Below are 72,089 nucleotides of genomic sequence, written 5' to 3'. Positions count from 1 at the left end.
CTCAAAAATAAAAAATAAAAAAATCTTTTGAAATTTGTCAATTTCTCCTAGTTAAGCCCTCTAATGCATGCCAAAAGAGAAAGAAAAATCCTCTACTTACAAAATCGATTGGGATGTTTATGCTTTAGTAAGTAAGTTCTTCAATGTCAAAGGACCTTGAAGATTTTTATTTACGTCTTTGAATCATAAGCATTTGCTTTTCTTCTCTCTGGTTCCGAATTGGCATCCTTAGCCTTTGAGGGGATCAAGGATTTATTCTCCTGAAGCTCTCCCATTTTTGTATGCATTGGCATGTTTTCATGGCTCAAAATTTAAAGGAAACTATTTTTTTCTCAAAGTTTGTTTCAACTGCTATGTTGGAGTGGTAGTATGATATTTATTGGTTTAATTATGGGAGATATGTTGTGCTCCAGGGATTCAAAGTATTGCTTCGTCCTTCTCGTTGCCCTATTTAAACGTGCATCAGATAATTCCTTTCAATTCTGTAGTCTCAAGATTTGTCCCAATGTTTACCTAATCATTTGATTAATATGTGTTAACATCAGATGGATGAGGTGCTGGCATCAGTTGCTGAGACGATTAAAAATTTTGCAGTAATTTACCTGGTGGACATCACGGAGGTTCCTGATTTCAACACAATGTATGAGCTTTATGACCCATGCACTGTTATGTTCTTCTTCAGGAACAAGCATATCATGATAGACCTTGGAACTGGAAACAACAATAAGATTAATTGGGCTCTTAAGGACAAGCAAGAGTTCATTGATATTGTTGAGACAGTCTATAGAGGTGCCAGGAAGGGACGTGGTCTGGTAATATCTCCTAAAGATTACTCCACCAAGTATCGCTACTGAATTAGCATTCAAGTTATTGATTTGGGTTTTAGGGAACTACTTAAGACACTTGAGTGATAATAACCACTGTAAATAGTGAGCCTTCTATCTGATTACCTTTGAGTAGTTGCTGAGTTGGTGGTTGTGATTTGAATTGCATGGAACATCTTTAACTACAATATTATGTTAGCTGTGGCTAGTGTCCTTTATAATTGATGTCAGTTTGGATTCTACTTGTAAGATGTTTACTAGTTACTAGTGATATCCAGAAAATTATGCAGAATATTCTAAATTATCACGTAGGTTGAAAAATTGTAAAATTTTGAAACGCCAATTCTAAATCAGAGGTAGAGTTTCTTCTACATGTGAAAAATGTAAGTGGTTGTCTCAAGAAAGCAGTCAATATATAATAATTATAAATAGTTTGTGTAGCTGAGCGAGATCCTATTGTCGTTGGGCTGGAGAGGAGATTCCTCAACTTGCGTTTGATTTGAATCAGACGAAGAATTTATTCGCTCAATGAATATCTTATCTTGCACAATAATAATCGGTTGTAAGAGATTGTCATATAATACTCAACAAGTACAAATATCAAAGTTTGAGAAGGGACAACATACGTAAGCAATGTTTTTATCACGGCGGTTATTTTGAATTTTTTAAGAAAAATATATTTTAATAATTTTCAGATAGTGATAAAATTCAATGGCTGAAATTGATGCACTCATCAAGATTTTTTAAGGAAAATGTATTTTAATAATCTTCAAGTAGTGATAAAATTTAATTATTGTAATTGTGATACTCATTAAATTAGTGAATTTAAGTCACTCCATGAATTCAAATCCCATGGTTGCTTAACTTTTTATAAACAGAGACTAATAGTCATAGAGCTATCAAAGAAAAAGTTTCAGAAAATAGCAATAAAAAACTACTAGAAGAAATTTATATTAGTCAAGAATTAGTTATTGTTAAAACTTGAATAGAAAATAAGTCTAAATAAATTATTATTAATTAAAATAATTTATTATTAAAACCTGAATAGATATTTGTTGATAAAATATTAACTTGAATTAACAAGTATTTATTTAATTTTTGATAACCAATAATCATTGTTAATTTGAGTTTTAATTTCTATTTTAAAATACAAATGACTAACATGATAATTTAAAAAAAATGTGAGAAACCAAATGGATAAAAAATTAAACTTAAAGAGTCAAATTTATAGTTAAGACAATGTAAAGATTAAAAATTTTATCATTCCATAGCATCAAAGGTAAAATAGTCTAGCCTCCTTTCTTTTTTTTTTTTTTTTATAACTATCTTTGTGCTTGGGGCAATGACACAGTTATTGAGGCTCTAACTTCCGTTATATTTTACTTTAATTACATATATTTTATTTCTATTTTTAAATCCTATTCAAGCTTCTCTTAATATGAATAGCTACAAAACACAAACATTCTTTCTATTTTTAAAATTGTATCTTTATCCATCCAACCGTTAATTGACAATTAAGTTATTTATGTTAGATCAAAATATCTTTTTAAATATAAATGTTGTTTAAAAATTATTTAAATTACTAAAAACAATCATGTATATATTTTCTTAACTTTTTATTTGTATTTTGGATTTTTAGTTATGTAAATGTATTTATTTAGTAATTTAAAAAAATAAATATATAAATTGGCCAAAATAATATTGAAAATGTTTATTAAAAATTTAATTAAATAAAATTTTTAAATTATTTATTTAAATATTTATATGCTTAATTATTTAATTTATTTTAAATTGTGAGAGAGAGTACATAATTAAATCATACGGATAAAATAATAATTTAATTTTGTAACATAATTACAAATTAAAATTATCTATTTTGGAATCGTTAATATAATATTCTTAATTGTGTTAAAAATTAAACTAAAGTATAGTTTTTGAAAAATAGAATGGAGGTCTTTGTAATTTAGCAAAATGATAGGGAGGTCACCTTATTTTACTTTATTATTAATATATAAAATTCTCTCTCATTATTTTTCACATTATTGTCAGATTTTGAATAGGAACCAATGACTAGTTACTTAAAAATGAAAATATGATTAATTATTCTCATTAGTTATTCTAAGTCATACAATTGTTAAATTTATAAAATTTAAACCAACAATTTCCCAATTGTTTTGTTTTGTTGTGAGTAGTTTTAAATTGTATAATTTAATTAATTAAAAAAATATATTTTCATCATTCAAAACATTAAAAACATAGGTAAATATAGAATGAAAAATGACAGTAAAATCTCTCTGAAAGTATAAATAATAATTTAGTCCTTCAAAATACAATAATTTCCCTAAAGTCTCTAGGGGCTTTTTTGTCATTAATGAAATTTTTAAATTACCAAATTGCCCATATTGAAAATAAATAATTTACAAGTTTTATTTAAATATTCACAATTTTATTTGTTATATTCGCAACAATGCAAAAGTAAATCACAACTTTACATGTTAATTCCTTATTTGCTGTTATATTGTTGTGAATATAAAAAAAGTTGTAAATATTTAAACAAAACTTGTGAATCATTTATTTTCAATAAGGGTAATTTAGTAATTTATAAAAATTCATTAATTATAAGGAAATTATAGCATTTTGAGGGACTAAATTGTCATTTATATATTTTAAAGGAATTTTATTATCATTTTCCCAACATAAAACATCTTATCATAGAAAAAATTAAATTGCACCCTGAGTTTTTAAACTTTTCATACAAAGTCAATAGTGGTCCTCAAATTAAGAGTTGATAAATATTTTTAACCAGGTGGTTTAGACAAAACCCCAATTTTTTAAATCCATTTTTAGCAATTTTTTTAATACAAAGCTGCAGATAAAACCGTGCAAAGACACAGGCAAAGTCATATCCAAAACCATAAGTTTTCTATAATCAAGAGCTGGGTTGTCGAAAGTCATAATATCAAAATTTCCATGTGAAATTTGGTGAATCACAAGATCAATATGTCTATTTATTTTTTTATAAACATAATCAAAAGTGACTATTTAATTTTTAATAATAAAATCTCTCATTTTTCTTGATGATAATTGATGATGGATGGCTTTCAGAATGGTTGCATTCAATGAGTGACGTTTAGTTTAGTTCTTTTTGAGTAGGAGTATCTCTCACTTATTTCATGCAATGTATTTGGAAATTAAATTCCCAACCATTTTATTTATTTAAAAATGATAACCCTCACTTCTTACATTAACTTGGGTTTTTAGTCCATATTTATTTAGCAAAAAAAAAAAGTTCGTATTTACATATGTCAGAGTTTTAGGTTATACAATGTCATAATTTTATTCACCCTCATTTTGGGGGTTCCCATAATGTTGTATGAACGCGCGCGCGCGCACACATATATATATATATATATTTTGAGCAATTGTATGAACATATATTATTATTATTTTAATATATTTCATGTTATCATTGTTATGACAAGCCACAACCCTGTGCGTTGCACGGATTGGCCAATTCAAAAGACACAAATTTAAATAATGATAGTATAATCTAAACACTTATAACCATAATATGTGACATGTTGTTATAAAAAAAAAATGAAGTATTATTTAACAAAAGCTGCTGAATTTGACAACAAATGTTTAGTAAAGACATTATTTTTTATTATATAGTGAACTCAAAAGTAACGTTCACAAAAAAATCATGCATTAGTAACTTGGAGTTTTGAAAGATTAAAAGGTTGGAGGTTTTGAAAGATTTCTTTGTACATTATATTAATAGTACTTGACAACTAAATCAGCAAAATTTTAAATTTTTTTAAACAAAAAATTGCACCTGCCGCCTTTTAATTTGCACTTAACTCCATAAAAAATCAATGTCTATACGGGCATTAAAGATAAGCTTAGACCTTTATATAGTTACTCTATTAATTCGTAAGGTTCTTATTTTTCTCCACTAGTCAATTTGCAACCCATAAATTTAGGAATAAAACCAAAACTTTAGGATAGCAATCATTTAAAAGTATAGGGGTATATTTTTCCATAGTCAAGAAGTTTGAAGTGAATTTTTATAAACAAGGGCATCGTAATTTACTAAAAAGGTTTTTAAAATAATCTTTATCCTATAGAATGCTTTCAAATTAAATACATAATTATTTTATATTTCAAATAGTTTGATTCCCACCTAAACTTCTAGTACTAATAATCTTTGTAAAAATTTAAATCAAGTGATATGGCAAGTTTAAATATTTATCTCTAAATATGCAAAAATAAATTATCTATTTATCATGAATTGTTCTAGTGACTCCCGTTTAATGTATGTTCATGAGTGAATATATAATGAAACATAAATAAAGTAAATTAATTAATATTTTTTAAATTTTTTCAATATTAAAATATGAGGATGGATAATAAATTTGAAAATCAAAATTATGATAAAGTCTTAATTTGACATTAATTTTGCTATGAGATTTTAGTCATCCTCCCAAAACAAAAAAGGAATATTTTTTGCTTACAAAAGATATCTTACTCTCACCCAATTTTTTTTTTCTTTGATTGGTTACTCTTAGGGAGAATGACAGAGTTAATTTAACTTAGATCCTAAGTGTTAATTTCAGGAATTTATAAGTTTAATTTTTAATTTTACAACTTTATTATAATAAATTTGTAACTTGTATTTTAAATTTTAATAGGAAAAAATTTATTTATTCTTCAACCATATTAAGATTTAAAAAATAAATTGTAAATTTATCTTAATGAAATTATAAAATTAAAAACTAAACTTATAAATTTTTAAAATTTGATACTTGAAATTTAAGTTGAATTAATTTGTTGTTTCAGGACCTTTCTGTTCTTTTTCCTTGATCTTATTCCCAATGACCTAATTCATATGTTGCGTGTACTTTGGAAAAGCAAAATTAGTAAATGTGGACTAAATACCTTTATTGCTAGCCATGCTCCTGGGTTGATGGACTCAAAGCAATATCCGACCTTCTGCAAACTGCTTGGACTTTTGGTTTGACTTGCTAGAAAAGCATCTTTACCATTGAGCTGAAAGTCAAACTAAAGTACATTTACTCAAAGGAATATTTCGTAAATAAGCTTTAGGACTATTAAAGCTTATATATACATAATCTGATTTACCAGTTATAATACAAAATAAGTAAGAGTACTTATCAATTATAATACAATATAATAATACAGTAATAATATTATGCAATACATACATTTTTAAACTTTCTTCAATGCCTTATTCATATTTATATGCTTTTATATATTTTTGTCTACATTTAACATAAGAAATAAAAAATTTTCCATGCAATGCATGAGATTACAATCTACTTTGATTAAAAGCATAACCAACAAAATAGAAATAAAAAATAATATATTAATTAAAAATCAAATATTGAAATTGGTATATCATCAATTCATCATGCAAAAACTAATAAAAAAGAACATAAGTAAGGAAGAATATGTCTAGTACTTTCAACTTTTGATTTGAAAAAAAAAATGAGAAGAAAGAGGTCAAAGAAAGGCATGAAGTTGATTATTTTCTAATTTCTAAATTAAATATTATATATATTATAAAATAATAATATGGACTGGTCTATTAGACTCATAGGTCAAGTTTTGTGAAAATAAGCCAAACCTTTTTATTTAAATTGATCTAATCAAATGCTTGAACTTGACTAGGAGCCCATTTGTTTTATCCTTTTTTCCCCCTTGAAAAGTCACTTTTTTAAGAAAAAATTACTATAAGTAATATTTAAGGTGCTTATTTAAGATTTTAAAAATAATTAGAATCTGAAGAAAATCAAATATCTGATTACTTTAAAAAACTAACATGAATAACTTCTTAGAATAAGTCATGCAATGCATGAGAGAGAAAATTAGAAAAGGAACGGTGGTTTTCATGCTAAAATTGTAGAGGACAAAAGCAACCCTTCTCCTTGTGTCTTCTTCTGCAACATCTTCTCCAACTCAAGTGACCGTCCTTCACCTCCTCCCTCACTCTAGTTTGCTTGGATCAAATCAGCCTTATCTCCTAACTCTGCTAAAGGTTCAATTTATTATTTTGCTGCCTACTCTGTTAAAATTATTCTATGTGAAATACACTTATGACATCCCCGTGTTGTTTTCTATGATCATCAGCATCTCCCTGAAAATTATTTCAATTTGGGTAGTGTCGCTAAATAGAAGAGAGAGAAAAGATGCTTGTATAATAACTTGAATTTGACTAGTTTTAGCTTGAATTGTGTATATGTCAAAATTCTCTGGATTGTCTTCTTGATGGCATGGATCAAGGGTCTAATGCTATTATTGGAGGATCAAAACCAAATTATCCTTTTAGTTATGGCAAGTGTTTATCAATGTTAAATGAGGTTCCAAACTTGATAAAAGGAACAAATCAACATTTTTTGGCTATGAGAATTCTAGCCAACAAATAAAATAGAATAACATTTTGTCACTTGATCAAGAGATGACCTTCGATTGGCTAAACACTTGCACGCATGAGGACACCCTATGTACTCATTAGTTGGATATATTTTATATGTCATTTTGCTTAGGTGTTGAATTTATAATATTGCACATGTTTTAGATTTTATTTGATTCATTTGACTTATGGAATATTTGGTAATATTTATTCAAAATTTTATATCTATTTGTTCAATTTGTATTAATTACATTTATATTTTCAAGATGATTGATAATTCATATATAAGTGATGATGATTCTGCAATGGAAATTAAAGTCAAAAATAGTTATAAATATAGATTTCAAAGTGCAATGAATTTGGCTGTTTTTTAGTAATAGATCATATGTTAAAGTATGTTGTGAAAGAAAAGAAAACTATTTCAATTCTCTCTAGTCACAAGTGGCTAGTATAGTTGAAAGGGGGAAATGATAATAGGTTTTTTGAGCAATTTCAAAAAAAAATACATGTGTTTCAACAATTGTTTTGAGAGTTGACCAATAACTATGAATTGACACCTACCAAATACATTAGAGTAGATGAAAGTATTGCTTTTTTTTTTTTTGTATATCATGGGTTAAGGAGGCACATATAGATAAGTTCAATAATGATTTTAGCACTCTAGCCAAATCATTCACAACCATTTCAAAAAAGTTTTAATGATTATATATAAGTTAGACAATAGTGTAATTAGGCCCACTGATCCAATGCAAATTGCTACTTCTCAACATAAAAAAGATGATAATCAATATTAGCCTTATTTTAAAGAATGCATATGAGCAATAGATGACACTCATATTGGCATACATGTCCCAACAAATAAGCAGATGCCTAAAGGATATACGAGCACAAATGTAATGGCTATATGCAATTTTAATATGTGCTTTACATTTGCATTGTGTGATTAGGAAGGATTTATTCATGATGCACAGATTTTTATGGATACACCTCATAAACCATGTTTACAATTCCCTTATCCTCTTCAATGTTAGTATTATATAACTTGAGATATTTAAGCAATTTATAAGTATTTATGTAATATTGTTTAATATATTTTCTATTTTATGTATAGGTAAATATTATCTCACTAACTCAGGATATCTATTATTCAAAGGTTTGTTAAGACCATATAGGAATACAAGATATCATCTTGCACATTTTAGGGTAGCTCTTGGCTTTAGATCAAGAGATAAAATATTTAATTTTTATTACTCTAATTGGAGAAGTGTTATTAAAAGAATTTTTTGTGTTTGCAAGATAGGATGGAGAGTATTCCAAAATATGACCAATATCAAGCTTATTGTTCAAATTTCTATCATATGAACATGCTTTGCTCTTCATAACTATGTTAGAAGGATGGACTCAAATGAATTGATATTCTTTAAAATTTTGAAAACCTAAGAGTTACAGTATAGAAAATGATATTTTAATAATGAAGATAGTAATAATGTATCTTATCATGATAAATGGCAAGATCCCAGGTAAGCATATGTCAAATATATAGAAAAAATAAAAAATAATATTAGAGATCACATACTAAGATGAATGTGTTATTGGATTTTTTTTATTTTCTTAATGTCAATAAAAATTTTAAGTTGATGAATCAAAGTTTGAAATAATTTATTTTAAATAATATTATTTAAATATCTACAATTTTATTAAAAGAATTTTTTTTAATATAAATTAAAAGAACCTTTTTTTTATCTAAACATGTTTTTAAAAAAAGTATTTTCATCCAAAAAAGTGAAAAATCATTTTTTAAATAGAAAGTAATTTTTTATAATTATAACCGCATGCAAAAAATTTTGTATTTTTTAAAATCTTTATAAAATAAATTACATTTTATAAAATATTTAAAAATTTCTTTTTTTTGGCTTTTTTTCTCCTCAAAGTATAATGATTATATTAATAAAAATTAAACTAATTTAACATACCAACTCATCAACATATTTACCCATCACACAATTAAAATCTAAAAAATTAACATTATAGTGTAAGAATGAAAAAATTACTTATGATTACATCTTAGATGATTAATTATCTACAAATCTCATCTACTTATAAATACTGATTTTGACACGTGTGTAATTTTTCCTTAAGAAACTGTCACAAACTAGATGTATGAATATTAAACTTTGGCACCAAATTAATTAATAATGGAGACTTGAGTGACTATTTTTAATCGTCAGCGTGTTAATTGAGTGACTAATCCAAGCGTTTGGTTTTTCCTCCAATTTTACAAAACAAAACAATCTCTTGTCTCGTAGAAGGAGCCGATTATTTTTTGTCCGGAATTCCACACTTGTCGACCTGTGTAGCAGTTCTCCGGCGAGAAGAACGCACGAACGAACCCTAGGGCTTTGTCTGCTCCCAAAATCCGGTGAGATTGATTTGTTCAATCTGGCTTTGAATTTGTTCCCCGCCTCATCTGTTCATTGTCAACCCTGCATCGGACGCCGTCGCATTTTTTTTTTCAAATTCTTTTATTTTGTCTAGTTGGAAGATCATAAATTGCGAGTGTTATCATTGTCATTCTTTAGTAGCTTGGATGAGTTGCCTGGATAAATTGGCTTACTAAGGTATCTTCGTTAAGGTGTCTGGAACAAAAATTAAAAGAGTATGATATCAACTATGCTTATTTCAACGATTTCAGTGGGAGCGTGAGAGTAATATAGGTCTGCCTATGCTGTTCATGAAGGGTTCTTCTTAAAAATATTTGTTGCATCAACTGTATGGCCTGCTGTCTGATTGCTACCTTTAACACAACTTTCCTTATGGCTGTTGATTGTGCAATACAGACCAACGAGTTTGATCGAGGAAATTTATAGCTATAATCCTTTGAAAGAACAACGTTATCAAATGGAAAGAGGAACCAAGACTATAGTTTATAACTTTGAATATGCATGTATCTTGGAATTTGTCTTGTTCATTTTTTTTTAAAGAAAAAGAAAAAGAAAAAAAAATTGCCTATCCTGCTATAGATCCCCCTGCTTTGATAGTGTCTACCTTCTTTGCATTACTTATACGTGCTATATAGGTTACAATTCAATGCTGAATAATGTGCTCACTTGCATCAGTAAAAAACAGAATAGAAACATTTAGTAGATTTTTTTTTTTGATTATTTAATATTTGAATTTACACAACATTATTATGATGCAAATTATGTGTTTGCGGGTAGTGACTTTCCATGGTCTTGAGTTTAATTTTGAGTGTAAAATGTTCTGATAAAGCTTACTGCTGCATCAGTTGTTTAGTAAGCATGATCCATGGTTTTTAGCTTAATTTTGAGTGTATAATCTGTGGTAAAGCTTGCCACTGTCTCTGATGATTTTAGCATGATCTAACCTTTTTTAGCTAAACTTTGTGCATAGATTCTGATGATAAAGTTTAATTGAGTTAACAATCTGGTGATAAGGCTTCCTGCTGTTTCTGATGCTTTTATTGGCACGGTCTGGCCTTGTTTTTTTTTAATCTTAACTGAATATAAATTTGGGTGAAAAAGCTTGGTCACACTGTTATTACTGGAATTTCATGATCTGGCCTTTTTTTTTTTTTTACCTTAATTGAGTATAAATTCTGCTTGTTGATTTTGGTTTCAATCCAGTTTGTACATCAAGTTGGGTCAAGTAAATGTCATCTTATGGTGATTTCAGTTCAAAGATTGTTTATGATGGGTCATAAATTTTGTATTTAAACAGGTCTGAATGAACCTAGGCAAGGCTGAGATTACCTTGGTAATTAATTTCAAGTGGGGTTTAAATTAACAGAAATTTAAATGGTGATTTGTGCAGTTCCAAGGATGAAGCAATTGTGATACAGTCTTGAATTTATAATTTGATTGCAATTCAGGTAGATCCTGCTTTGATATATAGGGATTTCAGATAATTTTTGCCTCATCTTTGTTGGAAGGCATTGAAATTTAAGAAATGCTTGTGGTAGGTGTCAGATCTAAGTATGCTTCTTTTTATGAAATTCTTATTATTTTTTCCTTTAATAGTTTGGCTCAGTTGTAGGATTGGACTGGTCACTCATCCTGCAATATGTATTGATTCAGGTTTGCTCTGTTGCAGGAAAAATCAAATTGCTCGTTGAGGTTATGGCAGATAAAGATGAGGACTTGCCAAGGGATGCAAAAATTGTGAAGTCTCTTTTGAAATCAATGGGAGTGGAGGACTATGAACCTCGTGTCATACACAAATTTCTGGAGTTGTGGTATCGCTATGTTGTTGAAGTATTGACAGATGCCCAAGTATATTCCGAGCACGCTAGCAAATCTGCAATTGATTGTGATGATGTCAAGCTTGCTATTCAGTCAAAGGTTAACTTTAGCTTCTCTCAACCACCACCTAGAGAGGTAACTGCATTTATTTAGATAAGTGTCATGCCTACTATTGTGTTTCTTGATATTAAGCTTCATTTTTTAAATAGTAAATTAATCGTGTCTGCTCTTTTGTAATGTAATTGATGGTTCGTTTGGATAAGGGACAGCAGAAGAGAAGAGAATTTTTATGAAAATATTCCTCTTGATTTAAGTTTTGGAAATTGGGATTTCATGGCGTCCTTCCTTACCCAAGAAAGTGTTAGATGAGATAAATTCCTTTATCTTCCTTCAATCCCGGATTTTTTAAGTTTGCAGGTGTTAAGCATGTGTTAGCTAATAAAGAACGTAGTTGGCTGGGGGAGGGGGGGGGGGAATAGTATAAGCATCTAATATAGAAGCCATGTCTTCCTCTTATTGAAATAGCCACGTTGGTAATTGATATCACAATTAATTTGCTGATACACATTCTAGTAAATAAAATAAAACAAAATATTATTGCACAATCTGCTGACATTGGACTCAGAATCATACCAGTGCACAAGCAAGCTGTTGCTCAGCTGCATTTTTTGCTTCTTCATTAAGGTTGAAAAGGAATTATTTGTTTAATAGAAGTATCACATTTAAATTATACTACTGGATTCCAGAAAATCTTGCCTATGATATATCGTCTTTTCCCTCTTCACCTATTTCCTTGTTCCACAACCTTTGAGATTTTATTGTACCTAGCTAACTGAAACATCTACTATCTACTAACTGAACTTTCTGTTAATTGCTTGGGCATGGATTACTTTCTGTTGGCCGGCACTCTTTCCAAGTGGCAAAATAATAGGAAACTAGAGTTGTGCTGATGTTAGAATGCTTGATAGTAATCAACTAGGTTGACATGAGTAGTAGAGCTTTTCTTTTTTCTTTTTTCTTTTGTTTTTTTTTTTTAAAAAAACAGGTAGTTGGGGGCTTGATTCACAGCCTGTGTAGAGAGCAAACCTCGTTGGGATGGAACCACTCTTTGCCTTCGATACTCGAAGGGAAATTAGTCTCTGTTGTAGACAACAGAGAATGCTCATAGTCTGACCTAAAAATCTGACCTAAAAATACTTGATATATAGGAAAGATGTCATGAACTTTTGTTTTATCATGCAACTTATTTAAGCAGTAATTTTTCTCCCAAAATATAAAATGTTTGATGATGTAACAACTCAACAGGTGCTTTTGGAGTTGGCTCGCAGTCGGAACAAAATACCATTACCAAAGACAATAGCAGGTCCTGGCATTCCTCTTCCTCCTGACAAGGATACACTAATCAGCCCTAACTACCAGCTGGTAATCCCAAACAAAAGGCCATCCCAGCCAATGGAAGAAACTGAGGATGAAGAAAGTGTTGATCCCAATCCCTCTCAGGAAGACAAGACAGATATGCAGCAAAATCCTCAACAAAGGGTGTCATTTCCACTGGTCAAACGCCCCAAAGGCTAGCTCATTAAGGGTAAGTCAAATTCAGACGCTTGTAAGAAACTTCTTCCTTTGTTTAATCCAATGAATCATAAGTGAATGTCCTTGTTTTGACCGATAAAGAAGATTGTGGCTTCTTCAATGCTACATATGTATGATTAATGTAGTGACAAAATGTTATAAATTGTGGCTTTGTGATATTATTTTTCATGTCTGTTGTACGGATGGAGACTAGGAGATCTGGAGATGAGATGATTAAGAAATGTACGTGTTTGCAGAACTTGTCAACAAGATCTTGAGATTCCGGTGGCAAAATGAATTGAAGCTCAGATATGCATTTGGTGCTCAGGTGTACATGTTTTTGATGTGATTTGGACTCATCAAATCTTACATATGGAGATTTAAATTCTTAATCTTTTGGGTGATGACTGATTTTCTTCTTTTCTTTTTTAACAAACATATGTTTTTATATTCTGTATTTATTAAAATAAAAATAATTAAAATATTAAATTAAATTAAATATAAATTTATCACAAGGGCAAATCAAGAGTAAAACTACATCTTTTTGCCTGTTTGGAAACTTGGGCCTATTCAACAAAATGTATGTGGGATATTAAGAGCATGTTTTATTTTGTTTTCATTTATTTAAAAAATCTATTTGATTATATTATTTGAAAACAAATTGTGTTAAAAAAAAAATCAGCTGATAGGAGTGATTAGTTGATGGTGGATTTTGTTAGTTAAATGTAGTATATATTTTTTTAATAAAAAAAGCTTAAAATAATTTTATAAGTGAGCTTAAAAATATTTTTATCCAAACATGCTCTTAGTATTTGATTTAAACTGGATTCAAAAGCAACTTCAAAAGCAGGTAAATCTAGCTTCAACATAAAGCTGGGAGACTAATAAAAGCCATTTCAATTTTAGTTTATCTAAACATTAAAAAATGTCTAACTAACTTCTGCTCTTCTAAACTAAGTTTGGGGCCAATCCAAACATGCTCTTCATGTTTGATTTAAACTGAATTTGGATTTACTGTGCAATTCTCACATCACGGAGCTAAAAAACGAATCCTTAAAAGCATCAGACCTGTTCTTTGGCCAGTACTAACCTCAAGTATTACCTTGTTTATTGATTTATTAATATTTTTAATCATCCCCACGAAAATCCATTGAATCTAATACATGCGACAAAGGCACAAATAATTCTTTGATTTTGCCATGTTCAACTTTCAAAATAAAATACGACATATTGAGAAACAGACATAAACGAGGGCATTATAATTAATAAAATCAAATTTTCAATACAATATTTACATGCCTGTCAATCCTGCACAGTTAAATGATCCATGGTTAACTTTAAATCTGGATTTTCTACCACCCAGTATGGAAATGTGCATCAGAAAATGTAATTTCAGCTTGAAGCATCTTCCAAAGTATTTGACCATTTAATTGATGATTACCAGATTTAGAACTAAACAATTTATTTAGAATCAAATATTAGAAACAGCAGCGATCATTTAGGCCCCCATAAATTACTGATATGTCAATGTCAAATATTTCTTATCCCATCTGATTCTACATCCTGCATTCAGTATAAGCAAAAATTCTAAAAAGATTTGCACAAATAATTGAGCCTGCAATAGATCTAGCCAGGACTCCTTTTGTCTTTGCAACAAGAAAAGTCTGGCAGAACATGCAAGTCAAGTTTCTTGCCGTCAACAAAAACACCCCAAAAAAAAAAACAAAAAACAGAATTACAGAATCAGCATCTTCCTAAGTTTAAATTTGATTTAGTTAGTGAAGTTAAGTGGTTATCATTTTTCACCAGAATTGGAGAAAGAAAGTTAACTTCACTAACTCCATGGATCCTCTTCAAAGGATCCTGTTCCACATATACACAGAACCAAATCAAGATATGAAGAAACCATTCTACAAATAATGATTCAAAACTTCCTTTTATTGATTATATTAGAAAATTCAAGATCAATTTCACAACAAAAACAGACTGGGACTTTCAAAGCAAACTAGCTAAGGGATGGAAGAGAAGAAATAAAGTAGGCCATTTCCAATTAAAAATACAATTGATAAAAATCAATGTTGCATTCATCAAAAGTTATATCTACTACAAGTAGTTAACCATCTTCAAATGCAGATTCAGTCCATCTAGTAAGAGATACACAAATATCAATTCTGGTCGAGAATCATAACCTGAGAAGAAACTATACATGGACCCACCTAACTCAACACAACTCTCTCCGGCCATCTTCTTCAGCCCCTTATCTTTCATAGCCTTCCTAGCATTTGCTGCATTCTCCCACATCCCTACTTCAGCATACATGTTTGCAACAATAACAAAATTCCCTCCCCTCCTAGGCTCCAACTGAAGCAACCTCTTCCTCACCTTATTCCCTATCCCTGTATGGTCATTAACATCATGAATAGTGCATGCACTTAGCAAGGTTCGCCATACAATTGCATCTGGCACGATAGGCATTCCCTGTATGAAGTCATAAGCTTCTATGAGATAGCCAGCACGACACAAGATATCAACCATAGCTCCATAATGTATCATCATGGGTTTGACCCCGTGAACTTTTTCCATATCCTGAAAGTATTGGTACCCTTCATTTACCATTCCAGCATGACTACAAGCACATAGAACCCCAAGATAAGTTACATAATTTGGAGTTATGGTTGGATGGTCATTTATTTTGGGGAAAAGTGTGAGAGCTTCCTCAGCAAACCCATGTAAGGCTAGTCCAAGAATCATTGCACTCCATGTCCACACATTTTTCTCTTCCATTCTGCTAAATACAAATTTAGCATAACCTACTGCTCCAGACTTTGCATACGTGTCAACAAGAGCAGTACCTAACTGACAATTGAGAACCATCCCTCTCACTATCACTTGGGAATGTACCCATCGCCCAAGGCTCAAGTTTCCTAACTCAGCACAAGCAGAAAGCATGACAACCATGGTGGTTTCGTCTGGTTCAAACCCACAATCTCTCATTTTCACAAAATACCCAATTCCATCTTTGAACCAAAGGTTCTGAACACAAGCATCTATAACCGAATTCCATGAAACGACAGTTCTCTCAGACATTTCATTAAACACTTGTTCAGCGTCCAAAATTTTCTTGCAACAAGCATAGAAGTTGATCAAGGTATTTTGTACATAAACATCAGAATCCAAACCACACTTGACAACTTCTGCCTGCACCTGCCGTCCTTCTCCTAGTGCTGCAACCATAGCGCAAGACTTGAAAAGGAACGGAAACGTAAGCTTAGAGCGTGTAATTCCTCGACTCCGCATTTCATGGAATACCCAAATGGACTCAATAGGGGAATGGCTGGAAGCATAGCCCCTAATGAGTATATTCCAAGCAACGGATGGTGGGTTGGGAGAGATGTGAACAAGTGTTCGTGCATAGTTCAAGTTCTGGAAGGAAGACAAAGCATAAAAATAAACGAGCTTTCTCAGTAAAAAAGGATCCTGGGAAAGACCAGAAACTTGTAATTGAGCTTGAATCTGAGAGAGTTGTTTGGTGGAAACGCATAGGTTCAGGAGAGAGAGACATTGGTGCTTCTTGGAGACGAAGTTTGCGTTGAGGTTCGGGAGTTTTGGAGGAATTGCCAATCGAACCATGCATTGGCTTTCTATGCGTGTAGTAGCAAACAGAACTTGAATAAATAAATTTGGGCAGTCAATTTTGGTAATTGCTATAAAGCAGGGTTAACGCAAAGACTAGCGTAACGTGACTGGATTCGACCAACGCTCATCCTTAAGGAAGGAAACGAGACTGCCATCCTGGTCTACAGCAACAGAAAGTAACAGTTCTTTCATTCCATCATTCGCAGGCCCATGATATTCACCAAACATACAAAATATGTACTGAGATTTTGACAATCAAATTGCATCTCATTCCTCAAACTCTCAGATTAAGAAACTGAAAAGAAAGCAGAAGCAAAGTGAGATAGATACAGGCCTGGTTTCGTCATTTAACACGCTTACCCACATATTTCATCACAGTTCGCTACCGTTATCATATTTGGCGACGAATCACCCTGCTCCGGCGACTATGTGGTCCCTGGCAATGCGAAGGCCACTGAATTTGAAGACTCCTTCCTAAGAGACAGGCCCTCCGGCTCTAGGGGCCGGTTTAAAAAATCACCGCCATGATATTTTTTCAATATTTTTTCAGAAAAAAGAGGCAGTTAAATTATTAATATTGTATTAACAGAAAAATTACTGATATGGCATGAAATAAAAGGAAAGAAGTTTTTTAAATTTATCTTTATTAAATTCATCATCATTAAAAACATTTTATTCTCTATTCATCTAAAATTTTGAAAATGTAAAATTAAAAGAAAATAATTAATTATTCTTAGATAATTTTTAGATAATTTATTTTCATAAGGAATAGCTCAAATTACTTTAATTTTTTGAAAGAATATATTTGAAAATTTTAAAAGCAGTTCTTTTGCTTTCTTTTTTAAATAAAGAATGCAATTGAAAGTTTAAAAATTTATATGATTCTTTTTTTCTTAATAATTATCATTTTTTTTAAAAAAGGAAAAACTTAATCTTATAATTTTTATATTTTCGCTCAATTTATAATCAAGTCCCTAAAAATTCTATAGCTAAAGGAGTTAGTCCATAGTAATTAACCCCGTTAATTTTTTTTTTTTTTTAATGACATTGCTAGCAGCTAAGTTGTGTGGCTGACTTGCTGGAAAAATTCGACAAGCAGCCTATCTCCCTCTCAAAACGCGGCTTGTTAATGGAAAACAAGAAATTGAGTATTTTCTCTGAGGATAAAACATTAACTCTCTCCTGGGAACTGTATAACATCATAAGAAGGAATATGCAGAAGTGGAAGATGGATGAATGAAACCTATTCTCTTCAAAGCTTTACGAAGCACGACAACTTCAGGACAAGACTTAAAATGTCAAAGAATGGATCTGCAGAAGGAGAAAGAGGAAGGCAACAAAGACTAACCAGAAGTTAAAGAAACAGTTGTCCATCAATGGCCTTTCATAAGTTGAAAATCACATATCCTAAGATTTATATATATTTCTAATATGCTCACTAATTATTAGATATGAGATTTCTTTCTATATTATTTTCTTTGCTATATTCTCTAGATTTTTTCCTTTTGCCTCAATTTATATTTTTTTTAAAAAAAAAACCCATATAAGTTTCGGAGAGTAAATTAATTTATAAATAAATCTCATAAAATTTAAAAATCGCAGCTATGTCTCTTAGGATCTAAGGTAATTTAAAATTAAAATATAAAGATAATACTACAATCTTACCCTTACTCATAATACATGATTAGTTTAATTATTGAATATATGAAGTTACGGTTATAAAAAGTTAAAATGATAATTCTAAATTACTAATAAAATAGTCATAATAATTAATATTAATTTTTTTAATAACGTATTATCAATTTAACTATTAATATGTAAAATTAAAGGTGTAAAATGTTAAAATGATAATTGTAAATTATTGATGAGATAATTATTAACAATTAGCATTAAATTTTTTTTAATAATGCGTGATTGATTTAACTATTAATATTATGAAATTAAAATTTAAAATTTTAAAATGATAGTTATAAATTAACAATGAATTAGTATTGATGAGGTAATTATAATAATTAATATTAAACTTTGTTAATAATGCATGATCAATTTGACTATTAATGTTATAAAATTTTAAAGTGATAATTATAAATTATAAATGAATTTTGATTGATATAATATTTTTTAATAGGGTCATTATTACTTTTGCACCAATTTGAAATTATACTCAAGTCTCATAAGACCTGACTGTAATTTTAAATTTCACACAATTTATTTGTAAATAAACCTACTTTACATGACTTATACAAAATTTTTTTTTCTATTTTTTAATCTAAAAAACTCAAGTCTATTACTTTTTCACCCTCTAGGCAACATAAGAGATTTATAGGATATTGAATAACTTTTATACTTATTTTTTCAATTACACCCTTACTTTTCTTTTCTTTTTTAACTAATCTTTTAAAAAGTGATACATTGAAATTTTAATTACTATTATCAAAACTCTTATATAGAATATTTAATAAAAATATAAATAAAAAAATATGAATATTTTAAAAAATTAAAATTTCAGCTAAATATTATTCGTAAAGCATAAATAATTAATTATGTTCTATATTATAATAGAGAAGAAATAATTATTCTTCTCTTTTTTTTAACTTTCATAAATCTGAACGTTATTTAAGAGAATTCTCGTCCAAGTAATTTCTTTTAATCTCTAATTTTTTCTTCTTCATCTTTCATTTCTATTTATTAAGTCTGATTTTCTCCATTCTTTCCGTTGTATTCCAAATCAAAAAACTCTTAATACCATATCAGTTTTTATATTAAATATACTTTATTTAAATAATTTACATCATTTGGTCAAAGATATCATAAACTTTATATATTTCTAATGTATTCACTAATTATTAGATGAGATTTTCTTTCTCCAACAATCATTTTACATGGTATAACAATAGAGCCAATAATTCAGGCCAAACCCAATAAATCAACCCAATCCACCTAAAAAAAATAAGACCAAACTTGATAATACAAATTTTTTTAAAAAAAGATAGAATATTTTAAACCTGATTTGAATAAATTTGACCATTAAGATTTTCAACTCCATATATAAGTTAATAATTTTGACCAAACTCGATGGACCAACTCAAATCCTAACTTGATTATGTGAATTTTTTTAAAAAGGTATAATATTTTAAACCTAATTCAATTAAGCCCAACTCAAATAAGTTTGACCTGCTTAAATTACCCGCCCTATATAAGAGAAGCTTGTAGGACCCTTTGCTTTGCTTTTGATTTTGTCTGGATGTGGTCCTCAATAGATGAGAGCATGCGAGATTGTTGAGAATGAGAAGAAAAGTGGCTGAATCGCAAGGCTAGATGCTACAACACTTCTCCAATTGAATGCAATGGCCAAAGAAAGGCCTGCGTCAGATTAAAAAAGCATAAGAAAAATACAAGAAAGCTTCTAAAAAAAATAACGGAATTAAAATAACCTCGGCTGAACAATATTGATGCTCTAATACAAAGGGAAATCACACCACAGGTTCTCAGCAATAACATGGTACATAACAGTGATAACTATGAAAGCTATTAAGTAAAAACTAGCCGAAAGAAGTGTAAGAGAACAAAAGAAGAAAATCTACAGGAAAACTCTTATCCAATTTTTTTGCCTTCTTTCACTGTATAGGTATTTCCAAATCAAAGTCAAAGAGTAAGAGACGGTGCAGAGGGGCTTTAGCAAGTCGTGGATAGAGTCCAGAAAACTGAAAAGAGAAATTTAGAGCCTGTTTATTTCTATTTTTAAAAATTATTTTTATTTTTAAAAACAGAAAAAATTTAAAATTAATTGGTTAAGTATTTTCTATTTACTTGTTGCAAAACTGTTTTCATTTTAAAAAGAAAACAAAAAAAACAATTTCTTATTTTCATTTTTTTCTATTTTCAAAATAAATTATATTTGATTATTGAAATTATAATTATATTGATCAATTTTAATAAATCACCATCATTATCATCATTATCAATTATTTTTTAATTCTAAAACTCTTTTTAATTAATATAACCAAACAAATTTTCATTTTATTTTATTTTGAAAAAAATTCTAAAAAATATATTATAAAACAGTTTTAAAACCAAAAAATAAAAACAGAAACCAAACGGACCCTTTTTATTTTTAACTCAACATATGTTTTTTCCAATCAAATTAGAACAAGTGGACTTCAAATTTTTACAACAGTTAAAATGTTAATATACATATCCTAATTTGATTAAGAAGAAATAGGATAGAATCTAGAATCCAAGATAGGTAGAGAGAAATTAGAATCTAACTTCACAAGTTAAGAAGATGGAGGCAAAATCTCTATCACAACATGAACAAGGATCTTAAACTCATACCTTTAATAAAGCCTAAGGCGAATCTTTCAAAATTACAACAAATTTCAAAATCTACTTTCCTATCTCTCCACTAGCTTTTGCCTTATTTATAATATAAAAATAAATATCTAATAAAAATAACTAAATCAGAAAATAACTGACTAGATCCTAACCAACATTGGTTCAATAATAAACAAATTTATCTCTTTATTATCTGTAACAGAAAAGAAAATAACAACTAAAAATATGCTAACAAACTTATTGACTACTTTATCCACTTTCACCCGCAATCCCATAACATACATGCTCTATCAAAGTACAATAAACTTAAGTGCCTAAGTTTTTTCTAAAGGAAAAACAACAAAAACTTAAAAAAAAAAAAAAACTCATTGATTGGGGAACTGAATGGCCAATGATAAGGATAATAGAGGAAGAACAAAGAAAAACATAAAAGAGGAAAGGAATCATAGGGTCATCGCTGGAAATCAGGGGAATAAAGAAGGGATCTGAGTCAGCTCTTTGACCATGCCTATCTAGAAGATTATTCAGATCGGGTCAACTCTAATTAATTCCCAATTCAGCTCCAATTTTTTTTAAATTTTGAGCCCAATAAAAGAAGAAAGAATCATAGGGTCATCGCTGGAAAGCGAGGGAACAAAGAAGGGATTTGAGTCAGCTCTTTGACCATGCCTATCTAGAAGATTATTCAGATCTGGTCAACTCTAATTAATTCCCAATGCAGCCCCAAATTTTTTAGATTTTGAGCCCCGAGATAATTCCCAAACAACAACCCAAGGAGAGAGTTCTCCACAGCAATGGATGTATAAAATAATTGTGGCTCTCAAAATCATGAAAACAACCTTGACTACGCTGCAACACCTTAACTAACCAAAAGGCAAAACCGAACAGGCATACTTTTAACCCTCCACCTTCCTGTGACCACTTTACTCCTATCTACCCACCATCTGACCTTGACCCTCACATCAACAAATCAGAAATCAAATGCTGCACATCAGAAAGAGGTGCTGGTATACAAAGGAAAAACAATCAAACAATGATCAGCCTAAACAAGAGATACAGCAAGAGACAATGAAAAACATACAATCTAAGCAAAGCAAAAAGACTTCTCTAACTCCAAATCCTGAAATTCAATGAGAGTTAGAGGTTCTTATTTCCCTCAAGATAGGGGTGAAAATGATACAACAACAACAACAACAACAACAACAACAACAACAAGCCTTTATCCCACTAGGTGGGGTCGGCTACATGGATTGCAAGACGCCATTGTGCTCTATCATTTATCAAACTTTTAAGAATATTATTATTAAAAGATCGCGTTCAACAACTTGCCAAGAGTGTTCTCTTAGGTCTTCCTCTACCTCTCTTAATCGGACTCAAAGTTATATGTTCCACTCTTCTCACTGGTGCCTCCCTTGGTCTTCTTTGTACATGCCCAAACCATCTCAACCGATTTTTTATCATTTTTTCCTCAATAGGTGCCGCCCTCACTTTTTCACACGTACGTGCTCATTTCGAATTTATCTTTACGTGTATGTCCCGCACATCCATCGTAACATTCTCATCTCTGCTACTCCAACTTTATGCTCTTGCTGTCCCATTAGAGCCCAGCATTCACTACTATATAACATGCCGGTCTGATAGCAGTGCGATAAAACTTTCCTTTAAGTTTATTAGGCACCTTACAGTCGCAAATAACTCTTTTAGCTTTTCTCCAATTAAACCACCCAGTTGAATTCTATGTGAAATATCTCCACTGATTTCGCCATCATTTTGAATAATAGCTCCTAAATATCTAAACTTTTTCACTTGAGGTATAATTTGATCTCCCAATTTCACTTCCAAATTATTGTGGAATAGTCTTTTACCAAATTTACAATATAAATATTCCGTCTTACTTCTACTCAGACGAAAACCTTTCGACTCCAATGTCCTCCTCCATAACTCAAGTTTGCAATTAACCTCTTCTTGTCTCTGCTATAAGAACTATATCATCCGCGAAGAGTATACATTTTAGAATTTTCCCTTGAATATGTTTCCGTCAAAACATTTAAGATCAAGTTGACAAATAAGGACTCAGAAATTCTGAAATGTAAATATAAATATTCCGTCTCTTACTTCTACTCAGACGAAAACCTTTCGACTCCAATGTCCTCCTCCATAACTCAAGTTTGCAATTAACCTCTTCTCTTGTCTCTGCTATAAGAACTATATCATCCGCGAAGAGCATACATTTTAGAATTTCCCCTTGAATATGTTCCGTCAAAACATTTAAGATCAAGTGAACAAATAAGGACTCAGAGATTCTGAAATGTAAATATAAATATTCCGTCTTACTTCTACTCAGACGAAAACCTTTCGACTCCAATGTCCTCCTCCATAACTCAGTTTGCAATTAACCTCTTATCTTGTCTCTGCTATAAGAACTATATCATCCGTAAAGAACATACATTTTAGAATTTCCCTTGAATATGTTCCGTCAAAACATTTAAGATCAAGTTGAACAAATAAGGACTCAGAGATGATCCCTGATGTAGTCCAATCTTTATAGGAAAATCCTTTGTTTGACCACTAAGCGTTCTTAATACTAGTTTTTACCCCCTCACACATATCTTGTATGGCTTTAATATAAACAATCGATACTCCCTTTTTTCTAACGCTCTCCAAAGCACTTCTCTTGGTATACGGTCATAAGCTTTTTCCAAATTAATAAAAACCATGTGTAGATCTTTATTTTTACAACGATACTTTTCCATGAATCCCTTAGTAGATAAATCGCCTCTGTAGTTGATCTACCTGGTATAAAACCAAACTGATTCTCAGAAATACTTGTCTCCAATCTCAACCTGTGCTCAATTACTTTCTCCCACAATTTCATTGTGTGGCTCATGAGTTTAATCCCTCTATAGTTAGTACAATTCTGAATATCTCCTTTATTTTTATAAATAGGAATTAATGTACTTCTCCTCCACTCATCAGGCATTTTCTTGGATCGTAAAATCACATTAAATAACTTAGTTAACCATCTCACTCCTTCTTCACCTAAACATTTTCACGCTTCAATAGATATACAATCAGGTCCGTTGGCTCTACCATTTGCCATTTTCTTAAGAGCTTCCTTTACCTCCTTATCACGTATTATTCGATAGAATGACAAATTTTGTTCTCCTTCACCAGTTACTAAATCTTCCAAGTTACTAGATGAACCCTCTCAATCATTGAAAATTTTAGAAAAGTAAGTCTCCCATCTATTTTAGAATAGATGTTTGTAATTTTAAAATAGATGAATATAAAAGGTAGGTAGAAAGAGGAACAGAAGGTTGAAGGAGAAGAGATTAAGAGATATTAGAGAGAAAAGAGATATTGAGAACTGAGTTTATGAATCTGTCATGCTTTTACATTCAGACGTCAGGGATTTTATATAAGGACTTACAGGAACCCAACGGCTAACCTAACGTCTAAATCACCCTAACTAACTAATGTCAACTTTATAAAATCATAACAATACCCCCCTCCCAAAAGACCTTTGCCCCCAAAGGTCATGCTGAGATATTGGGGGAAGACATTAAACTCTTAAAAGCTACTATTCATTGTTCTCTGTCACTGTTCACTGTTATTGTGCACTGTGCTGCGTTGGGGGAACATTAAACTCTTAAAAGCTACTGTTCATTGTTCTCTGTCACTGTTCACTGCTATTGTGCACTGTGCTGAATAAATGGATATAATGAGTTGAGCCCAAAAGCAATTTTAGTAATCCTCCTCTGGACCATTGAACAACAAACAAGTGGGTAGGGAGAAGTTGAAGACAAAGAAAAGCCCAATAACAGATTTTTCAATGGGCTAATTGTAATATGATGGAGTGACATTAGGCCCATGCAATTATCCCAATTCAGAAGCTAGTTCAGGTTCAGTAAGGATAAAAGGTACAGCGTCTGCGTCTGAAGTTTCCACCTACATGGCAAACTAGCTTTTGACTTTTTAGGACCTATCCACATGGCCTTCTCAACAAAAAAATCAGGGAGTAGTTCCTTTTTCTTTCTTAAAACTTGAACCCATACATTGACTATCGGTGTAAGCTATCATCCACTAAAACTACACCCACTTAATACGAAAGATAGCTGTCTTTGACCCATGCTCCCATGTGTGCAGACCCCAAAAAAAAAACTCACTGAAGCTTACTCTCACATGCCCTCCTTGCTATGAAAAGTTCACCCAGGTTCTGTAGCTGTGAGAAGTCTAGAGTCTTTAAATGGGTATGGGTAAGACAAACACAAGTTGATAAGAAGACAAAAAAAAGGGTGGGGATGATGGAGCAAACAGCCATGAAGCATTTAAAGTTACAGAATCAGGCTGCAATGGAGAAACCAGTGAAGACAACAACGATGACACCCAAGGAACAAGAGACAGCAATGGAGAAGCTTGTGGCGGCGACAGAAAAACGTAAATAGGTAATGATGGGTTGATCAGAAACAGAGACGAAGAGAAAGTTAGAACAGAGGGTGGCGATGGCGCAACATTGATGTTTCAAATAGTGTTAGGTATCCAAACTGAAGAAAAGACTGACGGTTTTACCCACACCAATAGCGAAAGAGCGTAAGGAGTCGTGTTTAGAGATGATTAAGCCTACTCTACTTTCCAACTCACACAAAGAAACCTTCTTGAAATCACTGCAATCATCTTGCAGTTCTTGCACTGGTAAGGAAGACCCAACTTCAACTTCCCTTGTTATAGTTACAAAATCCCCATGATTTTGAACGCCATTCTTGGCTTGCTAATTCCCACAATCTTGTAGAGGTGTACCTACTTCATCCTTTTCCAAAAACTCTTGTGATCAATAATTGTCTTGAAGTGCTTGTGCCTTCTTTTCTATCTAACACATTAGCATAATTTCTTGCATTCTTGCAAAACTTCTCGCTTCTTGCATTGTTCTTGGTTTGAAGAGACGCACCGGTTCTACAAGTTCTGGCTTAAGCCCAGCCACATACGCAGAAACTAAATATTTTTCTTACAATCTGAATCCATTGGTGTGGCTATCAAAGAATTTATTGAATTCTTTCACGCTCCCTTGTTGACAAAGCCACATCTGGCTGTCATCCTCATATTCCTAGAATGAATGGTGTGCCATGGTCAAGGATGACTGGCTCCGGTACCACTTATAGATGTTTGTAATTTTAGAGTAGATGAATATAGAAGAACATAGGTAGAGAGAGGAACAAAAGGGTTAAAGGAGAAGAGATTAAGAGATATTAGAGAGAAAAGAGATACCAAGAACTGAGTTTATGAATCTGTCATGCCTTTACATTCAGACGTCAGGGATTTTATAAAAGGACTTATAGGAACCCAACGGCTAACCTGATGTCTAAATCACCTTAACTAACTAATGTCAACATTATAAAATCATAACAGAAAACTTGCGGAAAGAATTCTATCAAGAACTTTGTTGCTTATGATAGACTTTCTTCTAAGTTTCAAGTCTATGTATAATGTAGAATTTTTAAAGCTTTCTGATATTGTTCGTAAGGCGGCCTAGAAACAGGAGTGACAGGCTGTCATTCATGGGTGACTTGAGTTAAATGCTCTAGAGAGAACAAAACTGGGAGATTGTTAATATATCTCCTAGAAATGCTACACTAAGTTGCAAGTGGATTTTCATTGCAAAATACAACTCTGATGGGAGTATTAATTGTCACAAGACAAGAATTGTAATTAAAGGGTTCACCCAAACTTTTGGCATCATCAACTACCAAGAAACATTTTACCAATGTCCAAGTTCAATACAATCAACTATTGATTTAACTACTAGGTAATTTAAATTCGCCCCTCCATTATTTTGAAGTGAAGGTTACTGTCCTAAATAGAGATCTTAAGGAAGAAGTGTACATGGAGATCCCCACCTGGTCTCTAAAGGCTAAAAAGTACATGGTTGCAAACTTCATAAAACCTCATATGGTCTCAAACAATCTCTGCACGCTGGGTTTGAGAAATTTCCTGCCATTGTCAAAAATATTTGTTATAATTAATGCCAAACTAACTGTATTCTATTTGTTAAGGCTCATATTAATGGGAAGTTGGTTACCTCTATTGTAAATGCGGATGACATTGTAGTGACAAGTGAATTTCAATGGATCAATAAGCTTACAAGATCTCTAGCTACAGAGCATAAAATCAAGAAGTTTGGTGGATTGAGATACTTCCTTGGAATGGAAGTGACCAAATACAGTGATAGAATAACCATCTCAAAGACGGAGTGTATAATAGATCTTCATGAAAAAACAGGTATCTAGAGGTATGAGCCAGCTAATGCTCTAATTGAAGCAAATTATAAATTAGTACTTCTCAATATCTAATTTATAATTTATAAATTATAAATTAGATATTGAGAGGTACTGGAGACCAGTAGGCAAATTGATATACTAATAACACTAGGCCAAACATCTGGTTCTTTTTGAGTGTCGTAAGCCAATCCATGAACGAGCTAAATGATGAACACTTGAAAGCTATGTACAGAATTCTAAGGTAAAATAAGATGATTTTAAGGGTTGTTCTTTAAGGTACTCAGAGAAGTGGAAGTTACTCACATGCAGATTGAATTGGATTTGTGGTAGAAAAGAGGACTACGAGATCCTAGATACCCATGTGTCGGGTAACTTAGACGCCTAACCATGTGCTGCCAGTAGTGTTAAGGATGAGTTTTAACCTATAGCACTCAATATTCATGAGGGAATGTGGTTGATGAGACTTCACAAAGAGTTGAAATTTAATCTATGTTTGCCAATGAAAGTTTGTCAAGACAACATGAAAATCATTGCTACAGCAAAAGACTCTATTCTTCACGATAGGACCAAACATGTAGCAATCGACTTGACATTTTATTAAGAGTGAATCAGGTTCACTGTAGCCAAAGTACATTCCTACCAATTCTCAAGTAACAAATGTTCAACCAAGATCATTGGCCACGTCAAATTTGACAAATTAAGTTTCAAGCTGAGAACGATCAATATACACTCCAGCTTTAGTAATGAAAGTCATTGAGCACATCATATGGGAGTCCAAAACCCACACACCACACTTACAGACTTCCACTACTTGCAGACCAACTTTACAAGTGCAGATTCTCTTTCTAGTTGTTTTGATTGTTACCAAGTGTTATTCTTAGTAGGACAACTTTCATCCATCGCTCTTCTCGTATATCATGCTTAGGTACTATGCCGCCAGAAACACTAGAGGTTTTTTTGACTTTAAGCAATGATTCATAAGACTGACTCATTTTATTAGTAGTCAAATATTTTTCTTTCAAATTGTAAGAAACTATCCTAGAAAACATGTAAGAAATAAGAAGCAATTTACAACTCTTAATATAATGTTCAATTATTTTATTTAACTCCAGGGAAAATCCAGGATTCTTTAGTTTCTTTCTCTTTTTTTTTTTTTTTTTTTTGTGTTTTTTTTTGGGGGGGGTGATTAAAAGATGGTAACATAACCTAAAAATACACAGCAGTGCAAAGGACTGCATATCACTTTAGGGGGCATACTTGTATATCTGCGTTAAAAAACCAATACTGGCAATCGGAGGGTAGCACAAATTGAATAAAATAAAATAAAATTTTCAATCACTTCCCTGGACTGCTTTTATTAATTGTAATGTGATATTTCAAAATTTTGATTTATTTTTCTCCTGTTCTTTCAACGATAAAGCTGCGCCACACCAAAAAGTGTGTTCGTGAAACGGCATTTATCACCTGTACAGGAGGTTAAATAAATGCCATTTATTATCCTATGTGATAGAGACCCTACAGTGTTTTTGATAGCATTTATTTTAATTCGAAACTGTCAGAAACAAAAGCTGTCAACCTTTACTCAAAAAGTCAAACTTCTACAACTAAAATGCAATACTTTCACTGTTCAAACTTTGCACAAACTGTACTAGCAGAATCAATTAGAAACTCTAGAACTATAACCAAGTCACTTAAGAAACTATTTGAAACCACCCAAAAAGTGCAATGAAAGAAGCGATATACAACTCTTAAGCTAATACTTAACTATTCAAAAACACCCTATTTGTAATATAGCAGATAGATAGATACTGCTAAAGCAGGAAATTAATGAAAAATTAAAAGTCTCCACTCATTCAACAATCAGTTGTCCTATATAGTCACCAGCAAATGATGCTCACACGGACGTATTAAACTAATCAACAATGTGGTGCGAAGCAAAATAGGAAACGAACCATCGTGCATGATCTTAATAATAACACCTAAGTCAGGCCATGTGATAACAAAGAGGAGCTCTCCAAGAGATATTAGAAAATAGAACTTACTTTCCTTCTCTCAGCTCAGGGCTACGAAGAGAGTACTTCAAAAACAGAACGTCTCAGACAACATCTCAATATGTCATTTGCTGCGGCAAATGCCAAGTGAATGATTGCCTGAAATTGCATGAAATCCACCCATTACACCCAAAAGATAAAAGGAACAGTAATAGTACAGAATAATTAACATATGAAAAGCATAACCTTTATTTGGACTATAGTACAGGGATCAGATACAACCAACACTCCAAAATGGTGGCCTGCAAAAATCCTACGCAACAACCGAAATTATTAATGTGTATTCATAATATACTTTTTTTGCAAGTAAAATTTCCAATATCTCTCCTAAATTAATGAGCTTCAAGTTTCCAGTATTGTTCCTTACATGGATTGTTCTCCCTAACAAACGTTTAAACTTCGCAAGCAGAAAGGATATAGTCCTGAAATCAAGAAGGTTTAGACATGTTACTTTCCATGTTATCATTTATTCTGTGAATTCTTGGAAGATCTGGCTAGAAAACAAACTTCTAATGAGAAATAAGAGTTCCAAAAAGTTAAAAGATATCAAAGAAATAATGTGTAGCTACATTGACACATGGGCCCTGCACAATCCTGTCATTGGAATATAAAGCCCTTGGGAACCCTGAAACTAGCAGAACTTGAGTTCAATAATGAAGCTGGGCTTGTAATGTTGATCAACCACTACTGTAGAAACACAAAATTGAAGAAGCCAAATGATGAAAAGGGTGAGGAAACAGAGGGATACTGCATTTCTTTCAACAGCTTCATTTGGACAATTAGAGTCTGACTCCCAGCCTCCAATAATTAATTAAGAGCCCATTTGGGCAACCCTCAAAAGCACATTCAAATCACATATGGAATGTACTTTTATCAAATCCAACAAATAGTTAGATCTTCCAAATATACTTTTACTAAATGTAAACTGAAATTCAAATGAACACTACCCCTATTTGAGTAGCGGATCTCAATGTCTGATCTAGAATAGATCGTGGCTCTCACTTCATTAATTTTGCTAAACCCCGGATGGTTTGCCCCTGCATCTTTGACTGCCAACTGAATAGCTTCCAAAGAATCTGAGCAAACAATCAGCTTCGAAAAACCATCATGTTTACATATCTGTAGGCTTGTTTTCCAGGCCAAAAGTTCAGCAACTGTAATGAGATACCAGAGAATCTAAGCAAGCGAAAAAGCAGCATGCAAAGGAGGGAACAAAAACTGAGAAAATAAATAATGGAGGAAACTTTCTCATCTCTCTTTATCCTTAAATTTTAAAAAGCAGGATATTAAATGCTGACCATCACAAATCTCTACCTTTATATTTTAAAACAGAAGTGAACAAAATAATGTTTCTGAACCTCTAACTACAACACTTTGAACCAACAAGATATGGCACGTATAATAAGGGCACGAACAAGATAATGCAGTGAGCCTTCAAGGTAAAAACTGCCTCACATAAATTCCTCAATATCAGAAAACATGTCGCACGCCTATGGCACAGGCAGCAATCTCCAATCAGAATTCCAACAGTCAGTGGCAAGTGCAACATGTTATGTAATGGATATGATTCAATAACCCTATTCACCATCAACAGAAATTATTTTCAACTCTCGTTACGGTCACATCAGCCAAAACCATAGAACTTAAAAACAAATCGCTGCCATTCCGGAATCATGACCACATTCAACTAATGCTGGAACATACTAATGCTACAATGCTCGTAAGATCCATCATGAGATTCACGATGACCAAAAAAAAAAAGTGCATCCCAAGATCTTTCCTGCCAAAGAGCCTTAAAAACCAGCAATCAGTGAAATAAAGTCTAAAATATGTCATTACCAGCTAAGATTCCCTACTAATACATTCAAAATTATCATGTAATTACATTTTAAACAAGATGCAGCATCAGATTGCACCCTAGATATAGCTTCTGAAAGAAAAAGAAAAGAAATAAATCAAGCACGGCGTTTGCTCAAACGCCACGAGTTTGGCTCATGGTATCTGTCATAAAGTGGCTCTATACGCTCTTGTCTCTTCCGCTTGCTCATTTTTGTAGGATCTGCCACTTTGAAGAATCTTGGAGCCAATTCAACTAGCCATTTGGGATCTATGACAGTGACCTCACGCATATATTCTTTTGTTGTCATCACAAGCTCATGGTAGATGACCCAATCTGGCTGTCTCTGGAACAAAGCTGAACTGGGATGAATATATACAGGCTGGTTCTCGACGAGGGTTCTGTAACCTTCTTGAGGGTCCTTTCTAGCCGCATGAAAGAAAAATCCCGCAGTAATAGCCTTCCTGATCTTAGTGAAGTTTTTTCCAGCACTTACAACATCTAATTTGTACCTGAAAAATAGAGCCAACGCTTCAGAAACTAGCTTAATCAAACCAATATAAAATGCAATTTAAAATCTGAAAAATAAGTACATAAATGAACAGAGAGAGCCTCTAAACAATTGGCCATGCAAATTAATATAGAACATAGATAAAAGTGGAAGCAGCAAAGCAAGCAAAGATATCATCTAGGAAGATAGATTAGATAGATAGATAGATAGATATCATACTTATCCATAATGGTGAGAAGCTGTTTCCTGACGTCCTGTGCCCTTCTCAAAGATCGAGATTGAACAAAATTCTCAAAACACCAGGGTCCAGAAAAATTTTTAGCTTTCCAAGCCTCATACACAGCAAGTAGAGTAAGATGGTCACCCTCAGGCTGGAAAAACTTTGCCCTCTTCTGATCAGCTTGGGCTTGTTTTTCCCTAGGCCTGTAAAAAATATTGCCAGTTTGAATCATGGCAATTATGGTCAGTATCTCATCACTACAACCAAGGTCCACACTGGCAAGTAGCATCTTGGACAATGGTGGATCTAGAGGAAATTCTGCCATTTTCCTTCCTAATTTAGTTAAAAGGCCCTCTTCATCCAGTGCCCCAAGGCTATACAGCTGTTCCATGGCTGAAATGAGAGCCTGGGGTGAAGGAGGATCCATAAAATCAAAGGACAGAAGATCATTTATACCCATAGCTTTCATCGTAAGAGTAGTTGTCCCAAGATTTATCCTTTGAATTTCTGGAATAGTAGTAGGAGACATCTCATTTCTATATGCTGCCTCAGTATAGAGGCGGTAACATTTACCAGGCCCAGTACGCCCTGCACGCCCAGCTCTTTGTTTGGCTGATGCTTGTGAAATTGGAGTTATCACCAAAGAATCAAGTCCTTGTTTTGGGTTGTATACATTTTGCTTAGCAAATCCAGGGTCAATTACATAAAAAATACCATCAATTGTCAAAGAAGCCTCAGCAATATTAGTTGCCACAACCACTTTTCTTTTGCCTGGGGGCGCGGGATCAAATATCCTAGACTGCATTTCACTAGGAAGAGCGCTATAGACAGGCAGAATAATCAATTCAGGAACATTCTTACCTAATCCTTTCATTCTCTCGTAAAGAGACTGACATGCAAAATCAATTTCCTCTTGACCAGTCAAGAAGAGAAGGACGTCTCCTTCTGGTTCCGTCAAATGAATCTGTAGGACAGTGATTAAGGCTGCATCTAAATAATCACTTTCTGGTTGCTTGGTATAAAGTATCTCCACAGGAAAAGTCCTCCCAGGAATTGTAAAAATGTTACAGTTAAAGAAATGCCCTGAAAATTTCTCAGCATCTAGTGTAGCTGATGTGACAATCAATCGCAAGTCAGGTCTACGTTTCACCAGCTGCTTCAATAGTCCAAAAAGAACATCAGTATGAATAGTTCTTTCATGAGCTTCATCAAGCATTATAACAGAATATTGTGACAGACTCTCGTCAACCAATATTTCCCTAAGAAGCATGCCATCTGTCATGTACTTGATCACAGTATCTGGTCCAGTGCAATCCTCAAATCGAATGGCATAACCAACTTCCTCACCTAATCGACAACCAAACTCTTCAGCAACTCGTTTTGCCACTGACATAGCAGCCACCCTACGAGGCTGAGTGCATCCAATTTTACCTCTTGTAGTGTAACCAGCTTCAGCGAGATACTGTGTGACTTGAGTTGTTTTACCTGAACCTGTCTCACCAATCACCACCAGAACCTGATTGTCATGCACAGCTTGAATCAGCTCTTTCTTTAATTTGTAGATTGGTAGGCTCTGCCTCTGTTCCTGAATGGAGAGCTTTGATCTTTGTCCAAAAGTGATGGTCTTCCCATAAGCATCCTTCTTCCATTCAGGCATGTCATAGGCTGATAAACCAACACCCCTAAGCTCCTGTGCCAGATGTCGTTCACCTGACTCTGGCATGGGGTCTTCCCAAGGACGATTGAGATCCTTCGGAATAGAATCAAGCATTGTGCGTTGTTGTTGTTCTCGTACTTCTCTGCGCTCCTTTATAAGTGCAGACTGTAGGGCAGCAGCACGACTTAGGGAACCTTCAGGATTCTTGAAGATCTTAACAGGTGACATGTCCATTGAATACCTACTCTGCCCATGCAGAAAAGCAGGTTCGTCCTCATTCATTTCGATCTCAAGTTCTTCTTCGGCTCCTTCCTCTTGGTATAGCACTCCATCTCCCTCCTCATCATAAGTTGGATACTCTGTAACACTTAAAACACCTGAAGCAATTAACTGCTTTGCTTCCCATTTCTCAGGAGAGCTCATTCTCTTTAAAGGTCTGCGTGAAGAACCAACATAATCATCCTCTTCCACAATCTTTATCCCCGAAAGACCTGTCCTGGTTACTGGTCCCTCCTTTGAATCTTGAGGATTCATTCGGAAAGCATCATCATCCGAGCTCTTCTTCAAAGGAAGAAGATCCTTCCCAGTGTGCTGATCAACATCTCTCATTGACAGACTCAACTTCTGACCAGAAATTGATATTAGCTTCACGTAAACCTCCTGGTCCCTCTTCACAACGTCCTTAGCATTACTAATTCTTCGTGTTGCCATCTGGGAAACGTGTACTAAACCCTCCTTTCCTCTAAAATCATCTAACTGAACAAAGCATCCTGTATCCATAACCCTTGACACTCTACCTTTATAAACCATATACAATTCTGGTTCATTAGAGCCGTACCTTCGATCTCTATGAGATTTCCTGTCTCTATCTTCATCACCGTTCTCCTTTCCATATCGATTCTCTTCATGCCCATCTCTCCTACGCCTCTCGTGTCTGTCCCCATGTCTTCCGTTACTTCGGTAATCCCTTCTCTCATCCTCATATTCATAGTCTCTGTCTCTGTCTCTTTCTCTATGCCTCTCCTCTCTTTCGTACCTATCCCTACGCCTGTCTCTCCTATCTCTGTCTCTACTTCTGTATTTATCCTCGTCTTCCCGTTCCCTCTCTCCATGGTTTTGTCTAGCCTCCATCTCTAATTCCTTCTCGAGTTCTTTTGCTCGATTCCTATCGTCCGCAATGGCTAGGGCCTTAAACTTGGTATTGCTTCCATCGGCGGCGCTATCTTTACTCGATTCCTTCTCCGACTTGGGCCTGGGAGGAAGAATGGCATGTATGATAGTCAGAAGTGTTTTGACAAAATAATCCGGCATCTCCGCTCCATTCTCCTTTAATTTGGCATCAAATTCCTCCACATTCTCAGAATTCCGACCCAACTCTGTAATAAACTCAGCGAGGACTTTATCGCCGGTGCCGGTGTGGGATTCTAGCTCAGTGCATACCTTGGAAACGAGAGACAAGTACTCAAGCTTCTTCAGTCCATCTTCCTCGATAGCCATAGGGAATATTTTCTTGCGTACCCTAAATTTCCAGAGGATTTGATGAGAAGCAAAGGGAAGAAGAAGAAGTGACGATAGGCACAGAGAAAGAAGAAAGAAGTTTATAGCCACAGCAGAAGCATCAAATCGGCGAACAGGCGAAATTGACGACAGGCGGCGGCAAGCGGATCGTCCGGCGGGCAGAGAAAATGGCTCCTCCAAATCGGTTCGAATTGGATCTCAACGATCGCGTTTTATCCAAATCCAAAATAAAATAAAAATAAAAAACGATCCCAATAGGATCATTGATTTTTGGATTTTGATCAATTAAGGGTCCGTTTGGATTTCAGTTGAGTATAATAAATTATAAAAATAATTGATTAAGTGATAGATTTTAATCAAAATTGATTATGTTATGATGCAAACTGTTTGGATATTGAGATTAATTTCAACTGTGCAAATTATCATAAAATACATTGATTTTTAAAATTAAATTATTAATAAAGTTGTATTTAATATTAATAAATTTCTTAAATTTTATTTAACACAATTATGAATTATTTACAAATTATTTATTATTAATATGGTAAAATGGAAACCAGAAGCAGGTATGAATAGATTAACAAAAAAATCGATTTTAGCATGTTTAATCGATTATCTCATTATTATGCTGTTTGGCAAATTTTGTTTTGAAAATCGATTAAACCCTAAAAAATCGATTCTTGATGCAAACCAAACGGGCACTAAGGCGGCGTCTCAACGCTATTTTGTTGATGAAAATCGCTTTTATTTATACTTATTTTATAAATTTATAAATATTGTAGTATAAATATTGAATGTCCATAATTTCTACTCCCTCTCTTTGGGGTACCTTCTAAAAGCATTTTTTTTTAATCTTTAATATAAGATACTTAATTAATTTTTAATATTATTTTTATTTAAATTTATTAATTATGAGAATTAATGTAATGTAAATTTAAAGAATTTTTATTTAAGTAAGGATAAAATTAAAAATTTATTCTATTTTTAAACAATATTAAATAATTTAACTCTCTTTTTGATTCCGATAAAGTAGTTGAAAGTAACAAGGTGCTTTATAGTAAGAAATGAAAAAGTATCTCTTAAAATTTTTCATCTTTAATTTCTTAAGCAATAACCTTCTAGTACCTTAGGGAATTATTTTTTGTGGAAGTGAAAGTAAAAATAAAAGTGAAAGTGAAGTTTAAAAATGTGTTTGACATGCACATAAAAGTATTAAATTTATTTTATTCAATAATTATATTTATAATGTGAAATTGCAAATATATCCTCATCCTTAAAAACACAGCCTTAACCCACAACTTATGCTTGTTGATTGTTGTTGCCAAAGGGCAAAGGTCACACTCACTTTTACAAAAAAAGGCAAAATTTGCTAGAAATACAATGAAAGTTGAACCATTATTATCAAATATAACATTTTCAAATTCTCAAAAGTCATTATGAAAACTTCACTTAAATTATTATTCATTGAACATATATGATTCTTGTGAAGCTTTTAAGTTTTTAGAGGAGCTAGACTTGTTGAATAGAGTTTTCACCTTGTATTTACCTTTTGGATAAAGGCAACTTAACCTTTTTATCAAATAGGATATTTGTAAGGGAAAATTGTTATAAAAAAAAACTCACCACCAAATTAATTGCTAAAAAAGAGTTGGAAACTTCTGGAGAATGAAGTCCTTTGCTAGCGTTAATTGCTAAAGGCTAAATGATATAAATGCCCTTCTTGTAAAAAAGAAAAAGTGAAGTAAGGTCTTTCGCTATCAATAATTTTATATCAACACTTAATGCAAGGTCCCTCAATATTAATATCTCAAAATAGACCACATGTTCTTTCGTTATATGCATTTGAATTTCAATTATATGTAACAAAACTTTCATTTATTCAAATAATATCTTTTGATATTATGAAAATTTTTAACTTAAAAGCATTTTGGAATACTAAAAGTAAGAGTCTTCAATCATATGCAATAATTCTTTCACTATATACATTTAAACTTCAATTACATGCCAAAAAAAAAACTTTCATTCATTTGAATAACACTTTTGCATATTCAAATATCACTCATTGATTTCTTTTATGGATATTTTTAGAAGCTTATGCAATCTTTCTTTCTTAATATGCAATCGATCTTCAATGAAATACAAATTTCTTACACATATTCAAATAACCCTTTTGAATATTCAAATATTACTCATTAATTTTTCCTGTGGATATTTTTGAAAACATATACAATCTTTCTTTCTCATTATGTGATTGATTTTCAATAAAATGAAAATTTCTTCCACATATTTGAATAACAATTTTGTATATTTGAATATCACTCATTAATTTTCCTTATAGATATTTTTGAAAGTATATGCAATCTTTTTTCCTCAATATGCGACCTATCTTTAATGGAATGTAAATTTCTTCCACTTATTCAAAAAATAGTTTTGCATATTCGAAGATGATTTATCATTTCTGTTATGGATATTTTTGGAATCATATGTAGCCTTTCCTCCTTAGTCTGCAGCTAATCTTTAATCAAATGTAAATTTCTTTGAATAACACTTTTGCATATTTGAATATCATTTGTTAATTTCTTTCTTAGATACTTTTGGAATCATATGCAATCTTTCTTCCTCGACATGTAGCTAATTTTCAATGAAATACAAATTTCTTTCATATATTTGAATAAATGGAAGCCTTTTTACAATTCTTTAAAGTGATATCTAAATGTCCAAAATAGTTATTCAAACAAATGAAAGAAAAATTACATTTTCAGGATATTTAAAATGTATATTTGAATATGACTTAAAACTTGGGGTTTGAATATTGTATCAATATTGTATTTTTAGGATATCATAAATGCATATTTTAAAAACGCAAATGAATATTTTAAAAATGCATATGGATATTTTGAAAACACAAATTGATATTTTGAAAATGCATATAGATATTCTAAAAATTTTCTCTTTTTTCATGAAAACACTAAAGGATATTTTGAAAATGCAAATACATATTATGAAAATTTACTCATTTTTCATGAAAATTTGTTTTGATATTATGAAAAGAAAGTGTTAGAAATGAAAGAAAGTCATTGACCAACTCATACACTGAACAAATTTATTTCTTCATATTGGCATAATGCATGGTTCATGTTTTATACTTTACATTGAGTTTTAAAGTAAATTGATTTTACATTTCATATAGCAAAATAATTAAACACCAACAAATATTCACTTATAAATAAAGTCGGGAATAAAAGTCAAGCTTAACGCTCACCCATTTAAGCTCATTTTTATAAGAGTTTTGCCTTTAAAATATGTCATTTTTTAGAGAAAACAGGCTTTAAAGCCCAGCCCAGATAGACTCTGGAAAAAAGGGCTCGGGCTCGGCGGCCCTTTAGGCTTTTTTTTTCATTTTAACTCAAAAAATAAAATATTTTTATTTTTAAATTGAATTTAAACTTTAAAATATATATTTATACTTTAAGATTTGATTTTCTATTATTTATTTTAAATTTTTTAATATTATAATTTATATTTTAAAAATATATGGAATGTTAAAATTGAAGTTTTTAATTTTTAAAAAATTTAAAAAATAAAAAATAATAATAAAGGGCTTATGGCTCAGTCCTGAGCCATTCGAATAAGGGCCAAGCTTCATAAATGAGACAATTTTTTGAAAACTAGGCCAAGCCTCTTATGGGCTTAGGCCGATAAGGGTCAAGTACATATGGGCCAAGCCTATCCATTTCCCACCTCTACTTATAAGCAAAATAACGCTTGAAGTAAGAAATTGAATATGTAGACAAATAAGAGTTACAAAAGATGAAATTTTATATCTTTAAATGTGTATTCAAATAATCATATATCCTTTGCATATGAAAACAATTTCATAGACAGGAACATTTACAAAAGACTCATCCTAATAATACTCTTGATCTATTCATCATAGCCTCCTTCTTCTCCAACACTGTCACCTTCTTCTACCACTTTATTCTTACCTCTTGATTCTCTCAAATTTGAAATGCTTTTGTCTTCTCCAAGTCTTGTAATGCCAAATGCATTAGAAACTTTATAAATTTTCAACAAAATATTTACTCTAAAGAGCATGTTTGATATAAATTATCATTTTAATGTTGCCATCTAATATAAGCTATTACATCTCATTGATGATTTTTCATGTAGAATTCATCCATACAAGCTATTGCAATTAGAAAGCAATAAGTTATATTTTGTAGAACCTGAAATTCAAACCTAGGAATACTAGAATAGAAAATCAAAATACTACAAAAGGAAAATTAATTGAAAAGAAGAGAAGAAAAAGGCATGGAACTATGATCAACATTATCTTTACATAGAACTAGAACAAGCAGATAAGCTTCAATAAGTTTCCTTCGCACTTGAGAATATATAACAATGAAGTAAATACCAACATGTCGGTTTACTATGTAGAGTTTATTCTTCATCTATACTAATAATCTACAAATCATAGGTCCTTGAAGACATGCATGTGAAATATCATAACAAAAAGACAAATAAAAAAAAATCATACTTTTGAACAAGTAAAATATAGAGTTATTTGTAGAAGTTCATATCTTGAATAACCATAACAATGGTGTGAAGGCAATAGTCTATCCTCATTAACAGGGAATGAATATCTAGCATCTAGACTAGAAATACCAATTTTGTCTACAAAAGTAAGGAGCTTATGATGTCAATTGTTAACTTTTACAATCCAACACATGAAATCTACAAAAAGCTTACATGTGTTTATCGAGGAAAATTTAGCATTATTCTTGCTATATCAATAAATCTTAAGAGAATATTAAAAGTTCAAAGAAAAACACCTACATGAAGTGAATCATAAGCTTCTTCCATATTCACATTCAAAGCTCACAATAAAATTGATAAACTTCATGCTCTCTTTGAGTCAATGATTTGGATAAACCCCATAACAATGAAACCAATAATTATACAGGTTCCTATTTTTGTGAATTCTGCACCAAAAATTCAATGAATTGAAGATGACCAAATATTAACAAAAATAGGAAAGGCAAAGGAAGGGCAAGGAAAGGAAGGAAGAGCATATTTACCTTTATGATCAAGCTTGTGGCACTACTTTACAAGACAAATACTATCCTTGGCAAAGTCCTTGAGAGGATCGACGATGAAATCAATGGCATCCATCATCACAAATATTAGTAGATTAGTGAACTCAAGCACCTAATTGAAACAATTGATCCTCAAAGATAAAGTGTAAGGAGGAGTCCTTAAATGCGTGATGCTAGGACACACAAATAGAATATTGAGCCTTGCCACAGACAAGTCACTGTTGGAAATCACGATTGATAGATGAGAGGGGAGAGGATTTGGTTATGACACTTTGGTCATTTGAGGTATTAAATTTATGCTCCCAAAAGACCTCATTTTGGAAAACTTTTCAAGGCTTTATGGGCAATTAAATTTGTGGTGAAGTATTTTTCAACAATTTTCCCTATTCGTAATGACCTCCATTGTTATCCACATTTAAACCCAACCATAACAACTAATTTAAGTAGGGAATTAAGCAAAGATAAGTAGAATTGACCATAGTTAAAATAGATCTCAAAGATTAACTTGGATAATATTTCAAACAATAGGATCCCAAAATAATTTTAAAAGTAAAAATTACAATCAAGGCCCTCAAAAGGTATTTAAAATTAGATGTAGAAACATGGAAAAAGGCTAAGCATTCAAAATGGATTAAAATAAGGGTAGAAAAGTCATTTCAACTAACACTGGCACATCTGTTATGGCCAAGTGCTTGTCCGCTATGACTTGTGGTACAAAGGTGCATCCCATCATAGCCAAGCATTTATTTGCCACAGTTTATGGCACAAAGGCCACTTGCCACAGAAAATCCAAGACGATATGTCTACCGCGGCCAACTAAACAATCCTCTACAACACACACCAATCATTAAACAATTATAACAATGGTAAAATTTTAACTTTTGAAACATCTAATTTTCAAGTCAAACCTCTAATTAGAGTGATCGAAACACCTATGCAAAGATAAATAAATACACTAACTATTAGCTCCAATCTCCTCTCAATCCGATACCAAAAGAAGATCCTAAAATACTTGATGACAATATGTGCATTTATATTCATAACCCTACGACTAAGTATCTCTCCTCAAACCATCCATCTCAAAGACTTTCCACATGCATTAAACCCATTCACATAAACATATTACATATCATAATAATTATCATTAATCATTAACACACATTTGCATGGTTGACCATACTCCAAAAACATAAGAGGCCAACATCTAAAATGCCCAACGATAAGGACTACATGCAAGTGATAAATGTAGTCTAATAGCACAACCCCTAATGTTAGTAGTAAAAAGTATAAAAATATACTAAGTAACTAGAGACTTTACTTAATAAGTTACAAATCTTTAGTCTCCACGGCTTCCCCCTAGTTGTACACTTAACATCACCTAAAAAAGTATTAACAAATGGGAGTGAGATTATAAAATATCAATAACCAAAGCGCATAAATTAAAGTATATAAAATGTAGAAAATACAAGCACGTGAGATAAAGATTCACATTTAACAGTCTATTGACACTCAACATATATCATAACATTATTAATCATTAATCACATGACATATAATTCAATGATAACAATTATGCTTGATCATATGCATTTTATCCTTCTTCCTCTCCTTATATCTTCTAATTGAATTCATGGACTCCTAAATCATATAGGACTAACTCGTGTAACCAAATTAAGCCTGCCCTATAATTGTAAAAGGTTACTCTGCCAATGCCAAGGTATTTGCTCCTCACTCTCAGACTATAGATTTTTCCTTCTAGAATTATCAATTTGTCATAGTTGCCCAACTCCCACCATCAGGGGTGGAGCTAAAAAAATTTTGCTTAGAGAGGGCTGAAATGATAAAGCGTATATGACAATCGAAAGAAAATTAAATATATATATATATATATATCTCAGTATAACATAAATATTTCAACCCATATATTTATATTCAATTTAACGTATATATATGTATATAACAAAAATAAATATATATTTTTATTTTTTAAGTTTTGCTCATTAATTTTTCATGACATAAGAATAATAAATTATCATATTTGCAATAAATTTTTAAAAATTTCCTTCTCAATGTAAAATATTTTTAAATTGGCAACTATTTCATTTTTCCCATAAATATTAAATAATTTAAATACATCCTTAGGATCTAAAATTTTGTTCAATATAAAAAAACTTTATTACTTGCTTATTGAATTTACTATTTAATTATTTCAATTGATATGTTCTTCTTTCAATATATCTTAAAATTTTTAGTGCAATGCTTTATAAAGTTTGTTAGAAATAATTTTGATAATTTCTTTCATCAAATATAAAATGAAAGAAAAATCAAATGATATCAATGCTTTAAGAGAAACCGTAATATTATCATGTTGAAAATAAGTGGATCATGTGATAATTATATTTTAGGTTAATGAGCAAATAGGACTTTGAACTATTGCTCGAAAATCTTCCTGGACCTTGAACTCTTAAAATATGCAAAATAAATCCTAAACTTTTAAATTCATAGCAAAATATATCCTGATCGCTAACTTTTTAACGCTTTTATTATCCACGTAAGTACTGTTCAGAGTTTATTTTCCTACGAATTTAACCATGACTATTATAATACCTGTGTAGACAATAACAATGCTAAAAAAGTTAACTATTAAGGTTTATTTTGCTATGAATTTAAAAGTTTAAGATTTATTTTGTATATTTTAAGAGTTCAAAGTCCAGGACAATTTTTGAGTAAGAATTTAAGGTCCTGTTTGCTCATTAATCCTTATATTTTCAAGCTACTATAATGGTTAAACTATAAATATGTAAACAAAACTACTATATAATCAAAAAGAAAATTCAATTTAATGTCTCAAGACTTCTATAATGTGTTAACTTATGGGGCTAAAAATATATAACCCCTATATTTTTCTAAGAAAAAATGAAAAATTTAAGGGTTATAGCCCCTGTTAGTCCCCCTATCTCCATCCCTGCTAATTATCCCCTATAGAAAACCAGTAATCTTAGGCAACATGCTCACATATGCCATTTTGACGAGATAAGAGACATAAACAAACATAATTAAAATATGCTAACCACCATGCACAAATCTCAATAAAGGCTACACCACTTGGAATTTCTATATTGGCTTTGCTCACTTAGATGAACTCCCACCCATCTATGCTATTCAATGGCATGTCATAAATATAAAGTTGATTAAGTTATTTCATAATCAAGCATATGCTATCAAGCCAAGAAACATAATCAATACTCAGTCTCATGCCATAATCATATGCTCATATTTATCATAATACCAATCATCTACTTAAGCACATATTACAATTCAATCATGTAACTCAACTAATCATAGCCACATAATTTTCAATCATCAATATTAACATGCTTGTATGTTCATATCATCAAATTCATTGCAATCAATAACATACAACTCATAATTGTAAACAACAATTATCTATAAGAATTTAACTCTTGATTACCTTCACCATTAGATTACTACCCTAAGAGTATACTCTAAATTCCAAGGGATCTTCATAACTAGCACAACAAGCTCCAAAACAATCAATCTATAATTAATAATTAACAGACAAAATAAATAACTAATCATCATTAGTTAACCTTAATTATAATTAAGGTTTTAAACCCCATTAAATGTAATTAAACAAAATCAACTACAAAAATCACCTCTATTAACTTATTTAATTTTCATTTAGCTTAATAAATAATGCTAGTTAGCTTCATTAGCTTAAAATTAATTAATTAACATTAGGATTAACTCTTAACCCATCGTTAGCAACTCTAACTACTACCATTAACAAAACCCAATGACTAAAAGCATAAAGTATAACATCCTATTTTTTTAATCCTTAAACTAATTGCTAATTAGGGGTGAATTAGTAATTAGTAAATGATTAGGATTTTGGATGATAACTTAACATTTTGACTCATGCGTCGCGACACAAGCTACATGTGCCGTCCCATATGGACCAAAAACTTGGTTGATAAGTATGTGTAAAGCTCCTAAAAATAGAAGGGAAAGAAAGGAAAATACATAAAAGGAAGAGGGGAGAGACCATTTAGCTGTTTGGGCATCAATTCTTGAAAGCTTGGAAAGCATTTATGATCAATAGCTTATTAGGTAAGTTTCATACAGCTTTTACCTTCAATTCTACTATAATTTTTTTTAGTATAAATTATAAAAAAATTGAATCGAGAAAATTTAAAGGAATTGTTTCTTGCCCTTTAACAATGAAAAGGTTCTCGAGGAGTTAAACTAAGACTTTATGATTTGTTTGGGGTTAAACGATAAAACTTTAAGCCATAAGCTTAAATTAGCCCTAAATCAATGGTAAAATGGGGTGAAAATTGAGAAAATGTAAAATGAGATCACTAAAAGTGATAGAAAGTGATAAGTAAGTGGTAATGAACATAGGAAGTCAATGGATTGCTAAAGAAGATTTAGAGTAATAATTAGAACTTTTGGTCAATTTGATTAATTGACTAATAGTGTCAATTGCATGTAGATTGGCATACTCCGCGTGTAAGTTGAGAAAGGAAGCTTGTAGAAAAGGGTTAGTGGTTGTAAAATCTACGGGTAACCTTTCTTGTAACGAAAGGGTTGAGGCGATCAAATAACTTATTATATTTGACTATCTATTGTAACTATTTGAAAGTATTATAACTAATGCAAGAATTTGTTTTAAAATGAGCATGTGTTGAGACACTGCATGATTGTCATAAGAAATAAATTTCATTTAAATGAACAAGTAAAAATAAGTTTATTAAATTACATGACTATGTGCCTATATGTTTATATATATGTATGTATGTATTTATGTATGTGAATTTGGATACAAACAAGCAATTTGTGTAAAAGCATGATCATATAGGGTGGGAGTTCACTCGTAGGAAGAAATAGTGAAAGATCATATAGCGTATTCTTCTTAGTACCTGATGGGGTGCGATGTTAAAGAATTTCATCTCCTTGATGCTTATTAAGATGTGAAGTTAGATATAATCTTCTTAGTGCCCATATGGGTGCAATATTAAAGACTTGAGCTCCTTAGCATCTATGTGATGCAATGTTGGAGTAACGACACTTCAATCACTATGTGGTAAACGAAAATGTAGTCTAAAAGTAGGACAGAACACCTTTTGCCAGGTGATACTACCACTAAAGGTGTACTCAGGTCAGTAAGTATGTATTGGCCTATTGAGAGTCTATGATATCAGTTAGGGTGATTCGGATATTTAGATGGTAGCAATCATGTTATTAGTGGTGATTTATGGTGAAAATATATGTTATATGCTATGTTTGACTGCATATAAATAATATTTGCTTATAGTTACCTATAATAGTTTATAGTAGCAAGTTATTTTATTACTAAGATTATTATCTTTCCTCGTGGTTACATTTTTACAAGTCAAAGTTGTGAGCCAAGCAAAAGGAAAGACATAAGACTAGCATAGTTGTGCTATTGCCATTAAGTTCCCAAGCTTGGGTAATGAACCCATCTCTTGTATATTTATAAAATGAAAAGTTGTCATAAGACTCATGTGCATGTTAGTGAATGTGAGATGTGGTGATCATATGACTCTTAACTTTGTAGTTGTGAATGTGCATTGTTTGTGGTAAAAGATGTGATGATGGGCTAAAAGTTAGATTGTAAATGTATATATGTGGTGGAACAGTGAATTCTAGCCTAATTGTGGATGTAACCAATTTAGGGCGAGGATTACAATATATATATGTTGTATTTTATGGTAAATATATCTACTTTGATTATTTGTGGTAAAGTTGTGAGAGATTGGCCAAAGAATGTTTGTATATAAACTTGTGAAAAATAGCCCTCATTGTAAAATGAGTGGTTAAATGGCCAAATTTTGATTCATATATATATATATATATATATTATGTATTGTGGTCAATCAGGTATGTTAGGTGTAATGGACCTTATTTTTAAATCAATTTTTTTTTTCAAAAGAAACCTTTCCCCTTTTAAAAAAAATAAATATTTTTCTCAAAAAATGTACCTACCAAAACAAAATGACAATGAGGCTAACAATTATCACTGGGTTTAGAGTAGATGAACTCCAATAAATAATTTGTAACAAGTCTAGGGTTTAACAACAGTTTATAGATATTATTAATCCTGCTAAACACACATTTTTTTATGCCATTACTATGTATAATCCAAAATAAATGGGCTTGGCCTAATAGAAAACCACAGTCAAGATTGACATACTTAAAAGTTATCCAGCTCAAACAAAAGGATTAAGCAGTTCTAGTCAAATAACCTACAACAATTATTCGAAATAAAGTTATATAGGGTTTTAAGGTCATGGCAGCTATAATTACAAAATAAACAAAAAACCACATGCCAAGTCAAGATGAGGGAGCCAAAGCTCACTTCTTCGGTGCCTTTCTTGTATCTCCACCTAACTACTCACCTGAAAATTAGTAAGAGGTAACATGGGAGATCAAAAATCTCAGTAATAGTTGGACATTTCTAACATATATTAACATGCTTTTTGAAACCAATTCGCAAACATATCCATAAATATACTAATGTATTTCACAACCCTTTCACAACAGTACACAAAATAGGGAATACATGATTCACAATCATATAACCATTTCTAAATCAATATTAAATTAAAACCATGATGTATATATTACCCAAACTCACCCTTAGGACTCCTAACTCCCTTATTACCGCTAACTAGAGCTTGAATTATGGTTATACCTGATCAAAGGTATATTACCATCAGAATAGGACTCCTTTCCTTTAAAAGGAGGTGCTCATTATCCCAAAATGTCAAAAATATTGGGAACTACAAGTAAAAGGCCAACCACTACGTGCATAATAAAGGCAAACCACATGGCATAAACAGTCAATCATTCGTCCCAAACAAACTCACATTACTAGCTATTCTTATTATTTCTTTTGCATCACATAAAATAAATGTTACATTTCATAATAAAATAACACAAGTATTAATGTATATTTACATATATATAACAATAAAAATCAGTATCTCAATATATGGAAGAATATTCCAATGTTACCTCTTTTTCAAGCTACAACTAATTCAGACATGTAGGGAACTTCTTAGCCATAATAACAAATTAATCTACAATATCAAATGATATAAATACCATTAGATATATATGTGCAGATATATATATATATATATATAAACTTATCAATTAAATATAAAATTTAATTAAACTTCTCAAATTTACAACGATATCCTTCCAATCCAAATCCCTTCGATAAAAATCCAAAATTAAGTTAAATTAACTTATCTAATTCTGAAAAACATAATTTAATTAATATAAATATCTTATACATTAGAAATCACAAATTTTATAGTTAAAACCTTAATTTTAAACTCTTAAATCAGTTAATAGAAAAAATATAAATTGATAAAATTTAAATACTAATTTATTTCTACTAATTTATAATTCCTGTTGTTAAAAGTTAATACTTAATATAAGTGTTAACCTTAAAATTGCTCTACTCATCAAAATTTTACTATCATTATAAAGCTCTAAACGAGTAGGAACATATTTATAAAAGAAATTTTGATAATAGGAATATTTTTTAGCATGAAATCCTAACTCAAAATCACCTCAATTCCTTGTTCTCTTCTTTCCTTCTCCTTCTCTCTCTTTCTCTCTTTCTCTCGTGCATGTGAGAGTGTGTGTGTGAGTGAGAAAAAGGCAAAATCAACAATTAATATATTCCCTTTCCACTGCCTCTCCTCTATAATTATATATATATATATATATATATATATATATATATATTATATATTGTTTTTTCTAATACTCCACTGCCTCTTTTCATATATATATAGATATATATATATATATATATGTATATTATATTTTTGTTTGTCTCATCATCATCATTTCCAATTTGTAAAAACAAATCATAACGTAAAAATTATATAGTAAGTAAAAAAAATCTCATAATTAATTTATTTACCTTCAAACATTCTTCCTAATTTTTTAGTAACTCTAAAAAATTTATATTGAGATGTTACATTGGGTCCTTTTAGACTTAGTTCTAGGCCCAAAATAGCTTAATGAGATAAAGTGTGAAATTTGAGCAATTTGGTGCATAAAATTCTTAGAAAAAGTAACCTTTTTACACTCAAGTGTCTAAATTTTGATCGAAGCATTGGTTCGTGTCCAAATTTATCTCATTAGGTAGCTTATAAATTAAGATTCATGTGAGTGTTTGAATCACTTCGATCTGACATCGTATATGAAAATAGAGTAACTGAAAGTTCACCCCTACCAATTGTCATATGATAATAAAAATCTGTCATGTGTGTCATAGTGTATGGTACAAAAAAGGAGCTCATGGCTCAGTGTCACACGCCACAGCGCATGTAGTGCATGTTGTGACGCACGGCCTAATTTCTAGCATTATTTCTTTAATTTCAAATTACGAATTGAGAATGATGAATGCATGTATTAATCTTCTGCTATGCAATAATTATTATATTGGATTTCAAATGATTTTGAATGATTTTGAAAATGAAGTCTCGAGTCCCAAGGGCTATATAAATGATTTATTAAGAACAGTTTAGCATGTTTGACGTGGTGACTATATTAACCTCTCCTAATATCATATGGATATTGGGAGAGGTTATATAAAGCAATACCCTTAAACTTCTTTGAAGTCATTGAAATGGGTAGAACTCAATCGTAAATTCAAACAACAACTCCCTAGGCCCAAACACTAGAGGAAAAATGCATAGATGGGAAGGAGAAGAGAAAAGGAAGCTTACTTGGTGATTTGAAACCTCAAACTAACCTTTAATAAATGTCCAAACCAAACCCTAGTAGAGCCTCCATGCTTCTTTCTTAGTTTCCCTCTCAACTCTCTATTTGTTTTAGTTTTTGTTCATATGTCTCGAATTTTAAAATTTGACGCATCTACTGTGACAGATGGTATTATCTAGGAACCCTAACTTAAGCCCATTACTTTAGGCCTAAAGTGGCCCAATGCCTTCTTTAGTCCCTTTCTAAGCCCTATATAGGGTCAAATAGACCCATTGGCCATCCAGTTACTTTAATTAATCCAATTAGAAATTAGATTAATTAATTTTACCCCTTTTTAAGTTTAATTAATGCTTTTTAAAATTTTAGGATGTTATAATATTAGACCCCCTTTCCATCTCACTTTCATTGCCTAAAATTCATAAAGCAACCCATTCCCACCGCTAAAATTGTAGGGAAAAAAGCCACTAGACCAAATGTCCACACGTAGCTCTTAGCGCCATTTTGTCGTTGAACATTCAAATTGAGAGATTCAAGTGTCTAAATGTAGCTTTTAGATCCACCTAGCTATTGGCACCGGTCTCACCTAAATACTAGACCAAATAAAATTTAAACACCTAAATCCAAAATAACACCTTTTCTTTCTAAAACAACAATCAAGGTATCCAAACTCTCAAACCAAATACCAATAACCGTGAAACCACTTGAACTAAATCAAATGGTCATAAACAGCCTATACATACATTCAAATCACAACAAGAATAATCCAAACAAGATTTGGCTACTAAAACCCCATATTTAACATAAATAAACATTGTATCAACATAAAACTAACACTTATACTAGTATCTCAATCTCTCACAGCCATTACAACACAAATACAACATTTTAGGCTGAAATACCCCACAATACAAAGTGTGCATAAAATGACAAATGTTTTCCTTAAGTGGGCATATGCATCATAATTTGTTCCAAAACTGAGCTAAGGAGGAGGGAATATACAAATATTAGCCAATCCCCTCGATGCTCAATTGCACCTTCCTTCCCTTAACCTATATTGGAGCCTTCATTTGTAAAATATAACAATGAGATGAGTCAAGGACTCAGTAATCAAATGATCTAATCAAACTATTCGTGTTAGAGAACAGATAATGTGTATGTAAAGTGGCATAATAAACATGCATTAAATCATTTATTGACACATATAATTATAATATGATATGCATGATTCACATGCCACTTTATACCCTTTTTATGTCTTCTGACTAAGTATATGGGCTGACAACTTGATAAGACCAAATTTATGTGATTGGACTAGCTCAAGCTCACCATTGGTAGGAGGCAGCCCTAGCCAAAAGCGCCTTCATCCACTATGGACCACAGACTCCTCTTATCCATGATTACTAAGGGTGTTGATGCTCAATCTACTATATATAATACTAGGACTTCTAAACAATATAATACAATATTGAGCACAGGGGCCTTCATAGTACCAGTGTACCATATGGGTTTTCAAATAATGTTTTCAATAACACACTAAGGTAAACTCCCACCATCTCACAATAATCATGCCAAACATGCTTAATGATTTCGATGCATAACTATAACAGATAATTTCTATTAAAGGGTTTATTTCTACTAAAACCATAGGATTTTGTAACTAATTATACTTAAAATAACATTTAGACTTCCAAAAATTAAAACACTAAAACATAAATTGTAACTCCACTTTGCATAGTTTCTAAATCATAAAAATTCCATATTAATAATACACTAATTCAAAACAAGAGCAAATATCTTTAAAAATATTCACACAGCCATCTAAACATGCAAATAGGGAGATTAGACAATCCGGTTATCTCAACTCTTTTATCACTAAAAGGGTTACTATGGTCAAACAACGACTCCACACGCATCCACTATCACCATAATGCTTGATCAATAGTTAATCCACAAGATTGAACTCTTAATCATCAATCCACACACTAATTACCCCACTTTTAACACGAATTTAGGTACCCATTATACCTAAAATCTTGATTTAGCCTTAATAATTTTCCCAACGCACTCCATTGATTCTATCTAACACCCAAACACATAAATAATACCATCCCATTACTCGCATTGTTCTCAATTTCCAAATTTATACTTAGGTTTCGTCCAACCTATAGCCAAAAATTTCAAATCCATACAAAACCCATAAATCTAGGGTTAAAGGCATGATGTAACTCTCCAAAGCCTTAGCTAAGGCAATAAGTTCGGCTACTACCTAAGAACAACTAAAAACAAATCCCAAAATGCCCAAACTTTTAGAAAATCTAAATATAGGGAGAGGGAGAGGTGTATGAAACTTACCCAAAGCTAAATCTTGCTTTAAATGCTTCCAAACTAATCCTAATGTCAAACTCTAGCACTCGCTAATCACTGCTCATCGTCTCTTTGTGTTCTTTCTTTCCCTCTTCTGAGTTTTGATCAGATTTTATGAACTAATAAGTGTAAATTTTACACATGCGCCGTAGTGCATTAGTGTATCTACCATGACCTATAGCACAAAGATGCCCATACATGTTTTAGGTCTCTCTCTGTGCCACGACCTACTCAAACTCTGATCTACTCCTCCTTTAAGGCTATCCAATGATCCATTAGCTACATTAATCTTCCAAAACATCATAAACAAAAAATTCACTTAATTTTATCATTATACCCTTCTAAACACCTAAAATTCCCAAATTAAAACTCTAGGATATTACACTTAATAAATAATAATTTTTATGTATTTTATCCCATATTTTCCATGCATTTTAATGATAATTTTAGGCTAACTTAGGTTTATTAAATATTATTTGAATTATTAGCCAATTTTAAAAGAATAATATATTTTTTAATTAATTATAAGAATTTTAAAATTAAATTGTGAATATATTATTTTCCTCTTCTTAAAATGGTTTAATATAATTTTTTCAGTCTTTAATTGAGCTTAATTTTAATTATCATACATTATTTGAATTTTTGGCCATTTTGTGGGAAATTGCAATTGTTGAAAAAAATTAATTTTCAAATATTTTTTTGAGGTACGAGATTTATTTTGAACATAGCATACACTAATGGGTGCCTTTGATTTTTTTAGGATATGAAGATAAAATTAATGAAACTCAATGGTAAAGATTGAATATTGACAATTAAAAAAAAAACATCCAAGGGTTATGAAGAAACAAGACTAAAAAAAATTAAAACTCAATAGAAAAATTAAAGCTTGTAATACTACCAAAAATATTAAAACTAGACTAAAAAAATTAAAAATTTTTCTTTATTTTAGTATTAATATGTTTGAAGAAATTCGGGCCAAGCCCAAATATCAAAGTTATTTTTTATTATTAATATTAATAGAATAGAATTAAAATAGGACAGAAATAGAAAATATTATTTTTAAAAAATAAAAATTGAAATTAGCTAAAAAGGGAAAATATAAAATTTAACAATTTTGATATTTGGGCTAATTTAATTGAGCCTAAAAGCCTAAAGTGTTATGATCGAGTTTGACTGTATAAATTTTTTTATATATTTAAATATTTTAAATTTAATCTAAATAAGCTCAATTCAAATAAGTTTGACTCGCCCGTATTACTAACTTTAAAGAAAATAATGTGATTTAACCAAAATAAGGAAAGAACTCATATACTTATCTTTATATATTTAAAATATTTATTTTTAATTAAATCAAAATATGTGAATAATTTGTATGTTGTCTATTTTACAACAAACTCTTGTTATTAATGTTTTTGACACATTAAAATATATTTATTTTAATTTAATTGAATAAAAATATATTCAATATTTAAGGTGAAGCATATATACTTAGCATTATACACGTGAATTTTTGATATATTATTTATTTTATAATAAATTTTTTTATTAATATTATAATTTTATTATTTTATTAAAAATAAAAAAAATTTTAATTTTAATTATATAAAACCGAGCATTTATCGCATGGCGTCCCATATAAGTACAATTGCACCAACACGGAAGTCCACGTGACTCCGTCCGAGAAAACAGCGGACGCGAGCGAAACAAAGGGCAAAACGTGTTTTGTGACTTTTTGTTCTTCCTCCCTAGGAAACCGACAAAAGAAGATCGTTCTATGTAAATTCTAAAACAGCAAACGTCGCGACCGACGACGACTACTTTCGAATGAAACATTCCTGATTTCTATAGATGGGATGTGCTTTGCAAAATGACTTCCAAATGAGTCTGAAACGAGAAAAATCAAAAGCTCCTCAATGTAGCTTTTGAAACGTGATCTGTGGCAGGGCTGATGTCTAATATTTTAATTTACCATGATACCCTCATATTTCTTATTTCTTCTCGCGCAATCGAGGCTGATTTTCTTTTGTCATTTTGCTGCTCCTCTCATCTCGCTCCTCCGTCGCTCGTCCGTCGGCCGGCCATCTTTTCTCCAACTCTTCCTTCCTTCCTTCCTTCTCAAGCTCGCTTCTATACCTTGATGCATGCCACTATGGAAGTTCATGTCGTTGCTGATATCGTCATCACAGTAGCCAAGGTCTCGTCGGCGGATGACGGCATTGTCTTCGTTGAGGATGACATTTTTGTGTGGTTATTGATGGGCCACGACGGGTCTAGTGGTGAGTTGCTAAATCTGTTGGAGGACGTGAAAGATACGATGGTGGAACCGGCGAGTAAAATGGGCGGAGTGAGGTTCATCGATGACTCGTATTCTTCGCTTTTAGTTTCAGTCCTCCTCCTCGTACATCACCATAAACAGCAATGAGGAGAGTTGAAGGTCGTCGTTCTCCAATTCGGGCACGTCTGTGATGGCCAGCGTCGACACCAACGAGTTGAGGAGGAAGCTTGTGGGTTCAGTGGAAGTCAGCTGGGCAGGGAGAGAAGCGAATGAACTGACTTTTGAAATAATTTTTATTCGTCTCTTTTCCAGTTCATGCATGCGAAATATTAAATAATTTTTTATTTTTAATATTTAACATTTTAAATTTTATGTCATTTTAAATTTATTTCACATTTTTTAAATATTTTTAATATATTAGATTTGTATAATAAAAATTATAAATTATCATAAATTAATGTCCTTTTTGGTCATTGCATATTAAAAAGTACATTTCAAAAGCACAAATTTTATTAATCCAAACAACTTTCAGTTTGCCAAACTGACTTTTGAAAAAATTTATCCAAACACAAATTTCATTACAATAACTGACTTTTACCAAACTGACTTTTACCAAATGAATTTTCATCAAACTGACTTTTGATAAATTGAAAACCAAACACACACTTAAGGGTGCGTTTGGTTTTTCTCCGTTTCACGTTCAGAAAGCAAAATTTTACTTTCAGAAAGTTGAAAGTTGTTTGGGCAAAATATTTGGCAGAAAAGTACATCCTGAAAGTACATTCAAACAGTAGCTGAAAGTGGATTTCTGAAACGTAACTGTCTGAAGCTTTTGAAAAGTGGATTTGAAAAGTAGGATGTTATTTGACCATACTACCCTAAGTTTAATCTCTTATTTTTTATTTAAAAAATAGTTAATTCATTAAAAATATAATTATTATTTTAATAATAATAATTAGGTATCAATTTTTTTAGTATTATAAATTAAGTAATTAATCATGTTAATTTTTAACATTAATGTATAATAAAAATTACAAATCTTTATTACATCTTTTAAAATTACAAATTAAAAAATACAAATAATTAGAGATCAAATTTTTAGCATTATAAATCAAAATTTATGTTATTTATAATCTTTATTATATTTTTTAAATATTTTGAATATATTATATTTATATAATAAAAATTATAAATCATTATAAATCAATGTCCTTTTTGGTAATTGTACATTCAAAAGCACATTTCACTATCACAAACCAAACAACTTTCAATGTATCAAACTGACTTTTGAAAAAATATATCCAAATACAAATTTCGTTACAACAACTGACTTTCATTAAACTGACTTTCTCCAAATGAACTTTTACCAAATGAACTTTTGACAAACTGAAAATCAAACGCACACTAAAAAAACATCCCAAACAACATTACACATTTCAAAAGTTAAAAATCACATTTGGAATGTAAAAGTAGTCATACCCAAACGCACCCTTAATTCGTCTATTGTCTAATTATTATCATTATTATTATTCGGGGTACTGTCCACATTCTCTTTCTTTTTCAGTCACAATCATCAACTACCCCACTTCGAATCTCTCTCGCCTTGGCGGTCTGATTTTCTCGTTTTTAATTAATTCTAGCAATCCCCTCGAACGATTTAACCCTTTTTTGGTGTCTTTTTGATAAATGCCCCCTTACCCGTTGCTCTGATCTTCCTCGGTTCATTGAATCGGCTATTTTTCATTGCCATCAGATCCATTATCGCCGTTGCAACTCGTGAAGTGGATTCCTTGTTCCAAGCTAATTTCGTCGGAGGGTTCCGATTTTTCCGACATTCAACGGCTGATCATTGACGGGATTTTGTTCCTGGGTGGGTTCTTCCTTAATTTCGTCAACGCCTCGAAATCAAAAGTACTAGACGCTGATGAATGAATATCAGTGATGAAAAGAAAAAATTTTTGGCTTTTGTTTTTCATCATCGGTGTGATATGATTAAATCGCTTCAGAAGAGACGCAGATAGTGAATCTCTCTTTTGTGGGGTTGGAGCCAAAGGGATGCGTAGGTATAATAAAGCAGACAAAGATGAAGCAGAGAGGCACGTGGGTTTGCTTAAATGGGCGCAAATTCTTTCATTCTTGCTTGTTTTTGTAGCGGGTGTTGTTATTGGTATAGCTACTAGTTCTCATATTAGTAGGCTTTATTTTAGTCCACAATCTGAGCTATACTCATTCGTCAACCATGTATCAAGCGCCCCTGTGCCAGAAGAAGAAGAAGAAGTTAAGGGATATCATAACTGTGGAGGAACCATACAAGAGTGTGAAGTGATTAACTGTTTGAATTTTGAGACATTTCTACATCCTCCAAACCTGACCCATAATTTAATGGATGATGAGCTTTTTTGGAGAGCTTCCTTGGTGCCCAAGAAAGAAGAGTATCCCTCTAGCTATAGGAGAGTGCCTAAAGTGGCTTTTATGTTTTTGACAAGGGGGCCTCTACCCTTGCTACCTCTATGGGAAAGGTTCTTTAAAGGGCACGAGGATTTGTTCAATATATATGTCCATGCACCTCCAGGATACAATATGAATGTGTCTAATTCTTCTGCTTTTTATGGACGGCAGATTCCAAGTCAGGTTCGGAAACAGAATTCTATCTATGTTTTTCTCCCCTTTTAATTTGTTAACATAAGTTCATGCATTTACTTTCATATGTTGAAATGCTGTAGATATTGTATGATAGGTATTGAGTTCTTTGTTGCTTTATGAAGTACTGGCTCGAGCTTTCAGCAAGTGGAAATATTTTCTTTTGCAAAGTTTCTCTATGATAAGAGTGGCAAAGTAGAGAAGTTTGTCTGATTTGTGTTGCGCCAGATGGCTATTTTCTGTGATTTAGATGGCTGAGCTATTAGCTATGTGCTGAAGTGCATTATGGAATTGTAGAATCAGGGCGTGTGGTTGTTATTTGAGACAGAACTAAAAAAGGAGATATGTTTTAGAACCCCATGATGCGGATAAGATATAATGTCACAAAGCTGTTGTGCATTTGCTAGCTTGTCCTTTACAATGTTTTCCTTTGAAAGAGTAGCGAAGTTGCTGTGGCTACAATAAAAGCAAACAGGATTGAAAGATTGCATGGGATATCTATCTTCATGGAGTAAGCTTGGAATATAGGATGATCTTATAAATGATTACAATATGTTAATCTGATGTGTTTAGACTGTATGTCTGTATCTGAGACAGAGCATTGCTGAAACTTTTGTGAAGAGTACTACGTGCATTCATGTTCAAGAGACTTGGTAAATTGAAGTTACTCGGCACACTGTTGAAATTGGCTAGGAATAGTGACTTTGACTTTGGAAAATTATGTGTAACCCTTGAATTACAGCCTAATGATAACTTTGTGAATTTTATAACATTAGACTTTGGCCCCTAAACTATCACAACAAGAAAAAATGTTTGTATTGGTCAAAATAACATCTAAGAAACATGTGATTAGCTCATGATACATTAAGAGGGAGAATTCAGGAAGACTGGATAAAATGCCAAGTAACAATCATGTGGTTTTTGGGCATTGTTTTTAACTAATAGATATCATTTTTAGTCTTTGTGATAGTTTGTGGGGGATCCAGTGTTCTGTTTTAAAGTTTATGTACTAGAATCGTACTATGACAGTATGACTATAGTTTATTGGGATTAACATGTGGTTTTTTACTTTGACTCGCCATAGATAATCTGTTCATACTTTATACTGGTAGTTGAAATTTAGATATTGGTATCATCTGCCTGAACTGACACAGTTTAATTGTGTGAATTTTGGTATGAAGAGGAATTTATAATGTTATGGACAATAGTATGAAACCATCTACAAGTAATCTTTTGCCCCCACAAATCTCATTTGTTCTTTTCTATGTTAATGTCAGTGCATATGTTTTGTGATGTATCAGGAGCAGGCAATGACTTGTTTTCTCGTCATTCTTTTTTATTTACCTTAATTGAAATGATATACTGCATTATTATTATTATTATTTTTTTTTTGGGTTTTAAACACTAGCCAATGGTTTGAAGCTCACTGTTCATAAAATAGACACCTGAAGTTCCTTGTCAAGGATTTTACTGGTACTAGTTAAGGAGGATTTTTTTTTTTTTTTGCCGTTTTATGCGTTTTCTCTGCCTATCTCAATAATGTCTGTTTCTGTTGCTATGAGTACTATAGTACAGCATTTCTATTTGTTGTAGGATTCTTTTGTAGATTCTTATAAGTTGTGTTCTCCATATTTTTTCAGGATGTTTCATGGGGATCAGCAACCTTGACGGATGCTGAGAGGCGACTTTTAGCCAATGCATTGCTTGACTTCTCAAACGAGCGTTTTATTCTTCTCTCTGAAAGCTGTATCCCTGTCTATGACTTTCCTACTGTCTACAAATATCTCACTAGCTCTGCTCTCAGTTTTGTTGATTCATATGATGAGCCTACCCGTTATGGTCGTGGCCGATATAGCCGGCATATGCTTCCTCATATCCATCTTAGACACTGGCGGAAAGGTTCTCAATGGTTTGAACTCAATCGTGAACTTGCAGTTCATATAATCTCTGACACCAATTACTACAAACTCTTCTGCAAATTCTGTAAGCCTGCTTGCTACCCGGACGAACACTATATTCCAACATACTTGAACATGTTCCATGGTTCCCTAAACTCAAATAGAACGGTGACTTGGGTTGACTGGTCACAAGGAGGCCCTCATCCAGCAACCTTTGGAGGACCGAACATAACGGTGGGATTTATACAGTCTATAAGAAACAGTGGAACCCTATGTCAACATAACTCAGAGATTACTTCAGTATGCTACCTTTTTGCTCGCAAGTTTGATCCAAGTGCACTGGAGCCCTTGCTCAACATCTCCATGGCTGTGATGGGCTTCTGAAAAATTTTTATTCCAGAGATAAGATATTCAACTACTTTGACTTTGAAATTTACCGTGTAAGTTTGGAGAGAGGATACAAAAGAGCGAAGTAGAGGATGCTTCTTTCTCTCAGTCTCTCCAAATGTATCCTGTAATGTATTTTAGAGGATTCAAATCCAGTTACTAGGATTTTGGTAGAGAATTTAACAATTTTACAAGATCAGAAGTATTTCTGTAGACTCTGTATAGGTAGTGTTAACAGAATTTTGTGTTCTCTGCCGGTGAATATCTTATTTTTGCAGAAACATCTAAATCTTTGTTAGAAGAGGAGATTCATCAATACAGAAATTTTTATGTCATCACTGATTCTATGTTGGCGGAAGATCCAAACTTCTACAAAATCTTTGATCCAATGATGAAATGCTTAAATTTTCACATCCAATCTTCTGATAGTTCTATTGTTTATTAAATTTAGGATTAGTCAATTATCATATCAACAGATAACAGTGATAACAGCGTGAATAGTATTGGTATTAGGATTGGGCTTACTACTGCTAGATGTAACTATAATTCATGTTTCGCAAGAATCATCTTTCAAGGCAAATTGCTTTGCAGTTTTCTCTTTTCAAAACAACTAGATATGAGCTTTATGTATTACCGGGAATAAGAAGAATAAGCCGCACTGTTCATGACTTATTAATCGTACGAGTTTTACAGAGTTCCTATAGATTATATATATATATATATATAATGATTATGATGTTGATGCTTGGTATTGGTTTCCATATCCACCATTAGGAGGCAAACTTCTTTCTTTTAACAATTAATACATGGAACCATGAATCTTTATGCACTAGAACTGCAAATTCAAGACAAACTAGGCTGTAGTAAAAATCATAGGCTACAGGTAAACTAATAACAAGATTTTCGAGACTGTCACTAAAAACAAAATTCAATTTCTTCAATTATTTGTCATCTGTTACTGACATTGGCATTCACTGTTCAAATTGAAAAAGCAACATAGATCGCATACACTTTCCTGCTGTCAGATGAACACTTTTCTTTTTGGTGAGAAAGTTCAGGTGAGGTGGATTTTGAGGGCTAACCAAGATCAAGACAGGTCTTATGGATCAAAGAATGCTTTGAGGTATTTACATTAGGATTCTCACATCAACAACATGATTCAAATCCGCAACCTTGTAAGGTATGAATCCTATGCTTATCAACTAGATCAACCTTGGTTGGAAACTTATTTTTCTTTGCCTCCCTATTTACACCTTTATTTAAGGCAATGAATAGCTTAGTCACAAAAAAAGTCTTTGACTATCTTATGAGCTACTCTGATCTGTCATTTGTCCATACGGATCTGTAAAACATTTGTCCTTCTTCATAGCATTATTCCATCTTCTCTGAAAAATCTGCATTTCCCTGTATGACTCTATCCTAACCTGCACATTCAATGCAGTTTTACATATACACCACTAGTAGACATGGCTGTTTATAAGGATTTGAATAAAAAAGGGAATGACTAGGCGCTTACTTTAGTTCTAACATGATTGGTATGAGAGCCCTGCAACCCGTAAAAATGACAAATTGTCATTATCATCATTAAGAAAAGATAAATAGATCAAACCATTAATAAATGGATGCTTAAACACGAGCATGTCAGTATATTTTTTAGCAAGACTCTTATTCAATAAGAATCATCTTTTTCACTTTACTTTCCATTAATATTTAATAAGGACAAAATTGAAAACTTATTAAATTTGTAGAAAGAGTCATTGAGTTTTAAAGTTTTTTTTTATTTTAATAAAACGGGTTGGAAGTGACTTATAAATAAGACAAAGAGCGGTATAATAAGAGTTTAAACTTGGGCATTACATACATGTCACCCCATTCTTGCCATTTGAGCTAGTCCTAGACGATGCGCATTAACAATTGACATAATTTAGTGATTTCTAACAAAATGATTCTACCTAAGTATCTTTCTGAAAATGTACTAATGATTCCAAACTGGGCGCATAAACTGCATCAATATTGCTGCTTACTAAACTAATAGCGGATTCAACAATTAGTGAATTATCTCAATCAGTCTGATTAATTGGAAAACTGTGCTTAAACCTATTATCCTCCGAAATTGAACACTGTATTGGGCATTTGAGTGAGTCAGGGCTTGTTTGGTTTTGTTTTCAATTTTTGTTTTTAATAAACTATTTCTCTGATGCTTGACGCAGAAAGTGAAATCACTTGCCTGATTGTTCTTTGAGCCACCAAGAGTAGGCAGACCAAAATGAACTATGTATTCGGCATCAACTATGCCAACATTTCTTATGTGATCACCCTGAAACATTGCTGAGATATGTCAATATTCCTATTTCAACCTAAGAGGTTAAAGTTTAATAGTTCTATTATAATTTCAGGAGAATCGGCAAAAGAAGGCCTTGAACTTGAGTTGCTTACAAATAGCATTATATATTTCTAAATAGAAAGTAGGTTTTTCTACTATTCATTATTATTTTTAATTCTAATGAGTCATAAAATCTATAGCAGGCTCTACAACTTTACAAGTAATAAATTGTACAGCTTATTTCTCAAAATTCACATCAATTTTTTTAAACTTATATTTTTTATTTTTGCATCATTGTAAGAATTTATATATATCTTTGAATGCGGAGAAAAAGTTACTGTCGTTTCACTCTAAAATACATATCAATTATCCTCCATTTTCACACATCGGAAGTATAAAGCGGCAAATGAATTGGCTCATCTGATATTTAGAAATTAGACAAAAGGACCTGTTCCTTGAGTTTGAAAGCCAAGAAACATATAATTTTTTTGCTTTAAAAAATTTGGGGTTTATTTAGAAGTAATCCCAAATTTGGGTGTAAAAGGAACTTCTCTTACCTGTGCACAATAACCAAGCTTCCTATCCAGGCCCCAGCATGAGTTAGGTCATTCTGTGGGAGACATAAAGATGATTCAACTAATTAGAGCCTGTTTTGATTTCTGTTTTTTTAAAAAAATTTAAATAAAAAAATTATTTAGATAAGTGTTTTGGATTTAAATGTTTTTAAAAACCATTTAAAAACAAAAATAATGAAATATCTTACAGCTATCTGTGTTTTTCTTTTGTTACTTTCCAGTCAACTTTTATCAACCACTATCATAAGCCATATTGTTAATCACTGGAGAGTGGAGACCATCATTTAGCTCTAAAATTATTTTTAAATTAACATGATTAAACATATTTTCTTTTTTGTTTTGTTTCGAAATTTTTTTAAAAAAATTAGCTTACTATAGTTTTTAAAAACAAAAAATGGGACAAAACCAAACAAATCCTTAGAATTTTTGCTTTTGTCAGTAAAAAAAAAGATTTTTTGCTTTTGGGATATCAAAAGGAGTAATGAAAATTACAGTTTGAAATAATGAATGAGGTTGAAAAATTATCTTCTAAATATACTTTAACGTTGTTTTCTTTGGGATAAAAAAAAAAAAAGAATGTTTATTTAGATAGGAAAGAACACCACTTTTCAGTTGGAGGATATTCGGTCAGCCCTTGAAACGATCAAATAAGCAACATTATAGCTTTATTTGTGTTTTTAAAATTTCAATATCTCAATTAAAACATTACTTGTCAATACCTGAATCATATACCATACACAAGGCCAAGATTTTCTAGAGAACACAGGGGCCATCATCTCCACCCACCTGCAAATTAATTATTTACTTTCAAGTATATTATCATATATATATATATATTATATAGACCTTCAGGCCAAAAAAAAAAATCACACACATATATATAATAAAAACTAGAGTGTCTACCAAAAAAAATAAAATTAGAGTGATTCTTATATATTTACGCCGAGCTCAATTGTATGTAGAATTTATATCTTATGAATATTAGGGATTTCTATAATGGAAAGATGCTGATGATTTATGAAAAAAGGGAGACGTACTGTAAATATATGTCCCAGGTATGTAATGAACGGAAGAAATAATTAATTTTCTTACTTAGGACATGATTTTACTTCTTCTTATGAAAAGTAATATTATTCACAAGTTATAAATACTACAACTTAGATTCCAAACTCCATGAAATAAATAAATAAATATATATATATATTATATATATAAATCACTTGAACAAAAGAAAAAGAAATGAATTGACTTTTGTTAAAGAAGATGAACAAAAAGTGCATGTGTTTACCCAATGCAAGGAGAACCAATGCTGGGGTTGTCGCACCTTGCATTTCCTGTTAACTTATGATACATTCTGCAAAATAAATAAGTAAATGAAAATGAAAATGAAAAAAGGACCATTAACATTAAAAGAAATGGGCCACCTCTGGGCCTTATTTGTGGTCTCAGATTCCAGTGGGCTTAAAATTAGGACCACGTTTCGGGTTGAGTATGCTATTATTTTCTTGATCCTCAAAGCATGCACTGGTGTTGATAAATTCTCGAGATTTAATTTACTTAAATTTTTATTTAAAGAAAACATAGTACAAAATATAATAGAACTAATAGAACGAGAATTGAATTTGAACTGCTTATATCTTATTATTGTTTATCTTTATTTAAAATCACCACATTTTTTCTTTTTTTTTTTTTATGGGACAATGAAAGGAGAATTGCATATATGTCTCAAATAAGGAAACTAATTACTTATAAGACTCATCTACTTGTAAATACAGAAATTTAATATGTAAATATAAAAATTTGACTTTATAAATGAACTAAAAAATAATTAACTTTTTATTTGGGAAAATCAAAGGTAAAACCTGTGCACTTTTGATCCTCTCCAACGAGCAGTGAGTTTATGATTTAAAGTAGATTTTTCTGCATCAAGTGCAGGTTGTGAGATCTCAAGTCCCTCTTCTTCCACAATAGATAAGTACCTACCAAATAAATCAAATACATATATTGAGGCATCTTGAAATAAATCAAATAAATATACATAAAACTATCAAACATATATATAATTGTAATCAAATACATATTATTAGAAATTTTACTTTTCTGGGTCAAAATTTTCAACGCCAAGATCTTCATCCCACAGAAATATGTAATTATAATCAGCAACTATATCTGGATGCAAGAATCTTTTTGCAAACCACCTGTGACATCAAATAGCATGTTTTAGGTGAAGAATTAATTAATTAATTAATATCATAATTTAGTATAAAAATAATTAATGGATGATCATTGTATATACCATTTGGTCTGATTAATTGCAGAAATATGGATGGCACTATCACTCCAAGAAAAGTCCCTCCATCCTTCCACAATACCATCATAGTGAAAGAGAATCACAACAAACTCATCTGAAGGGAACTGCAATAAATTATTAGTAATAAATAAATATTAGTAGGAGAAATATTTTTGTCCTAAATTATAGTCCTTTCTAATAAATTTAGACAGGTTTTTCTTTTCTTTTCTTTTTTCTTTTTTTTTTTTGGTGCGCATTGTATGTGTTTTCACAAGCCACAACTTATCAGTCCCATTCATAAGAAAAAGAGCACTTTGCCCCCAAACCACGAGACGTAGAATATTAATTGGGATAATGAAATTTATTTTAATTATCAATTTGAGTTTTGAAGTATAATTTTTTCAATCACATCCCTAAAGTTTCTTAGCCATGCAGAATTTGTCATTTATGACTTGAGAGTGTTACGAAACTCTAAGAATTTGGTTGACAAAGATTAAATTTCAGGAATCAAATCAATAATTGAGGTAAATTTGAGGGATCAAAAATTTCATTATCTCGTGCAAATTTTAAACATATTATAATTGAGAGTGAAATAAAGTAATTGGATTGGTAAAATCTCACCTTCTCTACTATTTTACTGACAATTTCTTTCTGCTTAATTCCTACTGCCATTGCCAACAATTTCAATGGAGGCTTGGAATGTCTCTAAAGCAACAAGAACATCAACTCTCACAAAGATTTTTTTTAAAAAAAATAATTGGAGAGAATTAAAATATCTATAGAGGAAATCATCAATTAGTACTCACAATTAGTCACTAAACCATAAGATTAACAATAATAATTAATTTTACAAACATATTGAACTAGAAGATTGCTTCAAAGTTGTTATGATGCATACAACTTAGCGGACAGAAACGCATAAATAAGATAATAAACAATATATATCATGGACTTGAGTAGAATTATATAAATATAATCTGGTGTGCCACACCACATGCAATTTTTTTTTTAAAATTATTAATTAAATAAGAGATGCAGGAACTAAGAATGTGTGTTTAATGTGTTAATTAATAATAAAATAAGAAATGCAAATGACATCACATACAAAATTTCTTAATTTATGATTTAATTCCAGCTAAATCAACTTAAAGTAGTAGGTATCAAAATATTCATATCAATATGATAATAAAACATAAAATTATAAAATAAACTGTATCACTATATATTTTATATCGTGCATCTTACTTTTCAAACTCCATACAATGGAAGAGATCCAGATTCATAATCAAATAAAAATTACTCATTTTGTAAGCCACATTTCATCTTTGGACTATTTAGTGCACATGGGAGATAATAGTTTAAAAGTTTCTCAAAACTTATGCTCAACATTCTAACATCCAACTCTAGAAATACATTAAGAAATATTGAAGGAATAAAAAATAAAGTTGCATGGAGCTAAATGATAGTGTGAGAAAATATAAAAAGATGGGAAAAAAAATAATGAATTGATTCCTGTATTTTTAACTTAATTGCAATTCAATTTCTAAAATTTAAACCGGTGCAACATAGTCTCCATGGTTTTAACCCGATAAAAAGTTGGTTTCTAAACTTTAACTTAAGACAACTTAATCCCTATAATTTTAATAAATAACATAATTCTTATAATTTTATTTTTTTAAAATATAGAGATAAATATTTTAAATGTTTAAGACTATAAGATTTGAGTTTCACTAAGTCGAAGGGCTTTTTTTTTAGTTGGGTATGATTGATTATAAAAAATTAATTAATATGATTAATTTTTAATTATAATTGATTATATTAATGTGATTGTATTTTGATATTATTTTTTTGAAATTTTTTGACAAAATTAAAGATGTTTGAATAATTTTAATCAAAATTAATTCAACAAATAAAATATGTATAATAGTGATCCATTTAATATTTATGTAACTATTTAGAATATAATTATATTCTGATTAATTAGAAATTTAGATTATATTATATTATAACATTAATGCTTTAATTTATGTAAAAAATTAAACATCAATATATATATTTGCAGGGGAGGAGACAGATGAAAAACACTCACGAGGCCTAGATGCACAAGCACAAGAGAGGGGGTTAAGTGAAGATTCTAACACCTAATTGATGTAAGTAATTGTAATAATCAAAATTAATAAGCATCTTCTCACAGATTCAACCAAGAGTTTTAGAAATTTTTCCCCCCTCTAAAACCATGGTTTAGGAGGGCAGAATCCATTAATATAGCTTATACAAAACAATTATAAAGTTTAAAGATTGAGATTCAACTGAACAAACCATAGAAATTATTTTAAATTATATAGTCAAAATTCAAGTATTAGATTTTAATTGAATCAAAATTATAGGAAGTAAATAATTAATTTTTTAAAAGATAAAATAATTGCATAAATCTTTATAGGGAAATCAAACATTCAAACTATTTATATATGGGTTATAAAAAAAAAGAGTATGACTCGCAATAATTAAATTTATTTTAAAAAATTAGGACTATTTAAATATTTCATATATATATATATATATATATAGAGAGAGAGAGAGAGAGAGAGATTTGAATCCAAATAAAATAATTACACGTACCTTATTTTCCTTAGAGTTCCATAAACATCGCATTTCCAAGTTTGTTTGTTTGACAACTATTCCTTCTGGCAATGCCTCACTTCCAGATGGCCTGCATTGACTCTTGAGGGCGAAAAGAAAAACAAATATAGCAAAATAATAAAAAATTAATTTATCAATTAATCAGAAAATATAATTTATTTAGGACTAATTAATTAATTATTCTCCTAAAAAAAAAAGACAAACCTCGCACGCAGTGGACTTCATATTCCTTGTGCCGATCACTAATCTCTGGGCAGGGTAGCGTCCAAATAAAATTTACCACATAGTAAGTAATAAGAAATAATTAATTTTGAACTGATTTATTTCTCTTCTAAAAATTGCATAAAAACTTCAAGGCATGTTAAGTTTACTCTGTAACTTTTTTTTTATATATATAAACATATAGAGATATCCTGTATAAAAGCTAATTAATTTATGATTAATTAATTTTTTTGAATTTATACACTAATAATGTTTTGTGTCTCTGTTTTTTCCCCCTTATACAGCATTATACAGAGATTTCAAACTTTGGAAGTTTATAATATATATATATATATATATTTTATAATTAAGGTCAAACAATGTCTTTGTGATTAAGATATAATTTTAAAAAAGCTTAGCATTCGATAGAAAGTTAGAAACTAAGTACTTGGTAAAAACAAAAAAGAAAAGAAAATGTTTTTCATAAAAAAATTAGTATTGTTTTCAATTTCAAGTAGGAAAACGTGGCTAAAAAATCCCTTTCAACTACAGTTATGTGCTTCCCCCCCCCCCCCCAACCCCAATCTTTAGTCATATACAACGTGCAAACCTCAAGCTAGACGATTGCATAATTTTCATGTGCCCATTCTTTAAATTTACAATTCTTTTTCTTAAAAAAAAACAGCTAGAATTTATAAAATCAAAAATAAAATAAAATAAAGAGTTGAAGAGCCATTTCACTCATACATAAATTATAGGTTTATGAGCATCTAAAATTTTAAATTTATTTTTAGTGAAATTTTCATTAAATTTTTAGAAATTGTGCAATATCAATCTTATCATTAATAAAAGTTGACTTTAATCATTAGTTGATTGAAAAATTATAAAAAAATCTCAAAAATAACAGAAAATGATAAAAAATTAAAGAAGACCCAAAATTACAGACAATAACTTAAAAGATTTAAAAAAATGGCACAAAAATTGAAGAGTAACATTGCAAAAGAACTAGTTTAGGGTTTAGGGACAAATTAATCATTTACCTGATTTTAGTGAAAAAATAAATAAATTTCTCTTACAAATACCAATTTTGTATTATCAGACGAAAAATCATTTAAAAATTTTAAAAAAATAAACAAAGTCAGACGAAATACTTACTGATCTGTATTCCTCTGTAATTAAGATGTGTTCCAGCAAAGTAAATGCCACAAATAAGAGAAAATACAATGAAGAAGCCGCGAAAGCATGACTTATTCTTTGGATCTGATAAAAGAATAGCCTGAAAATTTTAAAAAATAATTAAAAACAATTAGTAACTTCAAAATTTCAGGCACATAGTAGTTATAATTTCTCAAAAGCCAGTACAATATTCTCATGTATTGTACGGAAAATTATTATAATAACAAAAATTCGGCCTAAAAAATAACACACAAAAATATTTTCCCACTTTAATTCTAAAGAGACATGCTCATCATCATTTTGAAAATAGGACTGGCCATCAAATAAGTTAAGATATTTTTTAACCAAATCACATATTTCAATAAAATAGTTAAGCATCTCTCAATCAACACTATTTTTTATATTTATTTTTATTTTTTAAAATAATTAAAAATAATTTATTTATTAAGAATATTTTTAATAAAAACATTAATTATATTTCAAAATATTAAAAATATTTTACATTTTTTTAATATTTAAATTATAAAAATAATTTATATTTTTAAATGAAGAGAATATATATATTTATATTTTTGAGTTTTTGACTTGTTCGATTTTTTTTTTGCCGCATTTTCTTTCTTTATTATTATTTTTTCCAAACATTTTTTTTACGGGTCTTCTATTTGACTGGTTCTATTGAATTCCATTCTAATTAACATCAGTAGGTTCAATCCTATTTTCAAAATAGTTGATGGTGATTGAAAAGTGACATTTCTATACATACCTAAAACAATTATTTTTTTATATCATATTTTGATTGATTTGATTATTTAACTAATTCTAGAAATCCAATCTCACAATTGTAGGAAAGCAAGTTGTAAATTTAATCCCACTGTCTTCTAATAATTATAATTATAAATTAAACAATAAATAAAATAGTATGACAATGAAGTATAGGGCACAGATTCTTTTCGCTCCCAGAATTGCAATTTGAAGCTTTTAACACTCTAAGCACAATTAACAATAAATAAGACTTTTCTTGGACGAATTTATGAAGGAAAATGAGAACCAATTTGAAAGAAAATATTGAATTCAACACACATAACTCCCATAGGTTTTCCTTCCGCTTTTCTCACCACTCAAACAAGGGAAAAGCACAGAGAAACGTAAAGTAAACCCAAGAAAATTCAGTTTCTGAATTGAGCGCCAGCCAGAATTCCCAAGAAGATTTGAATTGAACTGAGTGGTCAATTGATTGATAAGGCATGAAATTGAAGAAACAGATTAATAACTAAAAAGTGCAGATTGCATTGAATGATTAATCAATCGAACTTCACACTGAGAACTTTGAATTTCTTTCTAGTTTTCTCACCAGACAAACAGGGGAAGCAGAGAGAAACATTAAACCACCCCAGAAAATCCTCAGCTTCTTATTCTAGCCTAGATTAAACGCACAGCCAAAATTCAGAAAGAAATCAAATTTTCAATCTTTATACAGAATTATGAAATTAAATCAGAAGAAGACCCAGAGAATGAATAATTAATCAAACGAACTTCACACAGAACTTCGAATTTCCTTCTAGTTTTCTAACCAGCCAAACAAACAGGGGAAGCAGAAAGAAACGTCAAGTAAATTCAAGAAAATTCAGTTTCTTCAGCTGGATAAATTGAACTCTTTTTATCAAGAAAAATGAAATTAAACCGTAAAAATATCCAGAGAGTGAATAATTCATTAATCGAACTTCACACAGACCTTTGAATTTCCCTCCAGTTTCTCGCCAACCAAACAAGGTAGCAGAGAGAAACGCAAAGTGAACTCAAGAAAAATTCAGTTTCTCAAGGGGGAAAAAACCTTTATTCTTGTGACGCGCAATAATGAAATAAGATCATACAACGAAGAGCTAGAGAGTGAGAATGAGAGCTTACAGGATTGAAAGCATTCATTTTTCTGTGTTGTTCTTTTTCTCAGTGATAACCGCCAGCGAGAAGACGACTAACAGAACAGAAAGATTTCATTTTATTTTTCTTTCTAATTTTCTCAGCAGCCAAACGCCAAATAGAAAGAGAAGAATCAGAATAAGAAGAAGAAGAAAGATACGCCCAGAAACTTTTATCGTTGAATTTGTTTTGATTCTCCTTAACGATGGGCTTGGCCTTAGTCTTCGAGAGAGATGGGGAGAGAAGGGGTGAGAGAGAGAGAGAGAGAGAGAGATTTTTTTTTTTTTTTTGCTTTTCCCTTTTTTTGGTCAATGAGGGAGAGATGTAAGCGAAGAACCAAAAAAAAAAAAGTCACTAATAAGTAAAAATAAATAATTCTCTCTAGAAAAATAATATATGAATAATAATCATTAAAATTGATAATTCAATATTAAAATTTTTAATATGAATTTCAAATATAAAATTATACTCATTAGACATCATTACTTTTTTTTCTCTTAAAACTTCATGCTAGGAGTCTCATTTAATTAATTATTCATTCATATATTCTTCAATTTTTTTTTTACCAACACCGCTTCATATATTCAATTAAATATTTAATATAAAGTACAAAAATATTTTAAATTCTTGCTCAACCATTTTTTTAAATATTTTCGTATTATTATTGGTGAATGATACAATTTTATTCAATAAAATTTGTGCAACATATTTTTTAAAAAAATCAATTCCATAAATTTTAGTTAGATGAAGATATATTTAAAAGTTATTATAAATAAAGAGAATGACACAAAAATACCTCATTAATAAACAAATAACACAAGAGTAATATAAAATAAAGTATTTATTTTGGAGTTCTATAAGTTTTCTTTATTTTTTTTAAATGACTTTTTTAACCCTCTAAAAATGAATAGTGAAAATGAAGCCACGCGCGACAGGTGGTGGCTTGCGTCTCGACTGGGTTGCTATCTGCGCTTCTCCTTTCCTTATGATTCCTTCCATAATCCATGCCACAATGTTATAAAATTACACATTTGACCCCAAAATTTTATAATTTTTTGGAATACAATTTTTTACAATTTTAAATTTAAACCTTATAATTATGTTTAATACCAAACTTATTTTGCATTAGAATTTTAGATAATTCTTATGTTTTAAAAAGTTGCTATTGTCAATTAATAATTTATCATTTGGCAATATGTTGTAATCATTGGCATAATTGAGAATATCAGTTCCCCAACTAAAGTATTTATTGAGCTTTTTATGAGTAAAGTGACTTTTAAAATATAATAATTATCAAAAATTTTAATGCAAAATGATTTTACTATTAAAAATAATTATAAGGTCGAAATCAAAAAAAAATCCAAAAAATTATAAAATTTTGAAGTCAAATGTGCAATTATTGTAAAAAAAAGTTGTGTTTTGGAGGGGATAAGAAAGGAGACGTACAGACATACCCAGAGTCAAGCCACCTCTTGTGTCATGCCGCGGCTTCATTTTCACTGCTGATAATTAAGAGAATTAAAAAGATATTTTATAAAAAAAAGTTGTCAGATAGAGAAGTAACTTGGAGCTTTAAAATAATTCTCCTTCATCATTTAGAGGTATTTTTGTGTCAATCTTTCTTATAAATATGAAATAGAGAGAATCGTATGTAGGGCCTTAAATAAAAAAAAAATGATAGTGAGGGTTCAGAACAATAGAAAGTTCAGTGATGCACAAGATAAAATTTAGCAATTCAATTGTGCATGCAAAACTTTCTGTTGTTCTGAACCCTCTCATTACCATTTTTCTTCTATGGAAGCTTTGAACGTGATTCTCCTTGTGAAATATCTATATATACATACATATAAAATATAAAGAACATGTAATAACTTATAAGTAGTGTGGTTTACCTTACATTTTGTGTAGATCACAAGCCCACGATCCAGTCATTATTAGATTATTTGAAAGTATAATTTTAATAGCACGAATAATATTTAAATTTTATTATTATAACATCTTAGTTTGATTATTGGAAAAAATTTAACACAATTTTTTAATATTTCTGATTTAAACTTAAAAAATTGAATATTTAGTTACAATTATTTTTTATATAACTATTCAAATATATCATGGGCACTAATAAAAAATTAGAATAAAATGAAATAAAATATATGTAAAAACAAAAAAGAAAGAGGAGAGGAGAGACTAATCAACTTACTTTGATTATTCACACTAACGCACCACGCAAGTGGGAGGAAAGCGCATTACGCGGAATACGACGTGTCGTGGGAGGAGGTGGCCTGGAAGTGCCATTATTCAACGGAAAATAATAATAACAATAATTCTTATTAGAAGAGGCAATCAATCATGATTAGCAGTTAACTATACTTCAAATATAGTCATCTTT

The 72,089-nt window shown here is 31.1% G+C and overlaps 5 protein-coding genes and 1 pseudogene across 11 annotated transcripts in view; 3 read left to right on the top strand and 3 right to left on the bottom strand.

The window, feature by feature from the left end:
• Positions 1 to 1,116, top strand: part of LOC129306500 (thioredoxin-like protein YLS8) — a 2,331-nt gene extending 1,215 nt beyond the window's left edge. For all 3 annotated transcript variants that reach the window (XM_054947130.1, XM_054947131.1, XM_054947132.1), the window contains one exon: positions 546 to 1,116. In XM_054947130.1, the coding sequence (XP_054803105.1) occupies positions 546 to 854 (309 nt within the window). In that variant the 3' untranslated portion in view covers positions 855 to 1,116. The remainder of the gene's footprint in view (positions 1 to 545) is intronic.
• An 8,384-nt stretch (positions 1,117 to 9,500) lies between these two features.
• Positions 9,501 to 13,480, top strand: LOC129306540 (transcription initiation factor TFIID subunit 9-like). Of its 5 annotated transcripts, none has more exons than XM_054947193.1 (4): positions 9,501 to 9,676; positions 11,089 to 11,146; positions 11,368 to 11,651; positions 12,822 to 13,480. In XM_054947193.1, exons 3-4 carry the CDS (start codon positions 11,394 to 11,396, stop codon positions 13,089 to 13,091), a joined length of 528 nt encoding a protein of 175 aa, XP_054803168.1. In that variant the 5' UTR covers positions 9,501 to 9,676; positions 11,089 to 11,146; positions 11,368 to 11,393; the 3' UTR covers positions 13,092 to 13,480. The 5 variants fall into 5 exon arrangements, with proteins under 5 accessions (XP_054803168.1, XP_054803169.1, XP_054803171.1 ...); XM_054947196.1 differs by lacking the exon at positions 11,089 to 11,146 and having other exon boundaries at positions 9,502 to 9,676; positions 12,822 to 13,101; positions 13,303 to 13,480; XM_054947195.1 differs by lacking the exon at positions 11,089 to 11,146 and having other exon boundaries at positions 9,502 to 9,676; positions 12,822 to 13,101; positions 13,298 to 13,480.
• Positions 13,481 to 15,008: 1,528 nt separating this feature from the next.
• On the bottom strand, positions 15,009 to 17,195 carry LOC129306455 (pentatricopeptide repeat-containing protein At2g36730-like). Its single transcript, XM_054947069.1, has 2 exons — positions 17,111 to 17,195; positions 15,009 to 17,019 (listed from the first exon to the last, which is right to left on the bottom strand). Exon 2 carries the CDS (start codon positions 16,716 to 16,718, stop codon positions 15,192 to 15,194), a length of 1,527 nt encoding a protein of 508 aa, XP_054803044.1. The 5' UTR covers positions 16,719 to 17,019; positions 17,111 to 17,195; the 3' UTR covers positions 15,009 to 15,191.
• A 13,998-nt stretch (positions 17,196 to 31,193) lies between these two features.
• On the bottom strand, positions 31,194 to 35,331 carry LOC129305823 (probable pre-mRNA-splicing factor ATP-dependent RNA helicase DEAH5). Its single transcript, XM_054945947.1, has 2 exons — positions 31,950 to 35,331; positions 31,194 to 31,731 (listed from the first exon to the last, which is right to left on the bottom strand). Exons 1-2 carry the CDS (start codon positions 35,102 to 35,104, stop codon positions 31,338 to 31,340), a joined length of 3,549 nt encoding a protein of 1,182 aa, XP_054801922.1. The 5' UTR covers positions 35,105 to 35,331; the 3' UTR covers positions 31,194 to 31,337.
• A 19,891-nt stretch (positions 35,332 to 55,222) lies between these two features.
• On the top strand, positions 55,223 to 58,913 carry LOC129304946 (glycosyltransferase BC10-like). Its single transcript, XM_054944797.1, has 2 exons — positions 55,223 to 56,284; positions 57,934 to 58,913. Exons 1-2 carry the CDS (start codon positions 55,709 to 55,711, stop codon positions 58,573 to 58,575), a joined length of 1,218 nt encoding a protein of 405 aa, XP_054800772.1. The 5' UTR covers positions 55,223 to 55,708; the 3' UTR covers positions 58,576 to 58,913.
• A 764-nt stretch (positions 58,914 to 59,677) lies between these two features.
• Positions 59,678 to 69,969, bottom strand: LOC129306510 (uncharacterized; annotated as a pseudogene).
• Between the last annotated feature and the right edge of the window lie 2,120 nt (positions 69,970 to 72,089).

This window comes from Prosopis cineraria, unplaced genomic scaffold (genome assembly GCF_029017545.1).
Source record: "Prosopis cineraria cultivar Desert tree isolate PC_DT_omini unplaced genomic scaffold, ASM2901754v1 PC3, whole genome shotgun sequence".
Classification (NCBI taxonomy): domain Eukaryota; kingdom Viridiplantae; phylum Streptophyta; class Magnoliopsida; order Fabales; family Fabaceae; genus Prosopis; species Prosopis cineraria.
Note: the sequence above shows the minus strand (reverse complement) of the source record. Positions and strands in the feature narration are given on the sequence as shown.

What these genes read in the sequence shown, in the direction of transcription:
- LOC129306540 (XM_054947194.1), top strand. Translation starts at nt 11,394, where the DNA reads ATGGCAGATAAAGATGAGGACTTGCCAAGGGATGCAAAAATTGTGAAG. An exon ending in CTCAACCACCACCTAGAGAG is followed by an intron (nt 11,652 to 12,821) that starts GTAACTGCATTT and finishes ACAACTCAACAG; the next exon opens with GTGCTTTTGGAGTTGGCTCG.
- LOC129306455 (XM_054947069.1), bottom strand. Translation starts at nt 16,718, where the DNA reads ATGGTTCGATTGGCAATTCCTCCAAAACTCCCGAACCTCAACGCAAAC.
- LOC129305823 (XM_054945947.1), bottom strand. Translation starts at nt 35,104, where the DNA reads ATGGCTATCGAGGAAGATGGACTGAAGAAGCTTGAGTACTTGTCTCTC. An exon ending in CTTCTCACCATTATGGATAA is followed by an intron (nt 31,732 to 31,949) that starts GTATGATATCTA and finishes TCTATTTTTCAG; the next exon opens with GTACAAATTAGATGTTGTAA.
- LOC129304946 (XM_054944797.1), top strand. Translation starts at nt 55,709, where the DNA reads ATGCGTAGGTATAATAAAGCAGACAAAGATGAAGCAGAGAGGCACGTG. An exon ending in GACGGCAGATTCCAAGTCAG is followed by an intron (nt 56,285 to 57,933) that starts GTTCGGAAACAG and finishes ATATTTTTTCAG; the next exon opens with GATGTTTCATGGGGATCAGC.